Below are 52103 nucleotides of genomic sequence, written 5' to 3' on the forward strand. Positions count from 1 at the left end.
TAAGTACAAGTCTCACTGATCATTATAAAATCTGGGTATTTAAATCAAGAGAAACATTACTACTCTCTTGATAATATTAGGCCTACTTCTTTTTCCAATTAAACGGGACTTGAAATACAGTTAGAAGTTAATTTTTGTTCATGATTAATTAATTTCAAATAACAATGTGTTTCGTGGTAAAAGCAACATTAATCCTGATGCAACATTGGTAGCTCTTTCAGATACTTATAAAGAAATCAGTGTGATAAGAGAGGAAAAGCCGGTCCAACCGGCGTCGACTGTCGTCTGTTATCGGCAATAAATGAGCGGAGGACCGTAAACATAGAACTACATAAAAAGAATAAGAAAAGAGTGACGACCAAATGATAAGGTCACAAGCGAGAATCTGACCCGAAACGTTGTGACCTCAACAATTCTATTCCCCCACCCACAAACTCCTACTAAGTATTATTTTCAGAGAGGCACGATCATAGCCATAAGTAACAATTAACCAATCAGAAGCTTCATTTATAAGGGAGTGTAACCCTGTGCCTTCAGACATTAAGGGTGTGTTGTCTTCTCCACTCTCCCCACTCCTAGTCACAGTACCAAAGTCCTTCAATAGTAAACTAGATAGGGTTGTCGAGCGGAATCAATTTGGTATAGTCGTAGAGAAGAGTCTCCGAGGGGTGGACGTGCTTGAATATTTGAAGAACTGTCGCGGCGGAGGACTTTATACTGTTGATATTGTGCCTGTGGAAGTTCGAGAAGACGCACAGCCTGTGTCTAACGTAGACTTTGTATGTGATTGGTGACATGGCTGCAAGCTACTTCTGAAAACAGGGAAAGTGAATTGAAAAATTAACTTGGACTTCGTGTATTCTATGGCGAGGACTAGAAATAGATTCTTTGAAGAATATAGAATTAGTTTTGTTCTTTGACAGTGAATAAAGACTCATAAAGAATAAATTAAAAGACATACAAAATTATTCCAGAGTATTTATGTTAATTTAAAGACAGCTTTAGACGTAATGAAGAGATATTAAATCCGTATTCTTACAAAAAGGACTAATATAGTATATATTAAGAAGTACGTTAATCTAGACTCTAAACAAAAGCTAAACAAGCTTAGTCCAGAAGCCACAGTAACAGTACTACAAGAAGCGTATAAAATCACGTCTGGTAATAATGCCCATGAAAGATTTCTCCAAGAGACAATGGCTGACGCTGATCGTATTCAGCATTGCTGATTTTTGCAATGCCATCTGCGTATCTCTACAAGCGCCATTCTATCCAAAAGAGGTAAGCAAAAATATTCTTATTAATTTAAACAAAACGTTTGAAAATGTGTGTCCTGTATAAAATGATATAATTTATTTATATTCTGATCTTCAAAGAGACAAATCTGTGATGATTTTCAAGTAGATAATATGTTAGGTGAAACTTTGGTATCTTCCCACACTACATAATTTCTCGGACTCATATCACTTAAATAATCCCCCCAACTAACCCACTAACCTTGTCATATACCTCGGCATAGGCTATGTCGCTTAGGTATCTCCTCTTTTAACCCATCTAACCCCAAAAGAAACTTAAATCAGACGTCAGTCCCGTGTGTAGTGTGGGGGCAATATCGAAGCTTGGCCATATTTTAATATAACTTTCAGTTCAGTTGAATTAGATTTTTAGTTTTTCTCAAATTGGTGATATAATTTTAGATTAAATTTCCATTCATACGTATAAATAAATCGAACATAAGTGAAAATGTACTGTAAGTGAAGAATTCTCAATCGATTGCTAATAATAACTCTGAAACGACGTGATATAAAGCGAAATATTTCTTTGCTTAAGTACAAAAATGGGCGATCATTTCCAAGGAAAGATCTTTTCTTTCCCTTACCATCATTTCTATACTGTCATCCCTTCATTTCAGTGTCTTTCCTTGAGATTTGAGAAGATTAGGTCAAAGAATCGCGATCTTCTCTTCGAAATTACCTAATGAATTAAAACTGAAACGGAAGTATGGCTGTGAAAAGAATATATAAGATATTTATGTATTAATAAGATAATTCACAATAGATTAATTTATTGGAGTGTGTTCCTCGATATAGGGATGGAAGTTGGAGGCCATTAGTTGAGATAAATGGTTTAACAGCCTACATTAGACACACGTAATTCTAAATCGTTTGTTTTTCCCTTAATTTTCCCCAAAAAAAAATTGCTGGACTAAACATAAATTTCTTTTTGTCTGTTGCTTTTACAGTAAATTAGTTAAACTAAATAATTAATTTGTTTCTAATGTTGTATGATATGACATACTAATGAAAATAAGTCCATTCTAATTTCTTGAACCTTTCTTGAAAAATTGTAAACTTCAAACTTATGAACTGGTGTCATTAGTATTTTCCTTGTTATAGGTAATTCGTTATCTCGTGAAACCAAATGCTTGTATGCGCCGTAGCAAGCAGTAAGAACCTTATGGGAGGTAAGCGTAGGGAGGGGGAAACCTTCTCAGTCCACTTTCTTCTTCCTCTGACGCGCAGAAATATTTCACGAAATAACGAATAACCTATACAAGCGTACTGATTCTACAGCGTTATGTTACAATGGATCGGCTTAGGCTCAAGTTAGAGATTTCTTGAAGTTTAATGACCTTTTTATTTTTGATCACAAATTGAAAGCATATATATTTCTTTCAGCGTTCTATGCCAATTATCCTGTAATAATAAGCACGCTGAAGCATACGGATAAGTGAGCGATTACTTCTCTTACGTGTTCGGACGTTAATATTACATAAACATGACAGTAGGCGGTCGCCGCATTATTAGTTTCACTTAACTACACATTCAATATTTTCCGTCCTTATAAGGATATGAACTCACTCCTGTGCATTAGTTTCTAATTTTGGAAATAATATTCATTAAGACACCATCGTATGAAACCGCATGCCACAGAAATTATGTTATTATCGTATTTGGCGAGATGAGGCCGAGAATTCGCCAAAGATTACCCGACATTCACCTTATGGTTGGGGAAAACCTCGGAAAAAATCCAACCAGGTAATCAGCCCAAGCGGGGATCGAACCCGCGCCGGAGCGCAACTTCAGACCGGCAGGCAAGCGCCTCAACGGACGGAGCCACGCCGGTGGCTATTATATTGTTAATCAATAAATTTATAAATAAACTCATTATAAATTTCAGTAAAATATAATAATATAGACGTACGGTGGCGCCAACTTTTTTAAAACACTGGATGGGCTCAAACATTTGAGCTATAAGTTAAATAAATCTCATAAGTGGAGGGCGGATTTATATGCACTAAAACTAGTGAATATATGCATGCATATATGCAGTAAAAACGTTGGAAATATGCTCTAAAAATTGAGAAATATGCACCAAAAAAAGTATTGATTTTCAATGAAATTCACAATTTTCTCATAAATTTATTCCAGTAATAAATGCAATGAACTAATGATAAAAATGGAATGATGTCATTCTTTCATTCAATTTATTTCGTAATTAATTAAATTATAATTAGGTCTCCTTACATAATTCTCATTAGTCAAGTGCTCATGTCATTACTTCAATATCTCCCCACTACACACGAGAGCGAAAACGTACTTAAATCATTCAAACAATAACTCGTTGTTCAAACCTTTTCACATTTCTCGGTCTCACGTCACTTAAATATCCCTTCAACTAACTCACTAACCTTCCCACATACCTCGGTCTCGCATCACTTACCATCCCTTCATTTAACCCATCTAGCCCATAACGAAACGTAAATCAGACGTCAGTCCCGTTACTCACATCCACCACCGTAATAAACCATTCTCGAACAGCACAGCAATCAAATAAAATTCTGAAGTCCACTCAGGCCAAAATAAAAAAAAAAAAATACTTATACAAACATCGAAAACTTGAACATTCAAATACACTGCCTACTAAGCCAACAGACGTCTATCCTATAACACAACAATGAATAACTAATGTCGTAACACAACATACGTAAACGGTCAACATCAAAGACATCACATAAGAAAATAGTTCCAACGTTTTGTATAGGAATGTATACTACACCCCTAGTTTTTGCTAATATAAAATAAGGCTCTCTGGTAATTCAGTAGGAAACGTTGCTCAATATGACTGACATCAATTACATCATCGAGGATCAGTGACAGGTTAGTTTGGTTTGTTGAGGCGTTTGGCATGCCTTGCATATTATAAGGTTTTGGTAAGTATGATGATGTCCACCATAATGAGCAACATTTTCTACCGAATTACCGGTTCTTTCTTTCACTTCACTTAATTCAACTAAATGATTCCATGACTCTATTAACCGCAGAAATGCAACAGCAATTTAATGCCTATGTTGCTTTTCCTGTGCTTGAAAAAACGCAAGTAAAACACAATGAGTTGCGTTTCAAAACAGACTATCTTAAAGAAGCAATTAATTTTTAATAACACGTTGGTCTTAATCACGTCGGTGTAATTATTTACCAAAATTTAATATTTTACAATTCATGTTGATTTCCAGATACGCCAATATACATATGTACAGGGTGATTCACGAGGATTTACCGTCCTTTACGGAGCTTATTTCCGAAGACATTCTGAGCAAAAAAGTCATATAAACATGGGTCCTATTCTCAATATTTACAGAATTGCGTTTCGTTATTGGAACGCATTGCTGTGAACGCGTGATCTTGGTCAGCGTGCAGTCAGTAACCAGCGCGACAACTATGGAAATCAAAGATAGCCGTATGCAGTTACGTAGCGCGACGAGTGCCGTTCACAAGCGTGCGGCCAAATGTAGGCCTACTCAAGCGGACGGCGACATTTTTTTTAATGTGTTGTAAACTCTCCAAGACTGTAAATTAGGATGCAAAATTGAACTGCAAATAATTAAGTCGGCGGAAGTGGTGTCATTTGTAATAATTGTTGTGATAAGTGCGTAAGAATAATGTAATTTTCTAGTTACAAGTAGAAAAAAGATGCCTATACGAAGCAACTAAGGAGTTCACAGCACATTTTTAGCTTCATAATACTTGTCAATTAAAGAAATGATAGTTCTGAATGGTTCATTCTCTATTTGTAGTATTCTTTTACCTTCAAACTAAAGAAAAAACGTATTTTACAAACAACTTTAAATTAGTGTAACTCTGAAAATATTGAGAATAGGAACTATATTTATATGACATTTTTTGCTAAAAATTACTTCAGAAATAAGCTCCGTAAAGGACTGTAAATCCTCGTGAATAACCCTGTATATTGGAAAAATTATGTTCTATATCATTAAGAGCTATAACTCTAGAGAAATTACGTCTAATGTACGAAAAATATTACTTAATTATTAAAAGGTAGCATTTATTAATCAAATAGAAATTAACGTATTTTTTTATGAATTTAGCCCAAGTCATAGATTAGAATTGTTTTTACTCTTATTTATGAATGCCAGATTTTATATTATATTAGCATGACGCCTTTCATCTCAGATACCATCTGCTACCATAATATTATGTAATTAGCCTAGTATACATGTCTTATACGGTATTTCACATGAAATTTTCATTAGTGATTGCTAGGGCAAGGCATTTAATGACCTATAAATTGGTAAAAAATGCAAAATAAAAAATGCATTTATGACCTAAAAATACAAAAAATGACCTAAAAAAACAAAAAAAATGACCAATAAAAAGTAAAGCATTGCCAATGAAAATACTTTTAATTACGTTAAGTACTCACTTGATTATTGAACTACATAAAATTAAAAAAATACATGTTACAGTACCTTTTATTGCAGAAAATTCATTTCAAGTGCACTTTTACAACAATTTTGAATTGCAGTTAACAATCAAAACTTGGCGGAGATTTTCAAACAAAAATGATTGTCTATTGTCTGCTAGTACCGACTTATAAATGGAAAAGCTTCTCTCTACTTCAACGGAAACAATTGGAACAAACTGAAAGCAAGCAATATCTCCTGGATTTAACTCACAGTCAGGAAAAGAAAAATTTTCACCAGACAAAGCTCTGCCAATTGAACACAATGTTGTGTTGTCTTGCTTAGACAGTTTTTCATTTTCATTGACACTGCACCACCCACTTTACCACATGCACGGCTCAAATCATTCACCACTTTATCCACTATTTGTAGCTGTTCCACTAATGTCACTTGGGATTTTTCCAGTGCAGTTATGACATCAGGAAGGAATCCAAAATTAGTATTTATGTAAGAAAGTTTACCAGCAATTTCTTTATTAGCTAACAGTTCTTGCGCCTTTTTTATTGACACTGACTCACCATTATCAAAAGAATCAACCACTTTCTTCACAACATCGAAATTCTTGCAATAATAACTGCAAGCTTGGAGCCATGTTCTCCATCTAGTCAAAACAGGTGAAAATGGCAATTGGATTTCTGGAGCTTCTGTTTTGAATGCTGAAATTCGAGAGAGGGCTTTCAAGAATACTTTCTTCACGCATCCAATTAATTTATCCACTTCAGGAAAATTTGCACGTACTTCTTCTGCGACCCGGTGCAATGCATGTGCTAAACACGTCACATGTACCATTTTTGGGTACAGTGCACTTAAAGAAGCAGCTGCTTTCATCATGTAGGGTGCTGCATCTGTTATAAAAAGCAAGACACTGGAATTTCGAATCCCATCAGGCCAAAGTATTCTCAATGCATGGTCAAATACTAAGCTGATCGTTGAGTAGTTGACTTTGTCTAGCTGCTCACAATGTAGTAGAAATTGTTCTCCAGGGCTGTGTGCTTCTAAAACTCCAACAATAACATTAGCTACATAACGGCCCATAGAGTCTGTTGTCTCGTCAATGGATACTAATACATTTCTTTCTCCAATCATTTCTCTTATTTTTTTCAAAGTTTTATCATAGCACCGAGCTATGTATGTTCTTCTCAATGTTCTGGGATCTGGAATTAATTTTCCGGTCTCCTCTCCTAAGAAAGTTCGCAGCTTAGGATGATTCAGTTTGTGAAGTGGAATATCAGCCGATAGAAAAGCTTCACATAGTTTCTCACAAAATGGCGAAAACGTTGAACACGTATCCCCCAGAAGCATTTGCTGTAAGTTTACACTGGATTTATTTTCAAGTCTCTGCAGGCCACGTTTATGTTTGTCCCGTGACATGTGTTGTTCTATCGTAAACTTTTTTTCAGCAGCTACTCTTACATCGCAGATCTTGCAGAATAAAATACGACCGTCCGTTGAAAAAATATTTTCTCCATATTTTGAAACAAATGCCTTTAATTTAACACTAGCAGTTTCCTTTACTTTAGGCATTTTGCTCTTGACTTGTTCACACAGACGACTAGAAACAACTGACCACCTCAATTAACAGCATAACAATGCCAGTTTACCTGGAGAAAGGAATCTCTGTGGGAGTGTGGGTAAATTCCTAGAAGTGGGCAAGTTCATTATGCCTTGAAAAATAGGGGTACAAGCTAGCATACGCTCTAAGAATTTGAATAAAATTCCTAGAAGTGGGCAAGTTCATTATGCACATACCTTGAAAAATAGGGGTAGAAGCTAGCAAACATCTACTTAATTCCAAGAAATTGTACTGACAAGGAAAATACTGAATTATAATAAAAATCTCAAATCAAATACAAATAATGTCACAGACTTCCTGAAAAGTGTAAAAAATGCTCAAAATGACCTAAAAATTGCTAAAAAATGACATATCCGTAAAAAACTTAAGAAAATGCAAAAAAATGCCCTAACGAATTGCTTTTATTTAACCCAGTTTTTAATGTCATACATTTCCATATATGCTAGCAATGTTTAAACCTTCATAAGAAAAAGATGCAAAATCATTAATTGCCTTGCCCTAGTGATTGCTAACAAATTAGCCGGTTTCTTTTTATAAGGGTGTTAAAAAGCATTCAATATTTTGAGAGGTGATAATATTCATCAGTAAACAAAAGGGCAACAAGATGTGAATCCCTAAGACATAGGGAGAAGAATGCGTTACGTGAATGGACATCGCATTGAGCACCTCATTTGATTTTGAAAAGTATTCATATCTCGAAAGATATTAATTTTAGAACTCATGTTTATTAGACTTTTTCTTCTTGTTTTGGTGAATACTATCACCTCTCAAAATATTGAATACTTTTCTTTAACACCCTGTATACTATACTGTACTCAACGAAGTGGAGTAATTTGCACATATTGTATTATTTCCACGTATGTAGCTCAGTACTAGCGCACAAGTCTTCATTAAAATTGCCATAGTTCGATTCCTGGCCTGGTCTTGATGGAAAAAGATGTTGCAGAAGGGTACCCCCGTTTCCGTCTTTCATTCAATCAATAAACTCCATCTTAACCCCAAATTTATCACCCGGAATAGAAAAAATGGCCTGAAATGAATTTCTGGAGGGAGTACGGATTTCCGATATTGATGCAGGTTCTAAGAGCTTGGGGCTGGGGTTTATCAGATACTATACACTTGGAGATAGCGTCTGGCTGTGTAAAAGGCTGAGGCAGGATAATCCCTTGTCAGCTTCGGATTCACGAATCCAGGCAATCTTTCGGACTGAAAGTATCATCGCATATACATAAGGTGTAACTCCAAGTCCAAGGATCCATTGCAAGTTCTGTCCTCGAAAAGCCAGCCAGCGTGGTGTTATTAACAAGCCACTCAACCTACAGTGTGCAAAGAACAAGAAATTACAGCTCAGAACATCATAAATAATATTTTATGATAATGTTGTTTTGTCTGTAAATATAGAAGACGTGGACCTCGGTAACAACCTTTCAACCTCGGAGACATGATATAGGACAATACTTGAACTCTGTTTGTTGGAAGAGTTGGCCGTAGTATTTTATCTTCGTAAACTTAATGTAGTTGTACCATTTTCGATAGGCTAGAACGGCGAATTTCTAGGTTATAAACCCAGATTAAAATTCGGAAACTGAAGTAAAGTGTGTGGTGCATAAATACAGCGTTAAAGTAGATTTATTTTTCTCTGCCAACACTCGCTTCCTTCATAATTTAATCTTTTGGCTATAATTCATAATTATTTTTAATCGTCGGTGCAGTAGTTAATAGGGATTTCTGTATCGTACAAACTAAAAAAAAAAAAAAAAAAATTCCATGACATTCCTACGGTGCAAGTATCTATTGAAATTCCAGCAGTCGACTCGACACTCAGATACAAAATATAAACCAATCAATCGATCGTATTTTTAAAATTTGCCGGACGGGGCTTTATTAATTGACATTTTTTTCTATTGTCATTTAACAATGATTAAATTACTACTATTTTTCATCTGAACTAATTGCAGAAAGAACGAAATATTTGGAAGAAATTATGCCAAACTATATTTGTCCACCATAAGTCCTACGGGATCATAACCCATTTACCTCGGTGAGAAGTCAACTGTTGGCCTAATTACAAATAATGTAAACTAGAGGAGAAATTTGATCTAGTCGGAGGTATTGATGCAGTCGGAGGTATTGATGCGATCAAAAAATGTGAGGATGAGATCAATTAGTGTAACTGAAGTGGAACTGAGAATAAGATAGAGGAATAAGTAGTGAAGTATTAAGAAAAAGATTAGTAGAATAAAACAGTGAGAAGAGGGTTTCATGTAATACAGATAGGAAGAATATTGGAAGTGGAAGAGATAGAAAGCGAGTGCAAATAGTGACAGCGAATCGTAAAAGTTATCCAATAAGTGAAAAAGTGATAAGTGATTTGAACAAGTAATAGCAAGAAGTATTACAAATATTAGAACATGGGAACAATAAATGAGACAAATAATATAGCACGGTAATGCAGAAAAATTATTGAATATTAGTCGGAGAAAAAAAGTGTTTAAGATAAACGGAAAGTTAGGGGTAATGGTAATGAAAGATGACAATGCTAGTAGAGATGGATGAGTAGATTGTAGCCGAGGATGTTTGTAAACAAGAGTAAGGTAGACAGTATTGCATAGTATTCGAGAATGGGATTGAGGGAAGCTAAGGAAGGTGGTGAAGAGTTGAAAATACTATATAACAGAAGGGATGGAGAGAGAAAACAGACTGAAATAGGGCTTAATTTTAATTAGAAGATATGGGAGATATAGATGATAGGAGAAATATTTTAAGATATGTGATTGAATTGTAATCAAGTGTAGTGGTGGACCGTATGCAGAAATGTGAGGGAAATCATTACCTGAAAAGCCATATGATGATAATAAATATGAATATGAATATGAATTACAAATCGTCGTTGTTCCTGCAATAACTCCTATGGGACATATTTCTCGATTTTCAGTTTTTTGCACTATTAAATAACTTAAATAGCAATACAACGAATAATAATATCTTCCATATGTAATTATATTTCTTTGTTTCGAAAATGTAAGAATTAAGTCTCCTATGTACGGCTGCTATAGGATTAAAAATTTTAAAGGCTATTTTGCACATAGGAGTTATTGCAGGAACAACGACGAAATAATAAAAATGCAAAATCTGCTTAGACCTTCTCCTCAGATTGGCATGTGTTCACTTGAAACTAAATAAAATTGTTACTGAATAATGCAAAAGATCTAACGAATCAATTCTAGACACTTCCAAATTCAAGGGCCTCATATATCGCATACCTAGAATAATATTGTCGTAAGTTTGAAAAATTGAATTTTGAGTTACAGGCAGTTTTGTAATCTTTATTTAATCTTCTACGAAACAGTAGAACTGTCGTATCTCTACGTTCAAGAGCAACGTCTGCAGGACTCGTACTGATGGTAATCCTGTGTTTTCATGAGACTCTGAAATGTTTATCTTTCATTTACTCAGAATTAACTTTTGGTAGTTACGACAATATTATTTTAAGGATGCGATATGTCAATTAACTTCAAGACTCAGGCAAAGAGAAAAGGTAGTTGATTGTCATGTACTTTCGATACACGAATGACGTACGATTCAGTAAAAGGGAAAAAGTAATAGACCGTCTTGTGCTCTCGAAACACTGTATGCTCAAAATATGTGCATTCATCGCACGAAATCGAAGGAACCAACCTTATTTAGAAAATTAATATCATGATGATAATTATTATGACGAGCAATATGCTAATGCAGAAGACAATATTGTTGTGTTGATCAATGCTCATCCTTGAATATTCTGGCGAAAAACCATGTAGACAGTAAAACTAACAAACATTTGTAGCTAAAAATTCACTGAACATACACTGAGTTCATTAAAACTTGTGGAATCGGAATTCATAAAAAGATATATCATAAAGTTATTATTATTATAATTATTATTATTATTATTATTATTATTATTATTATTATTATTATTATGACTTCGTATACAAACTGTGGTGGATTAGATTAGTCATAAGAATTGCTTCAATTGGTCCATTAGGCATCACTTTCTAACCTCAAAAGAGCGGCGTTAATTAATCAGCCTTGGCTTAATCAGCTACAGAAGCTTATTCACACTTTCTCCTGGTGATATTCTGTCTCGAAATTATGAACTCAAACATTTGGTATCTTCGCATTCATAGGAGCATGTCGGAAATCTCTTCTTATAGCCCACAAAGCCTGCACGTAGGAATTCCATTATAATTTTCCAATACACTATATGCATGTGTTTTCTGAGGGTGCAATGGTCCAGAAGTAATTACACCTCAGTTCTGAAACTGGTCCTTCTCGAGGCCCAAGATCTCTTTAGTGGTGTTATTGAATGGTCTTTGTCATATAAGTGAAGAAATAAACTATTTGTCGGTCAGGCTTACATACCGTATAGGCTATATTTATCTTTACTCGTATCATGCTACGTAAACTTACTTGCTTACGAGTACTTATGGCTTTTAGAGAACCCGGAGTTTGGAAATGTCCGGTTTTGTTTGGAAATATGAAGGAATGTTCACTTTTGTTCGGAAAAGCTGTTTGATGTTGATAACAGTAAAACATACACATCTCCCTAGATATCCTTCACTTTCATTCTACTGTATCGTGTAAAAATTAATATATAATACTTTTACAATAATTTTAATTAGCGATAGGATATCATTCTTACACATAGAAGTGGAAATAACCAATTTTGAATGGATTGGAAATTTCAACACATACAGAATGTTGGGAATATCCGTTTTTATATAAAAATATAATGAAAATATTGGCATTAGTATAATACGGAATTATCCGGTTTTCATTGAAAATATTGATTTTACCATACTGTTTTTCATTGAAGTGACTGAGTTAGAATAAATACAGTAACATATTCAGAAAGATGCCTCTCTAAACATACCGAAACCGTAAAAAAAACTTATTTTTTGTTTTCGGTGGAAATGACCGGTTTTGTTCGCAACCTCCAAAGTTGTTGTAGTGACGTCTTGTTATCAAGAGCTGAGGACAGAATAATAGAAGATACAAGATTTCTCTCTATTCATCTATATTTGTCGTTATCAGTGGCGTAGAGATTGCCATTGGGGACTGAGGTTCTTGGACTCAAACCGGCCGAACTCTATAGAATTTAATTGGTGATATTTATAATCCTTAATATGACTTCCTCCGCGAGGAAAGTAAAGCTGGGAGGCCCATGTCAAAATTAATGATACGTAAAATAACTGTACCTAATAAGAGGACCCGAGGTAAAATTTTCCTGCCATTTCTCGGCTACGTTGAATAACTTCTGCAGTTGAAACCGTAGTTAAATAAAATGATACTTCCAATTTATATGCATAGATGACGCCAATTTCTGTATTTCTTACTCAATGGAAGCAGTACTTCAGAGCTTTTTTTTCGGTCTTAACTCGAGACATAGCTATGTATCCGGACAAAAGTACGTTAACAATCAGACACAGATGATATACCTACTTACCGACATACAGTAAATCTAAACATTACCAATTCCACTATTTATTTGTAGCTAATATTTACGTAAAATGAAAGATAAAAATGTTTTTTTGATTTCAATTCCACAAATGTTTAACTACTTAATTTTGAAATCTTGAAATTTCATACAACTATGGAAGTCTACAATAAAGACAATAAAGTGATAAATGATCACTGTTGCTATTTTTTTAAACTATTACACCCAAGAAAGTGTAATTCAGTGAAGTTGAAGTTCATAATCGTCGCGATTGTAAGTCAATCCTTGGTCAGAATTTTTAGACATGCGAACCTTCTAATTTCACTTAGAACCCGAATTATATTTTGAAGATCTATATATTATCATTTAGGAGCAACTTTATTGTTGTGTGGAAGCACGATTGTAAGTTCGATTCCTTCTTACAGTATATATATTCGTTGTCAATGTGGTGTTATTGTGTTGAATGAAGACCTGACTTCGTGCTGACCCTTTTACGAAAGTACAACAGTTTCTCCATCTAGTATTCTCAGTAAAATAAAATTCATGTATAGCTTCTTAATTCATGACTCTTCAAAAAATAGAATACCAAGAAAAAGGAATAACACTACTCTTTAAAGTTCCGACAAGAAGGTCATAACCTAGAAACCTTTCTGAATATGATTTATATCTCGGTCGACTTTTAATTTAAATGACCCTTTGCAATTAACCTACCATTACGATTTAATCAAGTATGCGTCATGTAAGTTAAAGTACATTTATGGCTACGATACATTCGTTGTAATTTTAAAATATTCCAGAACTAATACTCAGATTTTTTACTTTAATACTAAATGTAACCAAAATCCTACACACTCTTACGATGCATTATAACCAGGGAAAGGATTTATATGTAAATACATATTTACTTATAAAGCTAATATAATGTATATTTTGCATTATCTTTATGTTTCACAATGTGTAGGGTTGAAAAATCCTACTTTTATTTTCCATATTTTTCCATATTTTAGAGTTTAGTACATATTTTCGTTAATTTCCATATATTTTCCATATTTCATATAAAACAGTCCATATTATATTAGGTTTAACAATAAAACAAAACAAAATTCCATTAACTTTTAAAAATACATTTCAACAATAGAGATTTAAACACATGTTCAGTAATCCCTTTAACATCAGAGTTATTTGAAAATTAGCAGTCCTATCAACAATGGGAAGGTAAGTTACAAAACTGTATTAATTTAATTTAAAATTTTTAACAGACTTCAGTTGTGCAGCTCAACAGTTAAATGCCAGTCAGAGTACACATAGGTTCAGTTTTGTAAATCATACTATAAAGACGGTAAATATGCCAAAAGTACGTCATTCAGTCAATTTAAAATCAAAACTAACAAGTTACATTTCAGAATTTAAAGAAGATGGTTTATCAACTGACAATAAAATATTATTTTGTAATTTGTGTCAGTGTGCAGTATCATCTACACAAAAGTTCCTGGTGCAACAACACATTACAACTAGTAAACATCAGGCCAACAAACAACTAAATTCCAAGCAGAGACAATTGTTTTTAACACAACCAACAACATCGAATGTAAGATCTGAGTTTAACATCGACCTGTGCCGTTCTCTCATCTCTGCTGATATTCCTCTCTACAAACTAAAGAATAAGGTCTTCAGGGAATTCCTTGAAAAATATACTCAACATACAATCCCGGATGAGTCAACACTTAGGAAGACGTATGCTCCATCCATCTACGATGAGACAATACAGAAGATAAGAGATGAAATTAAAGATAGTTCAATTTGGGTTTCCATTGATGAGACTCCCGACAAAGAAGGTAGACTTGTTGGTAATGTAGTTATCGGTTTGTTAAGTGAACAATATTCTGAACGAATTCTTTTACATTGTGATGTTCTAGAAAAGTGCAATAACAAAACTATAGTTAAACTGTTCAACGAAGCTATGGGTATCCTGTGGCCAAAGGGTATTATGTACGATAATGTGTTATTCTTTATTAGCGATGCTGCCCCTTATATGGTCAAAGCTGGACAAGCATTATCTGTTGTATATCCTAAATTGACTCATTTTACTTGTGTGGCGCATGCATTTCATCGTGTGGCAGAAGTGGTCAGAGACAATTTCCCTAAAGTAGATTTGTTGATTTCATCAGTGAAAAAAGTATTTCTCAAAGCTCCCAGTAGAGTTAACGTGTTGAAAGAAATGTACCCTGAAATTCCATTGCCACCAAAGCCAATTTTAACTAGATGGGGTACATGGCTAGAAGCAGTTGAATATTATGCCGAACATATAGACTCTATTAACAATGTTCTCCTTGCATTGGACTCTGAAGATGCAGTCTCAATTGATACAGCGAAAACAGTTACCTGTGACATAAGTGTGAAGAATGACTTAGCTCACATTCAGCATACATTTTCATGCATCATAAAAACGCTCAAAAGTCTCCAAAATAGGCACCTTTCACTATCTGAAAGTTTTGAAATTATAAATAGTACTGTGGAACAACTGAATCGTGGTAGAGGTAAAGTTGCAGATGCAGTAAGAGCTAAGGTGGACACTGTACTTTCAAAAAACCCTGGATATGAAGAACTACAAAAGGTTGTTGCTGTGATGAGTGGTGAATCAACAGTGAAGATTAACTTGGACTTATCCCCAGCAGACATTGTGAAATTGAATTATGTACCAGTTACTTCTTGTGACGTCGAACGCTCTTTTAGTCAGTATAAATCTATCCTCAGAGACAATAGAAGAAGATTCACTTTTCAGCACTTGAAAGAAATGTTTGTAACCTATTGTTATGGTAACAGACAATAAAAATTGTGTTTTGTTGAAACTACATTGGAAGATAAGGTACGTCCATTATATTTTTTGTTTAGTTTGATTAAAATGTACCAATATTTAACGTACATAGTCATTTTTTTATAATTTTAAGTCCATATTTAATTCCATATTTTGGTAAAAATCCATATTTAATTCCATATTTTGGTAAAAATAACTACATATATATTTACATATTTCATATATTTTTAGTCCATATAAATCCGTTCCCTGATTATAACCCTGACATTTTGGTAGAAAAAACTTTCAGCGCTATACTCGAATGTTAGGACTCTCCAATTCCCTTGTTTGTTCTAACAACAAAAGTAGGCGACAATGAGTGGAATTCCACAAAAGTTCGTAGGAGACCTCCTCAATATAAGAGGAGTTTTAGAAAGTTGTCATGGCTCCGGAGCATCTTGAACTATAAGGCTTCTTCTACGTAATTTATCTATAGCCAAATTAACAGCTTGATTTTCTTAATATCCTTCGAAATAATGTACGAATTACACAATTTTCTAACTCTGCAGTTTAACAATTTGACTTTTTAATCTTTATATTCAGGAGAAATAATATTTTATCAGAAACATTTCACAACATGAAGTTTTGCACATTACCTAAAGGCTGGAGTAAACATGTTTAAAATAAAGTAAAGTGTTTCGATTTCAAATTATTTCATCTGTACGAATGCGTTCAAAGAATTTGCAAAATATATATATATATATATATATATATATATATATATATATATATATGAGGGTCGTTCGGAAAGTAATGCCTCCTACTTTTTTGTGTTAACCTGTTAGAGGATGTTAGTTTCGTTGTTAGTAAAGGTTGAACCTTCACGCTAATGTCCTGTTTGGTTGCCGTGCACAAATAGTGACTGCAGGGTAGTCTATCAAAATGGTATCTGACATAGAGGTGCGTAAGAAACAGATGTGTTACTGAATTCCTCACTGCCCAATAAATTGCACCCATTGACATCCATCGATGTTTGCTGAAGGCGTAAGGAGACCATACAGTGAATGCGAGCATAGTAAGGCCGTGAGTATTGTTTCAACAGTGGCGAAAATGACAGTCTTCTGGGATAGGCGGGGTGTGGTTCTTTTGGATGCTCTGGAGCTGGGCAAACTGTCTATTCTGGCTATGCTGAAAGCCTGAAATTCCAGAGTAAGACCAGCCAAGAAAACCTTTCGCGTGCAACACGATAAGGCCAGGTTCCACACCAGTTTCGCTGCCACTGAGCACGTTGCAAAATTTGGCTGGACTGTCCTATCACATCCACCGTATAGTCTGGACTTTGCGCTTTCAGACTTCCATCTCTTTGAGTCTATGAAAGATGGACTACGTAGGCAGCAACATTTTTCGGACAAGGAGGCTGTCATCACAGCTGTAACAAAGTAGCTTGCCTCTTCTGGTTCAGATTTTTACGAGCGCGACATGCAGGCTCTTGTTCATCGCTGGTAAAAATGCGTAACGAATAGTAATGACTATGTGAAAAAATAACTGTATATAGCTGAAATCTTGCTCTATTTAACTGTGTTTTATGGTCTACGTATCTGTTGCAGTTTCGATGAAAATAAATAGAAGTCTTTCCTTTCGGAACGACCCTCATGTATATATTGGTTAGGTGTTCAAAATGTTCAGATTTCTTTTCCTGTAAGAAATAATTCTTAATTATAAGGCCATTTCACTTCACGAAGTTAAATAAAATGTTTTCTTTAATTCTGTATGATAATGTCTATTATAGTTTTCGATAAAGGTAACAGAAATATGTGGGAAGGATTAGTGTTAAAAAAATATGCATAGAAATTTTACATCATAAAAAAATGTATTTACGACATTTTCTAATATATTTCTTAACTTCGGTTTCCTTATAAAGGAATATGCTTACCAGAAAAGATTTTTAGCACTATGCAAAAATTATATTATATTTGCGTGAGCATTAAAATACGAATAATAGATTACATAGTATTCATTACGTCAAGTCCAGCATTCTTACGTCACTTGCATCTTGTTTTCACAATTATCGAATCACTCGTCTAGCGATAAAGTTTATAAAGGTCTATTTTCTTTATTTCGTTTCGGCATTCGATTAGTGTTCTGGTTCGTCTCATCTCCCCGATGTAAACCGAACTGACTCCAAAGCATGAATGTGCAAATAAGTTTCCGTCGTCTGCATTCGATTATTTATCTTTAAATATTCCATATTCACGTACCGTTATATACTGAACTTGGAATACTTATTACTCGTAACTTTGATAGATAATATGACTGCTAAGATATTTCTGAAATGCTATATTCCCATTTTAGAGATAAATTGATGAACTAATATTGCTATGTGTCACTGAAAAATTATGTTCACACATGTAACGTCTATATTCGATCTACACTAATACAAAAACAAATATTCTTGTGGATTTTACGTTGACGTGAATAAACTTGTATCATAGCCACTTCTCTCTCAAAAAACACATAATTACACCTAGAAATAACTTAACAGAATGTTATGGGATTTTAGGTTTCCGTGGTGAGATGTTTGGACTTAATAAATTTAGCATTTCGGAAATTTTGCAACCATGCATAACTGACCCAATCAGAGTAGGCGATCCCTATTGTTTAGGTCTGGTACTACATAACCCTGGTGATTGAATCAGAAGTAGTTGGTAAATGTTGGAGATATGAAGTTCAAACACACGGTGTAAAGCCCTAGACATTTCTTCTAAAGAATTTTTTATAATTTCCGTAGAAGGACAGATTTTCTTACTAGCAGAATGTAATTGGCCTCCTTCATATGATAAAATAGTTTAAATTTTTGGGCGCGATGTTAACAATTCTCTCACATGCAGAATACTTTTCTTGAAACAAGTAATGAAGTAAATCCCGAAAGAAAAGTAGGCATATATGATTGTCTCTTGACCAGAACTTAGTACGAAATGGAAATATAAAAACTGAAAATGTATCCTTTGAAAAGGTGGAAAAGTTCAAGTACCTTGGAACAACAGTAACAAATATAAATGACACTCTAGAAAAAATAAAACGCAGAATAAATATTGGAAATGCTTGTTATTATTCGGCTGAGAATATTCTGTCATCCAGTGTGCTTCCAAAAAACTTAGTTAGAATTTATAAAACAGTTATATTACCGGTTATTTTGTTTGGTTGTGAAACTTGAACTCTAGCTTTGAGAGAGGAACAGAGGTTGAGAGTGTTCGAGAATAAGATACTTACTTATGAAAATATTTGGAGCTAAGAGGGACGAAGTTAAAGCAGAATGGAGAAAGTTGCACACCGCAGAATTGCAAGCGTTGTATTCACCCAACATAATCAGGAACATTAAATCTAGACGTTTGAGATGGGCAGGGCATGTAGCACATATGGATGAATCCATAAATGCATATAGAATGTTAGTTGGAAAACCTTAGGGAGGAGAAAGACTTTAGGGGAGGCCTAGATGTAGACGGGAGGATAATATTAAAATGGATTAGAGGGAGGTGGGATATGATGCTAAGGACTGGATTAATCTTGCTCAGGATAGGTGGGGGGAATATTGTTTATTTAACGACGCTCGCAACTGCCGAGGTTTTATCAGCGTCGCCGGATGTGCCGGAATTTTGTCCCGCAGGAATTCTTTTACATACCAGTAAATCTGCTGACATGAGCCTGCTGCATTTAGGCACGTTTAAATGCCATCGATCTGGGCCGGGATCGAACCCGTCAGGATAGGGACCGGTGGCGGATTTTGTGAGGATGGCAATGAACCTCCGGGTTCTCTAAAAGTCATTGTAAGTAAGAACACTTTCCTTCATTTCATCAACACGCGTCTTAATACTTTTTGTGTCGTTACCTTATCCTATGAAATACAGTACCTAGAAAGGCTATGCGTAACTACGTAACGGATAAATATGCTCGAAACAATTCTCATCAGTAATCTCAGTACTGTCAAGTAGCATAGTTTCTCGTTTGCATGTTTGCTCTCCCAGTAATCGCACACACGTATTTATTTTCTAGTGACATGTAGTTGTTGCTAGGACGAGCCAAGTCTTGCTCTTTGATCTGCACAGCACATAACTGATAGTGGCATCGTGAGGACAAAATGATATCAATGTTATTTCATGTGCAGCAGTTATCTCTAGTCTTAACATGAACAGAAGAAAAATTACTACCGATGCAGTCATATTAAAAAATTGATATATTCAACAGCAATTGAACTTTCACACATCATCTGTTAAGAACTGTTTACAGATGTTCCTGAACATGCCATTCTATCTCAATGTAGTAGAACTGGAACCTTAAATAATTCCAAGTAATGAAGGACTGAAATGTATACTCTCAAGTAAATTAGTAAATTCAGATTTCTTTCGTAACAATGGTAATTGCTTTTTTAAGTGTTCTAAGAGGGGCTATTCGTTGACATGATGATAATGATGATGATCATGACAACAGCGCGATATTGATGATTTCTTATGTATTCATTTAAATTAAGTGAAATGCGTTAAATTAAATATCAACAATTATTATTTTAATACTAATCTTGCGTCATATTGATAACATGGCCAGGAAATCTCTCTTTGGAGGTGTCTAGTGTTCATTCGAAAGTCTCTAGAGTGAAAACGTCCACTTATGGCTGTGTTAATCTTAGCTTTGACATTAGGATCTATAATAGTGTTTTACATTATTGTTAAAATTACTAATAATTTAGTATTATTGACAAGATTCAGAAGAAGAGAAACTGGAAATTCCCCAGTCGGTTATTACTTGCCGATAATATCTTCCAGTAGGATCTGGCAGTACATAATAAATACATACATACATACATACGTACATACGTACATACATACATACATACATACATACATACATACATACATACATACATACATACATACATAAGTATTCTGCCCATGGGCTGGTCTTTCACTGCAAACCCATCATTCTCCAATCTTTCCTATTTTCTGCCTTCCTCTTAGTTTCCGCATATGATCCACATATCTTAATGTCGTCTATCATCTGATATCTTCTTCTGTCCACAACTCTTCTCCCGTTCACCATTCCTTCCAGTGCATCCTTCAATAGGCAGTTTTTTCTCAGTCAGTGACCCAACCAATTCCTCTTTCTCTTTCTGATCAGTTTCAGCATCATTCTTTCTTCACCCACTCTTTCCAACACAACTTCATTTTTTGTTCTGTCTGTCACGCTCCATTCTTCTCCATATCCACATTTCAAATGCTTCTATTTGTTTCTCTTCATTTTGTTGTAATGTCGAAGTTTCTACCCCATATAATACCACACTCCACACAAAGCACTATTCGATATGGGTGTTGATAAATAGCTGTTTGTAGTTCCCTTGGCTACAAAGACGGGCATGTGCTTATAGCATGACGAGCCCCTGTATTATTTTATACAACAAATTACCGGCTGCCATACACTTAGTCCCCTTCGGAAGACTTCGGTTGATTTCGTGAGAGGTTAGACGGTTACAAGTGAAAGAATTTCTTATGCAAGTTTCCTTTCTTTTTCCTTTCTTTTGTTTGTGTGTTGCTTTTTTTTCTGTCTGCTTATAGATTATAAATAATATATAACAAATATAATATATTTAAGGATTACTTAAGGTACAAAATAAACATCCTTTCCTTAGCTGTGTGAACCAGGCTCTGTCCGAAGGTGACTTGGACAAATTTACGCTACAGAAAATCGGTCATTTTTTGTGTCTGAGACTGTATATTTTAGCAGTCAGATGACACAACATCTAAATCTCGCATTCCCTGAACGATGGATCGACTCGGTGATCACTGCGTTGACCACCAATATTCCCAGACTTCACTCCTATCTATTTTTGTCTTTGGATTGTGGAAGAAAGACGAATTGTACACAAAGTAAACAAACTGGCTGCTCTCATTATGAATAGCGCTGTTGTCATACGAGGTATCCTTATGCTGTAGCTCTTACCCACTTATAATTTGAAAAAACAAATCTTGCCTCATTTCTCCACATAGTTCCCTAGTAGATTGATCACTTCTCTGTGATGCTCCAGCATTTCCACAGTTTCCTGGAAGAAGGGTTGTCCAACCTCTGCAAACCACTGGTTTACGGACTGCAATATTGGATGAAAATTTCTTTTCAAGCAGGTGTTCTTTGAGTTTTGGGAATAGTCTGAAGTTACTTGGTGCCAGATCTGTGTGCATGGTCCAGCAATTCAAATCCTGCTGTTGAAATTACAGCCATTGCAACTAAGAACTTGTGACTTGAAGCATTGTCTTTGTGGAAAAGAACCTTTTACCTCAAATTTCCACGAGGTTTCTCCTTTATAGCATCCTGCAATTTTACAATTAAATTTGCTTAATAAAGGCCTGTTATTGTGGCTCCTTTCTGCAAATAGTCTGTCAAAATAACACTTTGATTATCCCAAAAAACAGAGAGCAAAACCTTGCCTGCTGATGGCTGCACCTTGAATTTTTAGGGATGGGTAATCCTTATGTTTCCACTTTTCCACTCCATACTTCGAATTTTGGTTTCAGAGTCATAGTGGTGAACTCATGTCTCATCCATAGTCACATATCGTTCAAGAATTTTTTTTGTTTGCTCTAAAATTAGTTAAATGTTGCTCGCAGAGTAATACTTTTTGTCGTTTTTGCGCCGGCATTAACATTCGAAGCACCTACAGTACCTTGCAGTTACTTTTAATGCCCAATTCGTTTACCAAAATATTGTGCACACTATGGTGTGAGAAGCCTGTTTCCTCTACTATATCTCTGATGGTTACTCGTCGATCTTGCAGCACCAAATCATGCACTTTATTATGTTTTCTGGTGTTGTGGCAATTCTCGAAGGGCCGCCACCATGTTCATCTTCACACTGTTCTCCCACATTTAAACATTTGACTCCACCTTTTTCCTATACCATAAGATACAGTAGATTCTCCCAAGGTACCTGTCATATCTTTGTGAATTTGAGATGGAGACATTTCCTTCTTTTGCAGGTACGTATCTAATCACAGCACTTTGCTCGACAGGCTCCATTTATTTACTGACGTAGTGCCTCCGGCTACTCGAATACCTGCTACGTGTCAACGCAGACATGTACAGACTTGCAACTTGGCATGTAGCCATAACACATATCAGCCATTTGTGTACCACAAAATAGACATTTTAGTTCAACTAGAAATAGGTCAGGGCTACAGCATAGGGATCAACCCTGTAAAAGAACGAGAAGACGATCTCAGAAGAGCAAAACTTACTGTTCCCAATAGAGTGGAAAAGTAAATTGAACTGGTGGAATGTACTGATACCATGTAAATAAGCAATAAATGTAATCATTAATGCATTTCTGGTTTCTTCTTGCCCTTGTAATGCTTGTTATGGGTAACATTTAAATAACTGTAGCCTATATCCACCACACGCACTGGAAATTGGATACATGTTTAACTATGAACTTTTTTTACTCAGAATAGTTCTTACTACCACCCCCTGAATAAATTTACAATTCCTCCTAAGTCATTTTGTATGTAATTATCTCTTGACCTTCTGGGCTATTGGTACCGGTACGTTCAAGTAGCATGTTTTAATTACAAAGAAATAGAGTCGGAGATATTTTACGGCCTCCTACGACAAATTGAAAATTTGAAATTCTAGAAAAGGCCTTCCGTAACGTCTAGAGTGATTTTTTTCTTTCAAAATAAAATTTTGAATAAATACATATGTTATTAAGCATTGGCTAAACTAGCGCTGAGTTTGTTCCTCGTACTTCGCTTATACATCAAGTGTTTAAAAAAACCCTCTCTCCTCAGTCATGCCAACATAACGTTGGTGATATTACAAAAGTTTCACGCTAGTGTACATCCACGCTATGAGAGTATTCCGAATCTCAGCGCTGAGCAATCTGATGGCATCACGGTGTTCCGAATTTCAACGATGACGTCACTGATGCTCCACCGGTGTCGCACCGGTTCCATCAGCTTGCAGAGATGATGGCAGTCTCCATCAGCCGCAATCAGTGAATCTGATTGGTTCTTGTATAGGGTGGGAATTAGCAGACGAATGACATCGTGCACTGTTGTATCATGGCGGTGTGTTCTGCTTTGGTTCTGCTGTATTGTTTGTAATGAGCACAACGTAAAAACAATATGTTAATGGCTTATGAGCGAACATGTCAACGGACCAGTTATTACTACTGGTTCAAGAAATAAATTGTTTATGTTCTCTTTTCTTTGAACGAGATGACAGTACGGAAATTTCGCAAAATCTTGCTAGGTAGCATAGACAATAACTTGTACAATCGCCATGACGGCCATCGAACCTTCCAGCAGTTTTGTTCCTATTTCGCTGCAGCTTGACGTCATTGTTGTCCACCGGTCCGGTGAGATTCGGAATACGCTGTATGCCTTGCATATACGAATCTGTGACAGGTTAGGTTAATTTAGGCTTTTCTTATGCATTGCATATACGAATCTGTGACAGGTTTGGTTAGTTCAGGTTTTTGTTATCCCTTGCATATACGAATCTGTGCAGGATTTTAAAGCGCTGAGCAAAGGCCGGTGATTTTGTTTTGTGATGTTGTCAGTTCTTGTCTCTAATAAGGTAGTGCAATGGTGGATTTTCACTTCGGAACTAACTCAGCACTAGTTTTATTCATGGAAAAGCTTATGAAAAATTAGTTGGTATCAAAGGATTAAACTCAACTTTCCTTTCCTCTAGTATCTGGCAGGACTTTCTACATGTTATTCGTAAAATTGTGCTAGGGTACTTGCTCATTAAGAAGCTGCTACTTCAAACATATTTTTTGTCCCCGGTGGTCTTACGGTTACCTTGCTGGCCATTGGATCTGAGGTTCAGAGTATTAATTTTAAAGAACAATAAAATTATTCTCATGGTTTCCTGTGGATCCTACCGTATATTTGCGTCACGTGAGAGAATTCCACCCATGATAGAGGGTCCAGGCAAACTTCGTCTGTCATTTTTCGTTCACGCTTAATTTCGACGCTTTCAGTTGAAAGTGTCGTTAAATAAACTGAAATAAAAAGATATGCCTTCGACTTCAAGATGGTTTCACATAATGAAAGGAGGCGATAATCTTCTGCAGACTAAAACTGAGAGACTCGAGGCCAACGAACAGCCTTCACGACCAAAGGGGCAGAGAAGGCCAGAGTCATCCTCCACTACGACAAATCATACGTTGTGCATTTCGTGACCTTTCCGAGGTCACAAGCAACCGACCTAATAGTTTTATGTCAAGCAGCCAGGAGGCGCCAGTGAAGCTGTTGAACCGCTACTATGACGCAAAATACTCGGTACCCAAATCCTGTCACATTGAACCATCAAAGTTCAAATAATAGTAAGAGAGTCTACAGAAAAACAGCCCGCAGCGACAGAGATAAGATTTTTCTGTCCCAATCATATGAATTTCAATCTTGCTATGTTGCGGCATAAAGCAGACAAAAATTAAAAGTTCAGTCAATTTCAGTTGCTGCTGTCATCTGTCTGATTGCATGTACTGGAAATTACGGCTCAGTTTTTCACTAAAATAGGACTGCAGTGGTGGTTAAAAAATCAATATTCATTATTCTGATTCAATAGTTTGTGGTTTTAAGTCAAACAGGTAGCCTACTATTTAGCGTATGATTAAAGGTCTGTATATGTTTCTCCATTGAAGAAACTGATTTCTATGCGAAGAATAATGAGCTTACCACGTCAGAATATTTTCTAGGTGCCTTATCACTGAACACCCATTCAGATTATATCTGCGGGGTTAGTTTCATTCCCCACTCTATCTTTCCGATGAAATACGGAATTTACAAAATTGAATCAGTTATTTGAGAAACTACACATGTCCTTAACTAGAAGTTTTGAGAAATCTGCAAAAAAAAAAAAAAAAAAAAAAAAAAAAAAACTCTCTGAAGTTTTTAAATATCGGATATAGTTCTTATCTCTTTCGGGTGAATTTTTCATTTGATTTGCAATATTTCTAAATATTTTAAAGCAATCTTTAATTATATTTGAGAGCACTAGGTTGTTCTAAATTGCATGGACATGTGCTGATTTCCTAATACATGAAATATTTGCTGTAAAAATTATAATAGTTTGTATTTGACGGGTACAGGGGGAAAACAATGACTGTCACGTTTCTGTTAAGGGTCAGACAATAATCAAATTCAGTATAATACTGCAAAATTTCTTGCCGTTCCTATTAAAAATGAAGGAAAGGATGACTATATTCGTGGCGATAATCCTTGAAAGTTTTAGTGAGACCGACACTAAAGTTTTAAGTAATATTTTAAATTAGATAATAACATCACTCTTAAGAGAATTGTGACATTAATTGTTTTTCCCCTGTACCCTTCATTTATTTTGAATGTAAGCTAATGAGAGCAAAAACTATTTAAATACAAATTTAGTACATAACGTATTTTGTCCTTCATATTACAAAATGAAAAGAAAAATTTCTAAAACCTTTGAAAGTGGAAACACTGATATCTTATTGAAGTCCCACAATACAGTTCCTAGATTCGTCTTCTCTTGTTAAGACTAGGTGAGGGAAATATATCTTCATAAAATCTTTTGATTTAATTATCTTGAGGGAAATACTGTCACGACAACACGTCATAAGCCGGACGCGTCTACTTTCTCCTACAGACTTGTGCAAATGCACGTATTTGTCAGAAACACAATCAACTCGCTTTGGCTAAAAATGGACTTGCATGGTTTCTCAAGTAACCCATTCAATTATATTCCTAAAATTTATATTTTAAGAAAGAACTAGAAAACAAAACTATTAATTACGTCACCATGACAAACAGGAAAGTTAATGTCTTTTAAAAATACTAAACATTTCGGGAATAAAAATATGTTGTATGAGCTGTAAAGAAGAAAGCTCATACCCACAACATGTGGTAGATTGTAAAACATGATGAAATATAATAATTATGATTTTGGAAGAAATAAGATGACTAGGCCAGAGTTGGCGCACCAGCAACATATGCTTTATAAGAAGAGGGATTGAAAGAAGAGAATGAAGTGATGAATTATTTAAATGTATTAGTTTAAAGCACTAGATCAGGGATACAGAACTGGGGAGAGGGGGGTGGAAAACATGGGAAAAGCGTTGGTTCCCCGTCCACAGTCCACCGGCATTGAATGGCTTATCTGTGGCCAGTACGCAATCACATAAGACAGACACTGAATACAAATCCCCTCCCCTACCAAGTCAATGACGCTGGGGTGGAAGGAAGGGGTGAGTGACGTATTCCGATGAGTGACGTAACGCCACAATTGTCGCCCAGTTCTGCAAGCCTGTACTAGACAATTCCAGGTCTCATTAAACGAAGTTTCTTCATGGAAATGAACAAATATTGCAACAGTTTAAAAGTGGTTAAGTCCACACCTGTGGAGTAACGGTCAGCGCGTCTGGCTGCGAAACCAGGTGGCCCAAGTTCGAATCCCGGATGGGGCAAGTTACCTGGTTGAGGTTTTTTCCGGGGTTTTCCCTCAACCCAATACGAACAACCCCTGGTAGAGGGGCAGAGAAGGCCTGACGGCCTTATCTCTACCAGGTTAAATAAATAAATCTAATCTAATCTAATCTAACAAATGCTGGGTAACTTTCGGTGCTGTACCCCGGACTCATTTCACCGGCATTATCACCTTCATATCATTCAGACGCTAAATAACCTAGATGTTGATACAGCGTCGTAAAATAACCCAATAAAAAAATAAAATAAAAGAGGTTATGCATTTTCAAAACCACTCGATTTTCTCTAATCTTTTCTCTTAAAAGTTTATGCTTTTAACCTAATTCGGCATAATTTTTGTGGGAATTTCGTAACAAGTGTAAGGTTCCCACAAGACAACCAGAATATGGAAATAAATCTTTACGCAGTCCAGATCTGTTTCAGTTTTAACAGATGAGCCAGAGGAGGGGGATTATATGATAAAAATCTGTAATGCCATGGTTTTCATTTATATAATGTAATACTATGCTCCTTAAACACATTAATTAAGATTGTAAATATTCCTATTAATAATAAGATCGGTGTGAAATTCTGAATGTTAATTAAAAAGTAACTAGAAGGAAAAGGAAACTATCCTATAGTAGTTAGCCTATAAAAAATACAGAGATTGATGGTTTGCTCATTTTTTTAATTTTCCAAGTAAGCTAGTAGACAATTACGCAATTGCAAAATTTAAATTATGTTGTTCTTTCTGGGAAAGTTCTTTTTTTAAGTGGGTTATTTTACGACGCTGTATAAACATCTCAGGTTATTTAGCGTCTGAATAAAATGAAGGTGGTAATGCCAGTGAAATGAGTCCGGGTCCAGCACCGACAGTTAACTAGCATTTGCTCATATTGGGTTGAGGGCAAAGCCCGGAAAAAAACCTCAACCAGGTAATTTGCCACGACCGGGATTCGAACCCGGGCTACCTGGGTTCGCGGTCAGACGTGCTAACGGGAAGGTTCTCCCCTCTCCCGTTTAATTCGTAGTTTTTCACAAGACATCGAGAAAGGTTTGACATGATTAATTTGCAAGAATTCCTTATTAATGCATTTCAATGTTCTCAAATTGATCTCCTTGCCCACGAGTTAAATATGAACTTAAATAAGTTCTAGACTAGACTTCTAATAACTGACGCTAAAGAAATATAACCATATTAGCCATAGATCAGAATGATTAGAGCCTTTGAACAAAATAATTGGACAGAAATTATTGCTCTGTGGAAAAGGAAGAGCACTAAGAAATGTAGATAACGATCGAGGATGAAGACATTGTGAAACCTGTGAACTTCCTGCCAGCCTGAGAGTAGTAAAATGTTGTAAAGATTCTAAAAAAAAAAGTTCAAAAGGAGGAAGGTAAATTATAAATTATTATATTATAATTATTATTTCTTGAGTTGCATATATATTTAAAATTTGTTCTAAGTTAAGTTAAATGTGATGCCAGATTTCGACTCAACACTGGCATAAATCAATACTGCTATAAAAGTTAAGAATAAAATTTTCACAATCGATTTTAAGTAAATAATCATTTTCGCGCTAGTTTTTCAAAGTGCTGCAAATACACTACTATATTTAGCAAAAAGTTGTTCATTTAGTGAGAAAAAATACGTATAATATTGTAGTTTCCTCAGTGTAAATATGGATGTTTAGTTCTTGTAAGACCGTTCGAAATATAAACTTTATTTAACGTTTAATTATAATTTTCTAGTGGTTCAGAGTTACAAAATTATGGAAGATGAACCAACGATACTGTGTCAATAAAGATAGTAAAACAAAATTCAATACGTAAAAACAAAATTTGTAGGCTCACGCAAAATAAAAGACTGCAAGAAAGTGGATAGGAATGTATTTAGTATATGAAAATGGGTTCCATTAAATTAATTTTATAATAAAGTTTTAGAAAATCGTGAGAAACATAAGAACATTCGCTTGAAATGAAAATTTACACGGTAGGTAACCTATATAAGCAAAATTTAAACCTAAAAAGTAACGGAGATCAGAACAAATTTAGCAAGCAATGGAATGATCTGTACAAAAAAATACGCCCACGCATTGAATTGAAAACCAAGAAGAACAAAAAAAGAGAAACAAAGATTTAGTTTAACAAATTTTCACCGATCTCCGAGAAAGAGTGCTAAATTTAGAATTATGAAACTTACACGTTCAATATCAAGGTCTCTTCCGCAATGCTCCAAATGCAAAAGACAAAGAGCATAAGAGAATAGGTCAGAGCGCGTGTGGCCCTGACCTACATAATCTCATTATCTTCACAACGGATCAGTTGTTACACTTCAATTTGTCAGAAATAAACATGTTTTTTATTTCCAGTTTTAACCAGAAGATTAATGCTTATCAGACAATGAATGAGCAGGAAAGGATGAGAGTGTGATGCGTCAAACACATTAGGAACGTAATAGGCCTATCTAGCGAATAAAATGACTCAATATAAGTATGTTAAATGAAACAGTAATTCAGCTTCCTCTCTCTTTCTCTCTCTCTCTCTTTCTCTTTTTCTCACTCTCATTCTCTCTCTCAAATGGTAGCATTTCCGGTTGTGGTCCTGGACTCGATTTCCGGCAGAGATTGATCTCTGTTCTAGTGAATGAATATTTTGTGTTCCATAACGTCTGAGTATGGGCTCTTTCTTTATGTTTCCTATGTATTAAGAATATTCTTCTCAAGAGACCACATATTTTCGTGAGATGTCAAATAATAAAGATAAATTACTATAACTTCGTATTATTTCCTAATGAATATAATTGATGCGTTCTAAATGCAGATCAGAAAACTATCAAAACAGATAAAAAAACAGCCAAAATTAAAGTTCTAAGAATTATATTTAACAAAAATTAATGGGATTATACCAACAGTAGGATAAAAGAAATGAGATTGAAATAAACGCATCAACTTTGTGTCTCAGAGGAAGAAAATACAGTACGATTATTTAGTCCTGAAAGTCGTCGGAGATGTGCGCCTTGGTCAGGCGAGTCCATTTAGTTACGCCAAGGGGTGTTTGGGTTATTCACTCGCTTGCCTTCGGAGCGATCGGATGTCATGCGTGCGATAGAGCGGTATGTTTCCAGTACAATTAAGCTGTACTGCATTCCTTTACCGACCGCTCGCCCTTATCTCTACTCCTGAACTCTCCCCACACCTCCTATTACTTCCCCTCTTTCGCGTCGCTGAGCTGTCAGGACTAAATAATCGGTCTGTAAAGAAGGTAAACTTGCGAAGTCTAAATGAGGCAGTAGAGCAAGTAGATGGCTTCAAATACTTGGGATGTACTATAAGCAGTAATATGAGCTGCTGCCAAGAAGTCAAAAGGAGAATAGCAATGACAAAGGAAGCTTTTAATGGAAAAAGGAGCAATCTTCTGCGGACCTCTGGAGAAAGAACTAAGGAAGAGATTAGTGAAGTGCCCAATTTACAGTATATAAAGACATATTACAGTATAAAGACTCATTTTTATAAGAGAATTGGTTCTATTACGAAAATATTATTTTAATCTATACACTTAATAATAGGTAGGTAGGTAGGTAGTTAGGTAGTAGATTCTTTGTAGGCATACAGCTTTATGTAATTTTTACTAGTTGTAGCATAAGAATACAACGATGGCATGTATGATATTATGTGACTTTTTAACTGGTAATGAAATTCTCGTTAAGTTTCTAAATTTTAAATTCCAGGCGGAGAGGAAGGGAGCAACAGCCACGGAATATGGCCTCGTCTTCGGTATTTTCGAATTGGTCGTGTTCATTATTAGTCCCATATACGGACAACATGTAAGTATAGAAACATAAAATTACAAATTAAAAGGCGTTACCAGTGATGTTTACCGTTTAGCGGAAGTAATTCATGTCGTCACTTGGAGGATAGAGTGACAGGTTCCTGGCTAACAGTCTTTTGAATATAGTGGCTACTTACTGAAAATTTAAATTGCTCTAATGATTAGTTCATGTGTATTCTAAGGTTGCCAAAACCGTTGAAGCAAAAATGCGACTGAAACTAGTATTGCCCAAAAAATTTTAAAATGTTGACTCAGACCTGAATGTAACATTTTCAAATGGCTTTAGAGTATAAAGAATGACGAAAATGTAGCTGCAACCTTACTTGTAAATGTATTAAACACGTAAGTTTTAAATTTAAAGTGTTATTTATATGTATTTCTAATATTTTATAATAATTTTTAATTAAAAGTATCTCAAGTAAAGTAATGAATATACGGAGTAAAGATCTTCAGTCTTAGTTATTGACATTTAAAGGAAATGTAGACAAATCTAAATTAATTTTAAATTAGGTTTAAATTTAAATTTATATAAGTAGCTGAAAATTACTACATTTTAAGCATAATCATGTATAATTTTTGCAAGACTTTTACTGTTGTTAGTGTCGGTCTGGGTGCTGGCCTTTTGTGTCCTAGGTTGCGGGTTCGATCCTGGCCCAGGTCGATGACAATTAAATGTGCTTAAATGCGACAGGCTCATGTCAGTAGACTTACTGGCATGTAAGAGAACTCCTGAGGGACAAAATTCCGGCATACCGGCGACGCTAGTGTAACCTCGGTAGTTGCGAGCGTCGTTAAATAAAATAATTTTTATTTTACTGTTAGTAATATTCCTAGATATTTCGTAAATGCTACACCATGGCTGCGTGGTCAATAAACTGGGAGACTTATTTTGAAAATTAATCGTTGTTTGAATTCTTTGTGTTAATTTAATTTTCACCGAAAAAAAAAGGGCCGGATCAAAATTGAAGACTAACGTAAATCTGAATGTTATTAACTACATATTACTATCGCATAGTCTAGAAGAGGGTACCCTAATAACATTATTTAAACAATATCACTTCATTGTCAGGGCTATCGTATCACAACAGAACAAACCTGGAGAGCTACAAGCTCACAAACGACACCTTCACCCTCGACTTCACATATTATTTTCGAGTCTCGACAGCAGCAGCTTTATGATCTTTTTCCAGTGCTGCTTTAAAATGACTCTAATCTCAAACTTACCACCTCCGCTTTATATTCTTTGCATTAACAATTGACTGTCACATGCTCATAATATGCAATACTTATTAACCATAGCTTTCTGTAAATTTCATTGTCCAACTAATGGAAGTCATTAATATCTCACAAACGAACAAACTTGAACAGATATTACTTTTGAGACGACCTAATAATTCTTATCATTTTTTTAAATTTTACAGCTTGTAGAGTTTTCTTGTGAATTTCATTAGCAAAATTGCACAAGGCACTCAATATTGAATATCTTGGTATACCCATTATATGAAAAGACCTTTTTTTTTTGTTTAAGAATTAAGCATAATTATCGATTAATTGATATTACTCTCATCATTACTGTAAGATTAAGTATGCAGGGACTGTTTACGATCTACAGGGTGATTCAAGAGGATTTACCGTCCCTTACGGAGCTTATTTCCAAAGAGTTTCTGAGCAAAAAAATCATATAAACATGAGTCCTAATCTCGACATTTTCAGAGCTACACTAATTTGAAATTGTTAGTAAAATACCTTTTTCTTTACTTTTAAGGGTAAAAAAAATATTACAAATAGAGAATGAACTGTTCAGAAGTGTCATTTATTTATTTGGCTAGTATTCTGAAGCTAAAAATGTGTTGGTAATTGCTTTGTAGAGATTTTGTTTTTCAATTTTTAACTAAAATTTACATCAGTCTTACGCACGTATCACAAAAATTGTTACAAATCATACGACCTTCGGAACTTGATTCTTTACAGTTTTTAATTATGCATCCTAATGTAGTCTTAAAGAATTTACAAGAGTGGCGTGATTTGTAACAATTTTTTTTACTAAATGCGTAAGAAAATGTAATTTTGTAGTTACAAATCGAAAAAAAAAAAATCTGTACGAAGCAACTATGGAATTCACAACACATTTCTAGCTTCAAAATATTAGCTAATTAAAGAAATGCTACTCCTGAATAATTCATTCTTTATCTGTAATATTCTTTTACCCTTAAAAATCAAGAATAATGGTATTTTACAAACAACTTCAAAGTCTGAAAATATTGAGATTGGGACAAATGTTTGACTTTTTTCTCAGAATATCTTCCGAAATTAGCTCCGTAAGGGGCAGTAAATGCTTCTGAATCACCCTGTATAAAGTATAATAAATATATATTAATATATGAATCAATTAATTAACAAAGTTAATTCTTATAAATACGCTGAATCTGCAAATTGGCTTCCAAGAATCTTCCAGTATTTCGTACACTACTCATAATACACTCTTTCACAGAAAATTAAATCGCTAACATTTTTTACTGATAGTGCTAATATTACTCCTGTGTTATCCGTTACAGCTTAACCGAATAGGACCGAAGTTTCTTTTCAATGGGGGTATCTTCACTACTGGAGCATGTGCCATATTATTCGGGTAAGTTTTATAAATGACACTGGGTATTTAACATATTATTAGTGTCTGATTACGGCACGTTCCCAGGGGAGCGCAATATTTTGACAAGATGAGAAAAGAGGCAGTCTATTTTAGAAATTCTCACTCAATTTTTATATATTTCTTTCATCTAACTTACTCTATCGTTTTCTCACTCACTCTCTCTTTCTCTCTCTCTCTGCATTGTCTTCCATATTCTCTCCTCTGTCCGCCCTCTCTCTCCCTCGCTTCCTCCCCCCTCTCTCTCTCTCCCTCGCTTCCTCCCCCCTCTCTCTCTCTCCTCTGTCCGCTCTGTCTTCTCTTTCTGTCTTGTCTATCTTATTTGGCTAGTCTCTGAGAGGATAAAAAGAAAGGAGGAAATAATCCAAGCAAATATGCTTGAAACCGGTGCGACGGATATGACGTCAAACTACACCTTTTACGCCCCATAATCCATCGCGAAATACCGCCAATTGCCAAATATTAAATTGCTACTATCGGTTTTGGTCATACGTAAACGGTTTAGAATGGATATAGAGCTAACAGGAGTACTAGCAGATTATTATATCAATGAACATTTCACTGTATATTTATTAAAAGTGTTATGGTTGTGACATGGACTGAACACTTCATTTCCACATTCTTTCTCTTATCAAGAAAGATGTTGGTATTCCTTCATATGTTAAAGCAGAGGTGACATATCAACGGACATATTCTACAGTAGATCCGAACAGAATATTAACGTACGGTACTTATAAAAAAATTAACACCTGCTGAACTTGACCACACTTTTAAAATATTCACAACAACACGAAACAATTTGTAATCGTAATAATATGAACTAAACAGCTAGAAACACACGGAAAAAGAGATGAACTATGGGTAATTTGACAGCCATACTAGTACACCATTTTGGTTCCACCGTTTCAAGCTTATAGCCCGGAGTTGGCTAGTCTCTCTCTCTCTCTCTCTCTCTCTCTCTCTCTCTCTCTCTCCCCCTCCCTGCTTTGTATCTGCTTTCCTCTTTTGCTTTTCTGTCTACCTATCTTTCTCCATGTCTTTCTCTGTCTGACAGATTCTTTTAGTTTATAGTATGCTAAGTTTCTATAGCTTGCTTTTATCCAAACTCTTCAGTTCTATTGTCATTACAATGATAAGAGTAATGGTGTAATTATTACTTTGTTGATTCTGAACAACATCTGTAGTTACTTAATGAAGTTTCTTCCTAGACTTCAGAAAAATTACATTATGGTTTATAAATACATTTTAAAGGTTTTTTAAAAACTTCTATTTGCAGGTTATTAGATCGAGTAGATGGCCATTACGCTTTCATCGTCCTCTCCTTTCTCATCCGGATAATCGAAGCTATGGGGAATGCTGCGTTTCTGACTGCCAGTTTCGCCATCATCGCAAAAGAGTTCCCCGATAACGTTGCCACTACTTTCGTAAGTAATCTGTACTTCACGTGCATCACCACCATCGACATTGACCACCGCCACTCGTCCACGGCCTATTTCGAATAGTTTAAAGTTACATTGCAATTACAAAAGTATCGTATCTGCTTTAAAAATAATAATCAAAACTAAGAATAATTCAGTAGTTATCAATATCATGTGTAGAATATTTTAACAGGACTGCACAAAAATAAGCAAGTAAAGATCTTCAGTGTCATAAAGTCATTCTCAGTTATAATTTAATTTTACCTGACTGAAAAATTTATGTAAAACTCTCTTAATGTAAGTTACTCTTCCTTAGATACTTTGTGATTCGCTCTTGTTGTTCAGCTCGTGTCCTCTCAGACAATTTAAAACTTACATAATTAGGAGACACAAATTGGAAGATGAGCATGACGCAAAAAAACATCAAGTTACTTTAAGTATTAGGAATTACAAATCGTAATTTTATGACGTGTTTCAGGCCTCGCTAGAAACGTTCTTTGGTCTTGGACTTATCGTGGGTCCAACTGTCGGAGGAGCTCTCTACCAGGTGAGTTAATTTCTCACGAAGATGAAAACTATCAGAATGGAAACCTAGTAGAATCGGTTGCAATGTTTATGGTTAGAGTTTTCTTCCAAAAGTAAACATATACAAATATTTCTTGTTTTAATTGTTCAGGTAGGAGGCTACACGATGCCATTTGCAGTAATGGGATCATCTTTATTCCTTGCAGCCATAATGACGGCTTTCGTGCTGCCAGAACACTCAGAACCTCAGGAAGATGCTGAGCAAGGCAGTGAGTATTGTAACTCATCTCCTTAACACTGCTCTACCGCAACATATGTCTGTCTACCTCAATAAAATTACCTCTTTATTGCCACCATATTCAACATTCTAAGCTGCATTACAAAACTTTTTTTCCTCCTTTCCTCCTTTTTTCCTTCCCCTCTTGGCCATTTTTCTTACTCTGCTGTTGCCCTGAATCTAAATTCGTATTTGGAGTTGTGGGAATTTGCTTGAAGCTCGATAGGGTATAATATAAGGTAAACAGGGGTATATGGAATCCATAAACTTAATAGTGCAACTTTGACATTTAGTAACTTGCTGAATTGAAATTAAAATTTGTCTAACATTTGAACAGATGACCATCAATACCTTACCTAACTATGGTGAAAAGGAAGAAAAATTACGTTATTAAGTTGAGATCCACGAATGCAAAACATATTTGTCGGCTCATAAGTTACACTTACCCCCGGTGCTGGGGCTACTCTAATCTAGTAAATTTCTACATCAAAGATATATTTGAATATGTCTTGCGGCAAGTGGAAATGAAAGAACATATACATTATGTGTAGAATGAGATGTTTTTATTTTGGGCTTTTAAAACGCTGCAAATATTTAAATGACAAAATGATGCACACACTAAATAAAAAGTATCCTTTATGTTTCTAAGAACTTTTTCTTAAAACAAATTGAAAGAATAATTAAAATTTTGGGCATTTAATGGCACAGATCACACTTGCCCCAAATTTACACTTACCCCGGTTCACCTTATATTATTTTTATCTTCAGGAAATTAATGGCTGTTTTTATAAATTTTGTGTCTATTTTAAATTCATTAATTCATTCATAGTTTTCTGCCCAAGGGCAGGTCTTTCATTGCAAATCCAGTATTCTCCAATCTTTGCTATTTTTCGATTTCCTCTTAGTCTCCGCGTACGATCCATATATTTTCTTTCATGTGATATTTTCTTTAGCCTAAAACTGTTTTCCCTTTCACCATTCCTCCATATCGTTTGCCTTTCCTCCTCACCTTTTTCCCAGTTTTCCCTTTTCTCCTCACCTTTACCCACTTTTTTTTCTTTTTCCTCCTCACCTTTTCCCAATTTTCCCTTTCCTTCTCACCTTTTCCCAGGTTTCCCTTTCCTCCTCACCTTTTCCCAGTTTTTCACTTTCCTCCTAACCTTTTCCCAGTTTCCCTTTCTTCCTCACCTTTCCCTTTACCTCCCCTATATTCTTCTTCTTTCCTCTTTCCTTTTGTTCTTCTTGTTACCTAATTTTCCTCCTCGATCTTATCTTTCAATCAACTTTGGAAAACAATTTACTAGGAACTTCTACCATATTTTGTTAATTTCTACTAAAACATGCTGTCAGTAGAGAAACATACAAATATATATATATATATATATATATATATATATATATATATATATAGTTGTATGAACACTTTTAAGAATAAAATAAATTATTAAAATTAATAAAATTCAGACATGTTTCGAAGATTGCCTCTTCATCCTCAGTGACTCTACCACGACGGCTGGTTCAGATGATCGACCGCACTGTAGCGTGGCTTAAAGGAGACTGTTTCCCATCTAACTCATGAACACTGTTTAATTGACCTCATATGTGAGATTTGAATATGGAAGCTAGTGAAGAAGAAAAACTGGTCAATCTTTACTACGACGTGCGTCTTTTAAAACCAGTCTCCTTTAAGCCACGCTACAGTGCGGTTGATCACCTGAACCAGCCGTCGTGGTAGAGTCACTGAGGATGAAGAGGCAATCTTCGAAACATGTCTGAATTTTATTAATTTTAAAAATTTATTTTATTCTTAAAAGTGTTCATACAACTATATATGTTTCTCATCTAACCCATCCACACTGTTTAATTGACCTCATATGTGAGATTTGAATGATATCAGTAGATTTACTGACATGTAAAAGAACACCTGCTGGACAAAATTCCAGCATACCGACGACTGGTATAACTACGGCAGTTGCGAGCGTCGTTAAATAAAACATAATTAAAAATCTACTAAAACGAGAATGTCTAAATGTGATCAGCTAACATAAGTCTGAAGAAGACTCGAGTATTAATTGATGTGTATGGTGTTGTCCAGCGAGTTTGCTGCAGGTGCTCAAGATCCCCGGCGTACTTCTGGCAGCATCCAGCATCATCGTTACGTCCATGAGTATTGGTTTCCTGCAAGCCACCCTGGAGCCGCACCTGCGTCAGTTCGACCTCTCCCCTGTGATACTAGGCCTCATGTTCGTCATTAACGGGGGCACGTACGCGATCACAGCTCCCTGTTGGGGCTGGCTGTGCGACAAGAAGCTCACCCCAAAAATTGCCACTGTCATCGGCTGTCTGCTCATAATCTTCGGCTTTATGCTGGTCGGGCCTGCGCCTTTCATTCCAGGATCCACGTAAGTCATTCACTTCTTTCAATTTTAGAATTGTGGATAAGCATGTGTGGTAGTGAGACTTCGATTCAAATTTGTTCACAATGTCATGGATTTCAGATCTGGAAGGAGGTAGGCCTAATTGACCAGGAAAGGTCTGAATAAATTCCGCACGAACACGACGAGCTGATTTGTATCTATAATGAACTTTACACAAATAAATAAGTTGCTATAGAGTCAGCTGTCTAACCATCTTCGCGAACGAATATATACTGCCCAGAGAGAAGGGCATAGTTAGGCTATATTGGGGGAGCGCTGCTTGTCGCGGCCGAGAAGCAACATACTACGCCAGCGGCCAGTACATATAATAGAAGCCCTGTATAGGCCTATGTTATTAGCAGACGTACTTATAAATTACAGAAAGGATATTTTCGTGAAACAACATTCATAATTTATTCTGACAAATCATGTTGTCCGATTTACTTAACATGACTGAATTTTCAAAAATTTGAAATTCGTTCATTAAATATTGTTTTTTAGGCTATACTTTATGTTCAGAATGTACAGTCTCCATAGCGAAAGTTGATCTTTCTTCGTATTCTTTTCAATCGGAAACGAAAACTCTGTGTTTATAAGAAGACAACCGTAATTTGGTTTATAGCATTAATGTATTTTCACATATTACTGTAACATGAATGCTTACATTTTGTATTCCAACATGTAAACTGTTTATATATTTAAAATAATTAGTATTCGGCATCATGATGAAAACATTTAAATGTATTTTATCTGAAAATACTGTTTTTTTTTTAATTTCATTTATTATATTCCACAGATCTTACATTAGCAATGAAGTTTTAAGATGTGGAAGAAGTCAAAATTTTACACGATTACAATTGCAATTACAATCTTTACAATTTTTACCATTTTTCAATTTTGCAATTTTCTACACTATATCGGTATAAAATTATAAGTTACACTTTAGTATGCAAGCGCGTATAAATTTTAAATTGATAATAAGATTATGATTGTAAAAAATAAACTATTCTTTTTCAGGATTCTATGGGTTTGCATAATAGGACTCGTGTCTCATGGATTGGGAATAGCTGCACAACTTGTTGCGTCATTCACTGATGCACTGAGAACGTCTATGTAAGTGAATTTAGGATATCTTGTTACAACTATTCTCACTATACACTTATATTACTAAATACTAAAATATAAATAAATTGTTTCAAATTCTGAGTATTTCACGAATTATAAACGTCTATTATAGGCTATCTATAATTCAAAATATGTACATCAGAGAGTTAAATAAAATTTCCCTTCCAACGAAATCTCGTATCGAATGTTTTTAAGTTTGTTTCATGAACATTCATCTTCACGTACGGCATTTTTATTTTCAGAAATTATGGATTTCCTAATAATCTTGAGACCTACGGACTGATCTCGGGCCTTTGGACCTCAACGTTTGCCCTAGGAGCGTTCGTAGGGCCTTCCATCGCAGGGATACTGTATGACAGCGTTGGGTTCAGAAACGGAACCATGTTCGTCGTTCTCCTCCACGTGCTAGTGGTGAGTAAAAAAATAGAATTATTTATTATTATTCATTGTTTATCAATAATTTAGTTTGTATCTTCGGAATTTAAAAAAATTATAACTCAACATCTTTCTACGTTCCAAAACAGACAATACGAGAAAAGTAATTGAGACAACTAAGGTGGCATTCTTCGTCTCTGACCAGGGCCAGGTTTTTTGGTGAAAATTGTTCAAATTTGTCTTTAAAATGAGTAAAAGATCGTATTTATGGTTAAAACTGTGACAATTTCGTGAAAATTTCGTTTTTTTTTCACCATGTAATTATTGTACGGTACTCTAATAGGCTACACAATATTAGTTAGCAACAATCTTATACACGGCATTGTATTTGCAACATTCATGGCGAAATAAAATTGTTAATAATAATAATAATAATAATAATTTACCATTTGTAAATCAACTTCGTTACTTAATAATTGTACCCTTTGTAAATCAGACTTATCATTCATTACTTAACTCCGTTTTATACAAAAATTCAGTCATTAATGGTCTTGTAGGCCTTAATAAGAATAATAGTAGCTACTCTCAAACACCTTATATCCCCATTCTTTTGCTGCATCTAACATTTTCAAAACTAATATACTCTATTTCTTTAAAATACTTTCAAAAAGCTCTATTTTCGTTTTTATTTCAGAAATGTTTTTTCGCAGAAACGGTGAATTTTCACGAAAATTCGCAACAAATTTACTGTCATAATCAATCAGTCGCGTCTATTTGGTATAAAATCTGTATAATATTTTTTGGTGCATCTCTGTCGCTAATAACAATAAGAACCCGGCCCTGTTAGTAATCATTGCTGAAATATCAGTACAAAACAAAGTTTCCAAATACGTATACATTCCACATTCTCTGCATTTGGACGTAATATAATATATCAACTAAGATGATAGATGATCTTTTTTTTATAGAGAATTTTGTCTGTTTCGTGTCACGAAAAGTAATTAATGTAGGCTAACTTTCAGTAAGTTTTCAAACTTCAAATTTTCCTTCCCATATCTCACTGTGAAATAAAACAAAAACGTTACCCTTACTCGGATTTTTTACTTGTCATACATTCTTTTACGTTCAGAAAAGTAATCAACCACTCAATTTCTTTCTAATACTTTATCTTCACCATCATAATGCACAACTGAAAATGTGCCGTGAATTTAATCTTCTTTCTCTAAACGTTTACATTTCTTGCTGTAAATTTCCAATAGCTTGCTTCCATCAACTATTATACATCACTTTTAACAAAATCTTTGCATTTTTTACTTTTCTACAATCAATATCTTTCCAAAATCTTCAGGACTAATCTGAGGATCCGATCTCCGCAGACTGATGTTGATATCCATGTCAGATATTTAATAATTTTTACATTACAGTAGATATTTTACTATCAAAAATGTTATTTCAGTTCTTAACGTCTTTTGCTGATGCTTCAGATCACAATAAACTCTTGACACACAGACATCTTCCGTCGACCTGGTTAGCGAGTTGGTATAGCGCTGGCCTTCTATGCCCAAGGTTGCGGGTTCGATCCCGGGTCAGGTCGATGGCATTTAAGTGTGCTTAAATGCGACAGGCTCATGTCAATAGATTTACTGGATTGTAAAAGAACTCCTGCGGGACAAAATTCCGGCACATCCGGCGACGCTGATATAACCTCTGCAGTTGCGAGCGTCGTTAAATAAACCATAACATAACAGACATCTTCCAATTCTGGCGAAGATGAATAAAAGCTACATCAAGAAATTTCTTCCTTAAAACACGTTATCTTAATTATTGCAGGCTGTCCTCGTTTTGGTATTCTTATGCTTCACACGCCAGAGAGTGCCATATAAGGAGTTACCGCCCGTAGAAGACAGCAAGATAGCCATGATGAATTCGGGCAGCCACAGCACCAGTAACGGGCACAACAGCGGGACCTCATCTAAGAACGCCATCAACATCGAGCGGCCGCCGGGTATGAACGGCATCATAGCCTGCAACAGCTACAAGAACCGGCACGGCACCTGGCACCGTAAAGAGAGCGGCGCCGTGCTCATCGGGCCTTACAGCACAAGCTACGGCAGCTGTGAATCCCGCGGCTTCCTGGAGAGCGTCGCGTAGTTGTAGTTGTACTTCTTTGCCTTACGCATAGCGATCTTCCGGAAGGGAAGAATATTGATATTTTTGGTCGGAAAGGGAGAAGGTAGTAATAGTGCCTTACTCAGGAGAGATTTCGATTGGAATTTTATTGATGATGAAATATAGGAAAGAAAAGGCTTCGAAGATTGGACCTATCTTTATCTTCAAGCAAAAAAGACGAAGAAAAGGAATCTTAGTCTTAAGGTAAAAATTACTAAATCCATTGGCTGACTAACTGCTGAGGACGAACAGAAGACACGAAGAAGTAGGCAGTCATAACAAAGAAAGGTTTCAAGATACAACCTAACAAAAAAAAAAGAACTATGAGGACAAGTAGAAGTGAAATTCAAACAGATGTTGTAATGGTGAAAATAAGACGATTATAATAAAATATTTATACCTTATATACAGAGTGTTTCAGAAATATATTGACAAACCTTGGGGCCATGCTCCTCACATCAAAACAAGGAAAAAAGTTCTTATGAACATATGTCCGAAAATCCTTAGTTTTTTAGTTATTAATGAAAGAACATGATGAAATATGTTAGATATTGTCAGCTTGGTAGCAAGTGTTGTAACTTTAATCAATTCAGAAATTCATAACAAATGTTCAAAATTTTCTCCTCTTGCTTTCACTTTCATTATTATGAGTTTCTGAATTCATTAAAGTTGCAACACTTGCTACCAAGCTGACAATATCTAACAGATGTTTCATTATGTTCTTTCATTAATAACTAAAAAACTAAGGATTTTCGGACATATGTTTATATGAACTTTTTTTTTTTTTTGGTTTTGTTATAAGGAACATGCCCCCAAGGTTTGTCAAAGTATTTCTGAGACACCCTGTATAAACAGAGTAAACTCGTACTGAAGAAATGTACAACAATTCTACAAAACATAATCTAGAAGAAACAAAGAACCAGCCGATGGTTTGGGAGAAATGAAATAAATGGAGGAAAGGTGCTACATTGAGTGTGAGATCATTCAACTATTGCACTAGTCTGAAACTTACTAACTTCACCTTTGACTCATATTCTCACCTCAGGATGAAGATCTAGCCTTTGTAATGTCGAAGTTCTATATTTCATCAGTAGGTGTGATAAGAAGTTTGTCTTGATTTTTTTCAAGTGTGTTTATTTCTGTGAACAACGAAACACCACAGAAAAATAGGAAAACTTGTTCTTCTAAAAAATATAACATTTATAAAAATAGTTTCTCAGTGAATAACACTGACTTAATTCTGAAAATGCAATTTTGAAATCCGTATGATACTCTTCCTACTTCACAGTAGAGGAGCGACGGGAATGCACACTGCTCAAGACTGTAAGTCATATTTTCGCTTAATATAAAATATATTCGTCTTTACGTGTCAGTTTGTATATAAATAAGTTAACGTTATGCCATCAATCTCTTATTCTACCTCTACGTACAATTGTTCATAGAATTATACATAAATATAACTAGTTAAAGGGGTGAAAGAGACAAATTGCCATACTAGTAATATAGGCTATTAGCTTCACTTTACTTAATGTTTTGATATTTGTTGATAGTATCGAAGAGTGGTTGTATATGTTACACTATGTAAACTGTAAAATGAGATCAGCACATGTAATTTACCGAAATTTAAAGAGGTGTTGATCGATGGAGATATACGACTACCTTGTGCAAATAATGTACGAGAATATATAAAGCAGGATAAGTAATACTTTTGGAAAATGTTTCCCAGTATCGTAGTGTGTTGTTGCTAAGACGTTTTGTGAATCTCTATTAAGTTATATTTTAAAAGTAATCGGCAGTATAATATAATTAATTATTTTGCTAGTTCTAATTGGAATGCAGCAACAATAGCATTAATTGTTAACGCATTTACTTCTTTAAATTTGTTCCACTTTTTAGCATTTATGCAGGTTTTTGGAAACAATCACAAAAATAATTTGGAACTAATGTTTAGTTTCACTAATTCAGGGTAACAAATACAGTACAATAGATTTAAGTACGTATAGGCTATGTAACATTCATATATGAACTTGGTTAGTGTTTTAATAGCTAAAAAACAATTGGGCAGGATAAATACAATGCGGGTAGCTTTGCAAAAAATATATATGCCTATGCCCCGTTATTTTTCGATGGAAAGGAATGTCAGTGTCATTATAGGTCTTTTCCTGCAATATTTAAATTTCATTGTACATCGTGATTTTAAAGTATGAACTCAATTTCATATGACTATATTTCCTGAGCTATATGTTGTATTTGAATTAGGTGAATTACGTTTAACTATACACACATTCAAGATTATAGATGTTCAATATACCTCCCTCCAGCTACACAGGTAACATCTAGACCAGGCCTGCGCAAGGTTTGCGCTCTCCGAGCCGGCTCACAGCTCATTAGCGGAATGCAGGTATTAGCTGCGCTCTGTATAGGGTGGACTGGAAGAATTGGTGATCTCGTACAAAATATACACAAAAGGAAGTACTATTACGAGATTCATGAAATGAATTCCCGTTCAGTGTTTGCAAAACTATCTTGGACTAATTAATTAATACATAAATATTTATTTTACAGAAATAATAGAAATTTTATACCTACTTAAATGTACAATATCATTTTCTTATATTTTTATTTATCAGTACGGTACATGAAAACGAGGTTTTATGCTGTTGTCAGTTGAAAGGAACAGTAGCCTACTGATCGTAATGAAACATCAGTTACAGATGTTCGATGTCTGCCTTTGTTAATGTTGATTGTAGAAAACAGTTGCTCACAAATATAAATGTTGAGCCAAACATAGCAATCATTTTCACAGCCAGCCTGTGTAGTCGTGGATATTATTGCTAATGTTTAGTCTTGTAAAACTCAACCAGGCTAGTAGTATTATTCAAACGATCTTTAGCCCTTAGGTCACATTGAAGATCAATAAGTCCGAGCTGTAAATCGTTAAGCGTTATGTTTTATTTAACGACGCTCGCAACTGCCGATGTTATATGAACACACTTAAATGCAATCGAACTGGCCCGGAAACGAACCCGCAACCTCGGGCATAGAAGGCCAGCGCTATACCAACTGCGCCAACCAGACCCACCTGTAACTTATATGACATTGTTTCAACTGGTGTTGAAGAAATTTATTATGATAAATTTAAACTTCTTTCCAATTAAGACAAGACTTTTTGTAGGTTATTTTACGACGCTTTATCAACAGCTTATATTATTTAGCGTCTGAATGAAGGTGATAATGCCGGTGAAATGAGTGCAACACCGAAAGTTACTCAGCGTTTGCTCATACTGGGTTGAGGGAAAACCCCGGAAAAACCTCAACCAGGTAACTTGTCCCGACCGGAATCGAACCCTGGCCACCTGGTTTCGCGGCCACAGGTGTGGACCTTAAGACAAGATCTTGGAACCTAGAATTAAATTCATTTTGAATTACAATTAATATTTGCACATAATCGTTTAACATGGCTTCATCATGAGCAGTTTCTATCGTTCGAAAGTAAGCCATATTACTTTCCCGAAACTGACTTACGAAAAGTGTAAGTTTACGACTGAAATCCCGTAATTTATTCAATATATCAACACTGAGCTGGCCTTTTCCCTGAAGAGAGATATTTAAATTGCTGAAGATTAATATCTTTAGTATCTTTATGTCTGGACTCTTAATGACGCATTGTGTTACGTTTCTTTCTACCTTTCAAAATGTTGTGGCAGATAAAGCACTGAGTATTTACTCCAGCAGCTATGAAAAATAAGCATTTTCCATGCAACATTGAAAGAATTTGCCTGATCACCACTTTTCCGTCTTTTAGATTCCCCCATACCGTACTGTAGCAGTAGGTAAGCAACGTGAAACAGTTACTGAGAATACGCACTGCACTCCACTAGATAGCTGAGTGGTCGTTTCCCTCTCCTCTACCTATATCAAGTCTATGTCATTCTGACGTATCTTCCTCTCCGATTCGGCGAGCGGTAAACACAGCTCTCCCGCTCCGAAGGAGCGCGCGCACTCGTTGAGCGCTGTTTGTACAGGTATATCTAGTTCTAGATAGTAGCTAAATTCATCCCACCCTCGATGAAAAATGTTTTGCGTCACTGAGTTCATCGCAGCTGTGATACGGTTTCTTAGGTCATTCAAATTTGTAGGATGAGGTGGTACATAAACTGCATCTTTCTTGAAGTCCCACAGAAAAAATCATAAGGTGTGATATCAGGAGACTTAGGTAGCCAGAACTGAAGCGCCAGGTCTTTATTCCTCATGCGACCTATCCATCATTGAGGTAGACATTCCTTCAGGAAACGTGGAATATTCCGTCCTGTTGGAAAATTAAATCTTCTGAGGCTTCATTCATTTGAACAAAAAAAAAAAAAAAAAAAAAAAAAAAAAAAAACAGTTTTGCAGCATTCTGAGATACGTTACCCGAGTAACTGTGTTTTCATTAAAAAAAAAAGGTCCATAAACCTTTATTATCGATATGGAACAGAAGTATAAACTTTCGGGGAGTCCCTCTCACGTTCTTGTAATACATGGGAAATGTCGCTTCATCACAAAAAATTACGAGGCTCCATATTTTGGAGCATACGGTCACAAAATTCAACACGCTTTGCCTTGTCGTTTGCGCTAAAAGCCTGGAGGCTACCAGTTGTAGGCGATATGGTTTTGTACAGTAATCGGCACCTCAACACACGCCAAAGAGTTTGCTGTATGTTTACTTCATTGGAATATGCTCAAAACCCTTGAATTCGGCCTACATTCTCCTCCGCGGTCAGCCCGGGCTTTTACTCTTATACAGAGAGCCAGTTTCATCAAATTGTTCATTCCAATGACAAATGCTCTTCCTCGTTGGAGTTTCAATGTTGAAATTACAACTAAATGCACAGACTCAGTTTTACTAAACTCACGAACCAAAATATTTTGTCTGCATAGTAGCCATCTTGCTTACAACTGACGCTGCTGTGCTCTAACGGTAATATCCAAACTTTTATGACATCGTCTTTTAATTAATGTTATGTAGGTCATTAGATACAACATGTTGTTCAGGAAATATAGCCATATGAAACAAAGTCCATCTTTGGTTAGAATTCAGAAATTAGTTGAAATAAATATTCGTATAATTTCCTACAAAGCAACATTACAAAAATAATAAGTCTGGGAAACCCGAACGAATGAAACCAATATTGACTGCTTCTATTCGCGTCTGCTGTCATCTGTTGTTTCCGCCGAAAATTAAACATACCGTGATATTCAAAACAGGAATTCTTTGAGTCGATCTTTCTTATGACTAGACCTCGGATTTTTAGGCTCGTTTAGCGTAGGCTGAAACATACGTTCTTTAATGCACGTATGTTTAGACCACAGTGGAAGAATATTCTTATTCTTCCGCTATGGGTTTAGACAATATCATCGCTCGAGTGTTTCTCGTATTGCATATATTTAGGAATTTTTACATAAAAGTTGCAACCTATCCTATTCGAGCCTAAAAATCCGAGATCTACTTATGACATTAGTATAAAGTTTGTAATAAAGATGCAAAGAATGCTACCTTTAAAAAAGTATAAAACTCTTATTTAATTTAATTAAACCTTGATAAAAATTAAAGAGGCGTATAATATTATGCTTCTTTATAGTCTTCGAAGCTGCTTTAAAGGATATGGCTTAAAACTATAATTCACTGTTTAAAATTAAGGTATTTATATTATGTATAATATTTATAATGATAAAGGAAATATGAAAAAGAATCTATGCAATGTGCAGGCCTATGCAACATAATGGATTAAAACAGAAACTAACAGTACAATCTTCGTGCACCCTGTTCTTGCTAGTGTGATAATTTTCGGTCTTTGTTTCAATATCAAGTGTCGTTCTTTCATATCACTGTAAATATGCCATTAACTAGTCATTAAAATAACATAATGAATTGTACAGTATGTTTTTTATTGAAAAATAAATCTTTTAATTCAGATATTAATATTTATTCATGTACTACTTAAAATGCATACTTCCATATTCCTACTAAAGTCTATCATTCGAATTTTTCATCATATTTCTATCATAAACTTAGCTCTCTTTCTTAATGCTCTATTATTAGTTCAAACAGTGGATTTTTTTCAAATTCATAATTACGAGAGAATGGTAAATGATGAAAATTAAAAAGATTAGCTTGCGTCTTAACATTGCAGAAATAAAAGGATACTAGATTCCTCATGCCACGACCACTACTACATTATGTATTTCATAAATATTTCCTTCAGTTAAGTTTAAGTTAACGTGTGATGTAGCGGAACTTGGTAACCTCGGATAAGTTGAGAACTTTATTATCTATTTAATCACTTTCGTTCCAAGCAAGAAAGTATACTTATTTCAGACAAATTTTAGAATTCTTGTTTGTACAGCAGTTTACACTAGTGGAATAAAATTTACCTATTCTTTTATATCATTTTCGTGTAAAATGTTTACTATAGCTATGTTCTTGGCTTTATAGTGAATATGAAAATTATAACTCTTCACGTTTCCCAATTCTTTGTGTGTGCTATCTTCTGATTCTGCTCATCAGAGTATCAGTGAGTGTTAACTTTCGTTATTTAAATCATAAATAAAATATTAAGTTATCCTTCAATTGTCTGACAATGCCACATACGTATGGATAGTATGTATTAATTACACAATCATCATTCAAACAAGTTTTAGACCATGTGGCCTGTTACGATCTCATAATAAGGAGGGATTTTCCCTCCAACGCATTTTAGGACGTGCCAGAAATCTCTTCCCATGGGGTTGATAGTGAAGCATAGCTTTTGGGATTCTATGGCATCTCATATTGCAAATGGCGCATCCAGTTGTGATATTTCTGTATGAAATAGCGTACTGGTTCCAGACCGAGTTCTTACATTATTTCGTAGTTGCATTTATGGTTCCATTTTGTATATCCTGCTGTTCTTCGCATAAATCTCATTTCATTAGCTGTTATTCTGTTTTCATCCTTCCACCTTAATATCCATACCTCACTACATAACAGAGTACAGGTCTTGCTAAGGTTTGTTAAAGGCGTATTCTAGTGCTTTTCTGTACCAGAAAAGGTTTCATTACCCTGTTGATTATCCCCATAGTTTTGGAATATTTTACAATTTTGCTCATTGTATCCAAATCAATATCAAATATTAATTTGTAGGCAAGATACGTAAAATCATGAAACATGGACATTACGACGAAGTGAAGAGAAGCGGCTAGAAGCATTTGAAATGTGGATATGGTGAAGAATGGAGCGTGTGAAATGGACAGACAGATTAAGAAACGAAGCTGCGTTGGAAAGAGTGAGTGAAGAAAGAATGATGCTGAAACTGATCAGAAAGAGGAAAGTGAATTGACTGGATCACTGGTTTAGAAGAAACTCCCTTCTGAAGGATGCACTGGAAGGAATGGTGAACGGGAGAAGAATTCGGGCCAGAAGAAATCGGATGATAGACGACATTAAGATAGACATTGATCATATGAAGAGAGACAGAGAAAGGCAATAATTAGGAAAGACTGGAGAATGCTGGGTTTGCAGTGAAATACCTGCCCTTGAGGAGAACACTATGAATGAATATGTAAAATCAATTTACCCGTTTTGAAATTTTGTCTTCTAAACATATTTTACTAGGGACAGGATATTTTCCCCAGAAGGTTATAACTTTTTTTTCTCTGTATTTATTTTCGTGTTATATTTTTTGCAATGATATTTAAATTATGTACTAAGTATTTCAGATCATTTTCTATAGATGCTATTAAAACTAGGTTTTCTGCAAATATCAATGAATATTTATTTATAAAATTTCTACTTATCTGAAACTGATCATGTAGCATTTGTCTCCATTCCTGAATAATGTTATTCATATATGTACATTATAAACAGAAAGGGGAGAGGTCGCAACCCTGTACACATGTGAGGTACAAACAAGACCAGGCACTCTTAGATCATTGATATGAGCTCATTTTTCTACTTCCGAATATGGACGTGCTCGAAAAATAACTAGTAAATTTTGTCTCATATGAGTCGTGCTATGTGTTTGTATCGTCCTTAACCCGAGGTATAGGGTTAACTTGGGAATTGACCATCACATAAGAATACAACCCCTTGTTCTCCTTGTAGTCTTCTTGTTCCCCTTGTATTCCCATTGTTTTTCTTGTGTTCCCCTTGTTCTCCTTGTCTACCCCTTATGTCCCTTGTTCTCAGATATTGCCCATGCTCTCTTTGCCTTGCTTTTGTTCTCCTTTTCTTCCCTCTTTTTTCTTCCAGTCCCCTTGTACTAACCTTGTTCTCATTGTGTTCCTCTTCTTCACCTTGTTCTCCTTACTTTCCCCTTGTTCTCCCTGTCGCCCCGTTAGCCTTGTGCTTTCTTTGTTTCATTTCTCGCGCCACCCACATGTATTGTATTGTACTGTATTTATTAACATTCCATGGTATTCATACATTGCTTTACAGCTAGAATATGGAACAAGTCAAAAAACTTAATACTATTATAAAGTCCTAATTTATAGTCACAGTCTAGATGAAATATATATATATATATATATATATATATACAGACGAGATATACAATATAGTCTACTGGTACAACACATAGTTTTAGTATCAATTTCATGAAGTGTTATTGAATGTCATGAATTCACTTACAGAATAGAAGGCGTGAGAAATTAGGTACTTCTTTAATTTGGCTCTAAATAATCTTATGTTTTGAGTTTCATTTTTTATATCGATAGGGAGGCTATTACAAATTTTTACTGCCATATAACGCACTCCTTTTTGATAGCACGATAGACTTGCCGATGGAGTATGAAAGTCATTTTTTGACGTGTATTTATGGTATGAACTGTTCAATTAGTTACAAAGTTTTCACGATTACATACGAGGAAGACTATTAATGAAAAGATATACTGACAAGCCATGGGCATTATTTGTAGTTTTTTGAAAATAGTCCTACAAGATTCCCTAGATTTGGCACCTACTATTATTCTAATTACTCTTTTTTGTAATAGAAATATACTGTTACTATCTATGGAATTTCCCCAGAATATTATTCCAAAACTCATTACCGAGTGGAAGTATGCAAAGTGTAGTGTATGTAGTTCTACGGAAAGATATGTAGCATAACAAATCTATACACCTGGCGTATAATATTTGCAATTATAATCTTAAAATGTGATCATATATAACTCAGTGTTTATACAGTCATGTGTAAATAATATTTGTTTTGTAATCCAAATCTGTCGGCACTACCAAAGCTCTTAATGAATAACAAGTAGATTTATATTAATCTCGCCCTCGTTTTCTATCATACGTCTTAATAAAAAAAAATTACTATCAATGCATATTTTCCTTTTTCAAAACCAGTTAATTATTGCAGTAGAAAGGTATGTAATTTCCTATAGTTATGAATGTATCTTCCCCGTCAATTTATACTCTCTCATTACAAGACTATAAAGAAAAATAAGTATCAATAATGTGATTCTCCAAAATACATTTTTCGAGGTTTTTGCGGGATAGAGCCTATACGTTTTTAAGTAGAACCGTAATACACCGGGTGATTGTCATGAAATATGACCCGCGCTTTAAGACTCGGTTCTACGGATCATTATGAGCAAAAAAAGTCATACGAAAGTAAGTCCAGTTATCATTAGTGATCTGTAAAAATTCTTACGTGAACTTTGCGTGTTAATACAAACAGTAGCACCTGCACTAAAGGGAGTGGGGTTCCGCCGTAATGAAGGGTAGGATAGATCAGATATTTTGTTCGTACAGCAGTTTCCGACTGTTTGCAACTGTCATAAGCACGCGCATATCGACTTTTCTGCTCCTAAATTCCAATCGTCGGAAACTGCTATACGAACAAACCTACTGGTGACATCAGTTGTCGATGAATAGCCTAACATAAACATTTCGAAATATTATATTGCAAGTCGTCCCTTTATAGAGAGCAGGCGACGTAAGTATTATCAACATGATGATACCCCCTACCACTTTCCCCTTGCAGTAGCAGCTCACTTTGTGCACCAGAAGAAAGTATAAAAAATATATATTACTAATCCTATTGTGAATTCCGCTGCGTTCACTCAGTTGTGCCAAATTACGAAATGTTACGTTTGCGATTTACATCTTTGCCAATTTTAATGAAGTAATATAAAAGACTGATAATGCGCTGATAAGGAACTTAAACACACTACTAAAACTGTAGAATTTTTTTTATAATATGCCAT

General features: G+C 35.2%; 1 protein-coding gene across 1 annotated transcript; it reads left to right on the plus strand.

Moving 5' to 3' along the window:
• Positions 1 to 492: 492 nt before the first annotated feature.
• Positions 493 to 42197, plus strand: LOC138700005 (MFS-type transporter SLC18B1-like). Its single transcript, XM_069826274.1, has 10 exons — positions 493 to 1281; positions 30823 to 30918; positions 33479 to 33552; positions 34847 to 34994; positions 35467 to 35535; positions 35665 to 35782; positions 37886 to 38192; positions 39225 to 39320; positions 39575 to 39743; positions 41538 to 42197. The coding sequence occupies exons 1-10, from the start codon at positions 1168 to 1170 to the stop codon at positions 41856 to 41858; spliced, it is 1512 nt and encodes a 503-aa protein (XP_069682375.1). The 5' UTR covers positions 493 to 1167; the 3' UTR covers positions 41859 to 42197.
• The last annotated feature ends 9906 nt before the right edge of the window (positions 42198 to 52103 follow it).

Source organism: Periplaneta americana, chromosome 5 (assembly GCF_040183065.1).
Source record: "Periplaneta americana isolate PAMFEO1 chromosome 5, P.americana_PAMFEO1_priV1, whole genome shotgun sequence".
NCBI lineage: Eukaryota > Metazoa > Arthropoda > Insecta > Blattodea > Blattidae > Periplaneta > Periplaneta americana.

What these genes read in the sequence shown, in the direction of transcription:
- LOC138700005 (XM_069826274.1), top strand. Translation starts at nt 1,168, where the DNA reads ATGCCCATGAAAGATTTCTCCAAGAGACAATGGCTGACGCTGATCGTA. An exon ending in CGCCATTCTATCCAAAAGAG is followed by an intron (nt 1,282 to 30,822) that starts GTAAGCAAAAAT and finishes TTTAAATTCCAG; the next exon opens with GCGGAGAGGAAGGGAGCAAC. An exon ending in GCATGTGCCATATTATTCGG is followed by an intron (nt 33,553 to 34,846) that starts GTAAGTTTTATA and finishes TTCTATTTGCAG; the next exon opens with GTTATTAGATCGAGTAGATG.